This window comes from Salvelinus namaycush, chromosome 31 (assembly GCF_016432855.1).
Source record: "Salvelinus namaycush isolate Seneca chromosome 31, SaNama_1.0, whole genome shotgun sequence".
Classification (NCBI taxonomy): domain Eukaryota; kingdom Metazoa; phylum Chordata; class Actinopteri; order Salmoniformes; family Salmonidae; genus Salvelinus; species Salvelinus namaycush.
The window spans coordinates 33,226,253-33,297,628 of record NC_052337.1 but is presented as its reverse complement, the minus strand read 5'-3'; the positions used below and the strand labels follow the sequence as shown (position 1 = coordinate 33,297,628).

At 42.4% G+C, this 71,376-nt stretch overlaps 4 protein-coding genes across 8 annotated transcripts in view; 1 reads left to right on the top strand and 3 right to left on the bottom strand.

Annotated features, from left to right (window-relative positions):
* Positions 1-10,853: 10,853 nt before the first annotated feature.
* cfap53 (cilia and flagella associated protein 53) lies at positions 10,854-14,267 on the bottom strand. Its single transcript, XM_038970827.1, has 8 exons — positions 13,943-14,267; positions 13,384-13,613; positions 13,106-13,279; positions 12,693-12,996; positions 12,366-12,584; positions 12,020-12,236; positions 11,752-11,854; positions 10,854-11,626 (listed from the first exon to the last, which is right to left on the bottom strand). Exons 1-8 carry the CDS (start codon positions 14,015-14,017, stop codon positions 11,383-11,385), a joined length of 1,566 nt encoding a protein of 521 aa, XP_038826755.1. The 5' UTR covers positions 14,018-14,267; the 3' UTR covers positions 10,854-11,382.
* A 6,503-nt stretch (positions 14,268-20,770) lies between these two features.
* Positions 20,771-30,242, bottom strand: LOC120026260 (leukemia inhibitory factor receptor-like). Of its 5 annotated transcripts, none has more exons than XM_038971086.1 (17): positions 30,025-30,242; positions 29,547-29,739; positions 29,262-29,431; positions 28,988-29,141; positions 28,625-28,879; positions 28,337-28,463; positions 28,011-28,147; positions 27,768-27,904; positions 27,522-27,675; positions 27,308-27,369; positions 24,906-25,284; positions 24,264-24,365; positions 23,993-24,166; positions 23,735-23,860; positions 23,560-23,653; positions 21,511-21,577; positions 20,771-21,395 (listed from the first exon to the last, which is right to left on the bottom strand). In XM_038971086.1, the coding sequence occupies exons 2-17, from the start codon at positions 29,611-29,613 to the stop codon at positions 20,943-20,945; spliced, it is 2,658 nt and encodes an 885-aa protein (XP_038827014.1). In that variant the 5' UTR covers positions 29,614-29,739; positions 30,025-30,242; the 3' UTR covers positions 20,771-20,942. The 5 variants fall into 5 exon arrangements, with proteins under 5 accessions (XP_038827014.1, XP_038827017.1, XP_038827013.1 ...); XM_038971089.1 differs by having other exon boundaries at positions 20,771-21,398; positions 25,167-25,284; XM_038971085.1 differs by having other exon boundaries at positions 20,772-21,398.
* Positions 30,243-38,308: 8,066 nt separating this feature from the next.
* LOC120025702 (rapamycin-insensitive companion of mTOR-like) lies at positions 38,309-62,481 on the bottom strand. Its single transcript, XM_038970277.1, has 37 exons — positions 62,415-62,481; positions 62,231-62,278; positions 60,981-61,078; positions 60,157-60,221; positions 59,286-59,417; positions 59,113-59,176; positions 57,267-57,393; positions 57,014-57,183; positions 56,838-56,905; positions 55,460-55,527; positions 55,233-55,315; positions 54,871-54,958; positions 54,667-54,757; positions 54,507-54,573; positions 54,287-54,367; positions 54,014-54,114; positions 53,599-53,764; positions 53,406-53,507; positions 53,249-53,295; positions 52,696-52,831; positions 51,783-51,982; positions 51,402-51,528; positions 50,564-50,728; positions 50,338-50,414; positions 50,173-50,251; positions 49,864-50,061; positions 49,666-49,758; positions 49,413-49,519; positions 49,047-49,285; positions 47,687-48,776; positions 43,522-43,699; positions 43,232-43,316; positions 42,851-43,045; positions 41,962-42,120; positions 41,713-41,836; positions 41,498-41,636; positions 38,309-41,432 (listed from the first exon to the last, which is right to left on the bottom strand). The coding sequence occupies exons 1-37, from the start codon at positions 62,461-62,463 to the stop codon at positions 41,361-41,363; spliced, it is 5,178 nt and encodes a 1,725-aa protein (XP_038826205.1). The 5' UTR covers positions 62,464-62,481; the 3' UTR covers positions 38,309-41,360.
* Positions 62,482-68,830: 6,349 nt separating this feature from the next.
* The window catches only part of skp2 (S-phase kinase-associated protein 2, E3 ubiquitin protein ligase), a 5,488-nt gene continuing 2,942 nt past the window's right edge, over positions 68,831-71,376 (top strand). The window contains exons 1-2 of the mRNA XM_038970119.1: positions 68,831-68,844; positions 71,036-71,280. Of these exons, the coding sequence (XP_038826047.1) occupies positions 68,831-68,844; positions 71,036-71,280 (259 nt within the window). The remainder of the gene's footprint in view (positions 68,845-71,035; positions 71,281-71,376) is intronic.

The window sequence follows — 71,376 nt, the reverse complement described above, 5'->3', positions numbered from 1 at the left end:
CACCAGCTCTGTCAGGAGGAATGGGCCAAAAATCGCCCAACTTATTGTGGGAAGCTTGTGGAAGGCTACCCAAAACGTTTGACCCAAGTTAAACAATTTAAAGGCAACGCTACCAAATACTAATTGAGTGTATGTAAACTTCTGACCCACTGGGAATGTGATGAAAGAAATAAAAGCTGAAATAAATAATGCTCTCTACTATTATTCTGACATTTCACATTCTTAAAATAAAGTGGTGAACCTAACTGACCTAAGACAGCGAATTTTTAAAAACTGAGTTCAAATGTATTTGGCTAAGGTGTATGTAAACTTCCGACTTCAACTGTAGGCATTTGTCGTGGATTTGGGAATCCACTGAAACCTCTGAACAGAGGGCAGGTTTAGGCTAAATTCACTCCAAGGCACCCCCTAGCCCAAACTGTAGGGGGCTAGTGTCGACTCCAAATAATCGCACTCTAAAAGGCCCACAGCTTGACTAAACACAAAGAAACAACAATCCACCAGCAAACCAAACACACAGAGGGTAGGCCTAATTACTATAGGTCTGCAATGACATCACAACATCTACAGGTTATGTACATAATGCAAGGTAGATAGACGACACATGCTGAATCTGTGTTTTGACTACAACATAGTAAGCTAAAAAAGAATATGTGTGCCAACTGGTACAGCCGTTGATCACAAAACAGATGGAATCGTAGGATTTGTCTTTATTCTGGATTACTGGGCTTCATGGTGGGGGGGGGGGGGGGGGGGGGCTACAGAGAGTGTGAGTGGGATGGACCAGGAGGATAACAGCTTATTAACTGACGAGTGCAATTTGAGGACTGTTACTGTACTGCAATCCAGTATCAAAACTAAATCTAAAAGCTAAATGGATTCCTAATCAGAAGACTTTGAACTGGCCCAGCGAGACAGAATTATGGCATGAAGAATCTTCTGATACAATATAATTCACAGACTGGGTAGAATATTTCATAGAGATGTCACACAATGCAAGGTAAAAGGTCATGGATGAAAGCACCGAGCAGGAATGACTAGAGAGGAGAAATACTCAGATGACAATGCCTACAGGTGTGTCTTTAGTGTTTTACAATGATGTCACAGTCCTATTTTTTACTAACTATACACAAAGGAAAACATTAAGAAAAAGGTTTGACATCTGTCAGACTAAGTTAATTATTCACAGGACAAAGTTTGACTGGTCTGTCCCTGAGTAAACAAAAGAGAGACAGAGGGAAGTAACTAGTAAATAAATAGAACAATATGTTTGGACAGAGAACTGTAACAGCCATTCACTCAACAAGTCAAAAGTTGAGTAAAGGGAACACCTAAACTAAATCCAAGAGTTCTAAAGTAAACAACAATGCAGCTATTTTTGTCATTTCTGCAGAGGAATGCGAAACTAGATTTGGAGTCATGGAGGATTAGTGACAAATAATGTGTGTAACCTGATTCTGTTCTCTATCCAATTACACCTGCAATGTATGACTCTACACTTCAAAGACATCGCTTTCTCAATGGTTTGGCTAGGTTTCTTCTAGCCCAATTATGGACTAAAGTAGCCCAACGTTACTCCTTATAGTCCAAGGACCTTACATGTTCTGTTTAAAGGTGAAATGGCTCTGGCTGCCAAAACAACCAAATACTCCATCTAAACGTGAATCGATATCAGTACGGTTCTTGAAACATATATCCCTCTACTTTCATTTCACATCAAAATAATTTCACAAATGCAAAACACTAACTGTACAATGTTTTAACCGGTTTTAACACAGTTGCAGCCGACAGTATTTCTCAGTGACACCACGTTTGTGGCGTCTGTCTTCCGTTTGCACACAGGTGTTCAGAGACGCAGATAGCTAATTAGCACAGGTAGTCTTACGTCTGTTATACGTAAACAAGCACTGTAACATGGAAATATGGCCATGTGGGAACCCTAACCCTATTAAAAAGGTATGAAGTAAATTAACATTTTGTTTTTGAAAATTATTTCTCGCTGATATGAAAGACACGTTCCTTATGATTCCAAAACTGTGCCGCAAGCGATGAGTGTTACTGTTTAGAGCAAGCCACAGGGCTTTTAAAAAACTCCCCCGACCAGAAGACACTATCGTCACTAGGCGCTGAAGGCAGTTAGTGTCTTTCATTGGGCTAGTTTTCTTCCTGAAATTAGTCATTCCAGTGGTGTACACAAATCTTCGAGGTTAATCAACACATAGGCCTACACCACAAGAAACTATAATATTTCATAACAATTGAAACAAAATACGAAGTATAAATTCAAAGTACTAATTTTACACAACAATCTATGTCAGAGAGTAGGCCAGTAACCCATCAATTGTCTGTAATGTGTGTAATGGTGTCAGCTCAAGTTATTGTTGCATGTTCATTCAACTGTGGGCCCCCAGTATTGGAAAATAGGCTAGTGGCAAGGCCCCCAAAATGTTTTACATAACCCTACCAAAGCTATAACAAAACAACCACATTTTTCCATATCTCTAAAGGTCTCCTATATATGAAAAGGATGGTTGTATACAAATATTTTATATCAAAAGTGGTTAAATTGATAGATGTTGTGACATCTCCTTAACTCAATCAGTACAGAATAATCCCTGGCTGGAGGGGGAGTGGGCCACATAAGCTCATGTAACCCAATACTGCAAACTCTGATATTGCTCGAATTTGGAATAGAAGGAGACAATTATCTGCCCTACATACCGAAACAAACAACATTAGCATATGTTAAAGCATCTTGTAAATGTAGACCTGTAAACACACAGATACAATAGACGGCAATATCAACTAGGAATATTTATGATGAACTTCACGTTTTGGTAGCTGTTCAATAGAAAACTTTCCAAGTCAAATTTGCTCTCATTCAATGTCGTCTGGTCCTGCCTGAAAGAAATACATACAGTTACACATTCTTTGATGTTGTGGCTATTGTAATTGGCTCTAAGGAAAACAACAAACACCAATATAAAAAAACTTTTGGGGTCCAAGGTTCCTTAAAGGATTGCAATTAGGTCAAAGGGGCAATCACAGATTATCTTTATATTTTGCCTCAAATCTTAAATCTAATTATGGCTACCATAACAACATTTGATCACGGTTAAGTCACCTGCAAATATGAATTTTGTAAATGAGAGGCATTTATTCACAATTGTGTACAACCCTCATGCCTAATTGTGAATCAACTATATTCGGATTCCAATATGGCCAACATGATTACCTTCAAACACCTTAGCCTGCATATAAATATCCCTTGTTAATTTTGTTATTCTGTCTTTGAAATGGTTTCATAAGGCTCTTGGTATATCAAGGACAATGAGTGGCACTGTCATTGACTAAAATGTAAATGTAATGCCTCTGTTGTGTTTGAATAGCCTCAATGTGTGTTCATGTTTTAATCTCATTCATATCAACAAGGGGCAATACCTTCAAATATAATAACAAGCCTTCACAACACACAGTATCGTAACCAAGTAACAGGAAAGCAACCGTAATAAAACAGTCAGCTACTCTAGTAGTGTATACACTACCGTTCAAAAGTTTGGGGTCACTTAGAAATGTCCTTGTTTTTGAAAGAAAAGCACATTTTTTGTCCATTAAAATAACATCAAATTGATCAGAAATACAGTGTAGACATTGTTAATGTTGTAAATGACTATTGTAATTGACTATTGTAATTGGAAACGGCTGATTTTTGGGGGAATATCTACATAGGCGTACAGAGGCCCATTATCAGCAACCATCACTCCTGTGTTCCAATGGCACGTTGTGTTAGCTAATCCAAGTTTATCATTTTAAAAGGCTAATTGATCATTAGAAAACGCACAGCTGAAAACTGTTGTCCTGATTAAAGAAGCAATAAAACTGGCCTTTAGACAAGTTGAGTATCTGGAGCATCAGCATTTGTTGGTTCGATTACAGGCTCAAAATGTCTAGAAACAAACGACTTTCTTCTGAAACTCGTCAGGCTATTCTTGTTCTGAGAAATGATGGCTATTCCATGCAAGAAATGGCCAAGAAACTGAAGATCTCGTACAATGATGTGTACTACCCTCTTCACAGAACAGCGCAAACTGTCTCTAACCAGAATAGAAAGAGGAGTGGGAGGCCCCGGTGCACAACTGAGCAAGAGGACAAGTACATTAGATTGTCTACTTTGAGAAACAGACGCCTCACAAACCCTCAACTGACAGCTTCATTAAATAGTACCCGCAAAACACCAGTCTCAACGTCAACAGTGAAGAGGGGACTCCGGGATACTGGCCTTCTAGGCAGAGTTCCTCTGTCCAGTGTCTGTTCTTTTACCCATCAATCTTTTTATTGGCCAGTCTGAGATATGGCTTTTTCTTTGCAACTCTGCCTAGAAGGCCAGCATCCCGGAGTTGCATTGACTACGGTAACTGGAATTTTATCCCAGCATGAATGTTGCTGGGGATACACCAGTAGTGGAATGGTTGGTTGTCTGGATGTGAAGGACAGTCTGTGAAAGGGCTGTCAAAAACAAACTTGCCTTTAGATCTTTCCAATGCATAATTGGCCTGTGGGTGTTTTTTTTATTTTTATATGTTGAATGTGGCAAAATGTCCTGCAGGTCACGTCCTACATATTTCTTTATATTCCTTTGGAAGTCAGGTAGGATGATAATTTCGCCAATATTATCTGTGGGTGGTTGGCATTGATTAGCGACTGGGGCACAACAAGCAGGAGATGTAGAATGACAGAACCTGTGAGGGTGACTTCAATTTAGAGGTTAGTTAGAGTGTAGCTATTTTTTTATTTTATTTAACCTTTATTTAACTAGGCAAGTCAGTTAAGAACAAATTCTTATTTACAATGACGGCCTACCCCAGCCAGACCTGGACGACGCTGGGCCAATTGTGCGCCGCCCTATGGCACTCCCAATCACGGCCGGATGTGATACAGCATGGATTCGAACCAGGTACTGCAGTGACGCCTCTTGCACTGAGATGCCGTGCCTTAGACCGCTGCACCACATAGACTATGACTAAGAAGCGTTGGTTGTGAGGGACATAGCACAGCTCCACACACATATACATTTGAAGACGATACCTGGGATTTGATGGACAGTAAAAGGGTTGCAAGGAGGTGGAACAGACTAAGCATGACGCACAAAGACCGCTCTCATAGTCAATACCCAGCCACCATAAACGATCACATACAGCAAGTTTTACCATCCTAAGGTTCCTCATTTGCCATAAATGACATATGTCCTCATAGGGATGTTGGGATTTTCCCAGACCAAAGCATGAGTCACATCAGCAGAAAAGGCCATTCTTCACAAGTGAGTCCAGTTCAGGTATCACATGGCTTGGCCAGCCATGGTTGGTAGCCAAATACAGTATGTACATATGAGGACAATGCACGCCAGCAATGTCCAGATGGCATTTTTGCTGTTGAATGGCCTCCTGACATGTGGCAGTCCAGTTCCATGGTGTGTCTGTCTCTAGTAACTACATGAGGGAAGGACTGATAATGGATTGGGCCTATCAAGGACAGTTCTGGGAGATCCAGGATGGCATGTGAAGGCCCAATAAGTTGATGGCATTTCTTGTCAATGAGTGTCAGGTTGTGTTGGTTCATTGTAGTGAACACCTGCCTTATGAGCTTGTTTATGTGTGGTTGCATCCTCCCCATACACCATAACTGTCACCAAGTCAAGATATACAGCAAGTCCAAGGCAGATAGCCAGGTTGGTGGACATGAAAATCTGGAAGAAGCAATGTGCCAGCTCAACCCAAACAGGATAAGAGTGCACCAGAACATTCCAATAAACATCAGAAATGCAGTGAGCCAGCAAAAGGTCATGTTAGATTCAGGCAGACATATTAGACTAGCAATGAATCAAAGCTCACTTCTAAATGATAAGGAGGTGATTTAAGAGCCCAATCCTGGAGGTGCAAGTTATACCACAGTGGGGGCAAGTTGTAGAGCTAGGGAGACGGTGTCAGAGTCCAGGGTTAGATTATCTGTCCTGTTGTTGGAGCCTCCCAGTCGCCTCATTGATCCTCAGAGGCTTGTGACTTGGAATAACTACTTGGTGTTGCCATGCCAAGCAGTCTGCTGCCTTTTTATATATCCAGACAAAGGTGTTTGAGTGTATTCATGAATTCCTAACATAGTTGAAGTACACAAAAATTATCTTGAGTACAGGTTATAAGTACAGTACACAAATCTGACATTTCTCATTTAAAACGTGTACAAATACAGGTAATTAAACCACCATTGAATTGCAATGTGGCAGCCATATTGGATTTGGAGTCAAATCTAGGGGGGGAGGGGCCTAATGTAATTGCAAGAGTAGGGGCTAAACAGAGGAGCCTTTGGCTGGAAAAAAACATGACAGTCTTTAGTGTCTGAGCCCACTTGCCTTAGAGCTGATTACAGTAGGCACAACATTAAAATAAAAAATTTAACTGTATGCATTTTTGTCAAGCAGGACCAAGTGAAGTTAAACTATTAATTATTATGATGAATGTTATATTTTCATGCTAGGTCTAAATTTCCAAAGGGAATTAAGATATGCTAATGTTATTTGTTTGTGTATGTAGGGTAGACAACTGACCACTTGTATTACAATATTTCAGCAATACCAGAGCTTTCCATTTTGGGTTACATGAGTTTGTGGCCCATGTCCCTCCTGTCAGGCATTATTCTGCACTTTTTGAGTTTAGGGGGTGTTTTCCTTAGAGCAAATTACAATAGCCACAACATCAAAAAACGTGCGTTGATGTATGTGTTTTCCCCAGGCAGGACCAGACACCACTGAATGAGAGCAAATTTGACTTGGCAATGTTTCTATTGATATTTACACCTATTTTATCTCTGTGTTTACAGGTCTATATTTCCAAAAAGCTTTAATTAAGATATCCTAATGCTGTTTGTTTGGGTATGTAGGGCATTCAATTTACTACTTTTAGTCCACAATTTGGGTTGAGTTTATGTGGCCCAGCCCCAAATCCATCAGCCAAGCATTATTCTGCACTGTTTGAGTTAAGGTGGTGTGTCACAATATCTATCAATTTAAACACTTCTCCAGTACAATATTTTTATACAACCATCCATTTCGTATATGAGAGACCTTCGAGATAAGGGGGGGGGGGGTGGTTGTGCTTTGTTATACCTCGGGTAGGGGTATATTAGCCCTTTGAGGATTGGGCACAAGCCTGTGTTACTGCATAAAGCATGTTCCCATCAGAAATAGAATATTCAATCAATCCATGATTAAAACGCCTCTTTTGACCCTCTTCACAAAGCAGCTTCAGTATAAATTGTTTGCAATTATCTATCCCGTGTTCAAAACTCACTGCCGCCTGGGAGATACTGTACAATCAGAATATGAATGCTTTGACTCACTTTCCTTTAATAAGATAATATCAGTTATTTTATCTTAAGACTAGTCAGTATTGAAAATGTATGATTTTACTATTATGGACACAACTAGGTCCAGCAGTAGCCCACAAGGCTAGAAGACAACAGTAAACTACAACCGAACATCGATACCAGACCGAAACTAAACATGCTCGTGCACCTGTCAAACAAGCTGCAATGACATCCGAGCAAGCAGAACTGGGATGGCTGGCGCTCGATTTCTTCCTGAACACTTGTCATTATGCCTGCATTAAAATACATGACATACAAGCAGGAAACTGGCTACAATGGCGAATTCTACAATTACACCCTCTATAGATGTGGTGGCCCAAGAGGTTGCCACAATAATTATGCAGTTATGCAACACGAAATGGACCTGGACAGGAGAAAGAAGTGTATGTAAAGAATCAATTACTGTACAAAGCACTCACCTTTGAATATAACTCGTTTACGGACATGGTCCAACACTATCAACGAAAACTGAAAAGTAACTGCAGCGTTTTATAAATGACAATATCTCATGATTGTTGATAATCCCATAAAGTTTTTTCATCTAATTAGAAGTTTATTTCGTCGTCATATTCCAAAGTGTCGTCGTCCAGAGTTGAGTTAAATATGTTAGCCACTTCCGACCCCTTTCCTGGTCACGAACCGCAGGTGTCTTCACGTGGATGAGTTACGTAACAACTCAGTTTTGCTTGATCCCCCCTTATATTACTCAATAATGAAAAACGCCAACGAATGACGACTGGATATGGGTAGCCAGCCCCAGTAGGTTATAAGTGCAAATACATAAACTATAAATAGTTTATCAATAGCTTCCCTTTAGATCCTCCCGGTCGTATCCATGGACTCAAGTCATGTTGACTGGCAATGGCTCAGGCTGTACCGGAGTACCGCACGAGACCCCATCTGGCTCATCAGCGCACTACAATTTATTCCACGCTCTAGATTAGAACGAACATTAACAGTGGGGATACCATGGTGGACTGTGGAGGGGTAGATCCAATTATGGGTTTAGGTCATAATGTTACATTGAAAACTTCTAATATAGGCCTATATGTATGGCTATTATATGATTTATCTTGACACATTTCGGGAATCTTAATGAAATTAACGCAACTTTTTGCTCCACCCCACAAAATCATTCTGAATAGCAAAGGTATGGATAATCAATTACTATGATTTCCTGAACTCAGTGGACCTAGTATCTTAGTTCAAGGCAAGCATTAACACGTCAGAGTGTTATCTTTGATTGTAGTAGTACAATCTGTGACAGGAACTAGGCTGGTACCTGAAGCCTATAAAAATGTCATGCTTAAAATTTGACGTTTTATGTCCATGACAGCTGCAAGGTTACAATATTTGGGGAAATTAGACTTTATAAAACACAGCATCATTTATACATCCTGTTCCGCATTTCGTCCCACTATGATCAACAATATCACAAAATACAACATGCACTGTAGGTCTACGGCAGTAGTATGTTACCTTGCAGTAGAGTTCATAGTCAAGCTTCCCCTCTTGTCTCTTCATTATGGTGTTATGTTCCTTCACTTGCCTTTTCATTATGACGTTATGTTCCTTCACTTGCCTTTTCATTATGGCGTTATATTCCTTAGATATTGTATGTAGTAGAAGATTCTGCTAGAGTATTCAGAGGTAGCTGTGATTATTCCACGATCCAGATCATACTGTCCTCAAGTCATTACTGTCAGCAGGCTATTTAGAAAGAAGAAAAAATCCATTCCAATATCATGCCATGACTACACTCCCAAACCACTCCTTCTGCAGGTATGGGGTGTTGATTGACTTCACCTACCAGGCTGCTATATGGAATCTGAAAAGTATGCAGGCACAGTCCAAATACATTCCACCCATTACAATCATTCAAAAAAAAAAAAAATTAAAGCCCTGCCTTATCTCAGCTCACTGGTCACCATAGTAGCACCCACTGATAGGACGCGCTCCAGCAAGTATATCTCACTGGTCACCCCCAAAAGCCAATTCCTCCTTTGGTCGCCTTTCCTTCCAGTTCTCTGCTGCCAATGACTGGAACGAACTGCAAAAATCACTGAAGCTGGAGACTCATATCTCCCTCACTAGCTTTAAGCACCAGCTGTCAGAGCAGCTCACAGATCACTGCACCTGTACATAGCCCATCTGTAAACAACCCATCTATCTACCTCATCCCCATACTGTATTTATTTATTTATATTGCTCCTTTGCACCCCAGTATCTCTACTTGCACATTCATCTTCTGCACATCTACCATTCCAGTGTTTAATTGCTATATTGTAATTACTTCGCCACCATGGCCTATTTATTGCCTTAACTCCCTTATCTTACCTCATTTGCACTCACTGTATATAGACTTTTTTTTTTACCTCATTATTGATTGTATGTTTTGTTTATTCCATGTGTAACTCTGTGTTGTTGTATGTGTCGATTTGCTATGCTTTATCTTGGCCAGGTCGCAGTTGCAAATGAGAACTTGTTCTCAACTAGCCTACCTGGTTAAATAAAAATGAAATTAAAAAAATAAAGAGAACAGAGATCACAGATGGAACAGGTCACAAGGAAAATGACTAGTAATGTGTTATTTGCTCCATGCCTTGTACAAGAATACACAATTATTTTTCAACATTCTACAATTTGTAATGTATACATTCTACTGAAGGTCACATTGAACTACAGTAGTATTGATAACTAGCACTGATAAGTAAAAGGGTTTGTAAGGAAAAGGGTTTGTGTTATTATGAAATGGGCCTAAAACAGTCGGTTATAAAGAGGATAGACATTACTCAGTTAGTGCTTGTGAAATATTTTCTACAGCAATCCGTTTGGAGAGTTGTGTATGCCTCATTCCACAGCAGGTGGTCCCAACGTTGGGGCTAACACCATGGGTTGCTTTGGGAAATGACACTGAGATAATAGGACTCAATGCTTTGACATGCCACTAACAACCTGTTCTGGTAACTCAAGTCAGACTAACCACTGAATTCCTATCACCTGCTCAACTACCTACAGGTATGTGCCATGTGATGAGTCTAAGCATAATAGACTTAATGGCAGTATGGCACTAAAATCCAGTTAGTCGAGTTGGGTGATACAATAAGCTTTTAGCCCAATTCTTATTTTTGGCACCAGTAAATCATGCCTTATTTAACATGCTAAATACAGGCACATCTAATTTTTGCTTGGTAGATTTATATAGCACATGATGCATTAATTTAAATGTCACACACACACACTTTCACACTCGACAAGATAGTTTTTCTTGTATCTTTCTCTGCCTTCACTTGCTGTAACTATATCCAGAGAAAGCAACTTATGCTCATGACACATAATGTATTTCAGACTTTATCCCTGTATTACCCAACAATGTTATGTTTGCCATCACGTGAGATTACATTACAGTGCAATGAAATCCAAAGACACTGCTCTCTTCATGTGTATTCAGGCAGGCCTCCGCCTCCACAGTAATATTATTCAATTGAAAATCGACTTATCCTTAAAATAGGTACATTTAATATACCAACAATTTGCTCAAAAAGAGTTCCTGAAATTGAACTGAAAGAATACATTTTCAGCACTACCTACTGAACAAAATATGAACAGCTTTGTTCCTGGTGAAATCCTCCATCAATGTATGCAATACAGCACTCTGCCAAGGAGCAAAATGGAAACATTTTCTGAACTCAAAAATATGATTACATTTATTTTATTTGAATTTAATATCCATTAGCCATTTTCGGAGAAACTTGGGACAGCTAATTTCCGATTTGTCTTAAGAGGATTACACATAAAGCACTTGCCGGAGATGTATGTTTGTGAGGTAAGACAGGGTTAGGCGTGTGTTCGTGTGGGTGTATAATTTTTAGAGATTAGTGTTTGTGTACGTTGTCTGAATTACGAAAGTATGTGTTCCCTGCCGAGCCAGGCCATAAATGCATTTGCTTTACTTCACATGCTAGGTTACTCCAAGCTAAACTGTCCCTGTGGGTTAGTGGAAGAGGTTCTCCTGAAGGGGTGGACAGCCCTGGTGTGTGAGGTAGGCCTGGAGAGGATCTCCTGCATCTTTCTGTTGTACTGCTCCTGGTAGACCAGGCCTTGCTGGTGCTCCTGCTCTGTCTGAGATCTCCCCTCATCACGCAACTGCTGCTGGTACATCATCTGGGCAAGCAGATCTGCCTGGAACTCCTGACAGCCCTGTCTCAGACTGGGAGAGGAAAGCAGAGATATGTATTAATTGTGAAGTCTTCTGCTGTGTGTGAAAAAGGGTAAAATGATTGTGTATTTCTGTGAGAGGACGCATGTCAGAATCTTTGATCACATTATGCATACCGAGTTTTCTCTCTCTCATCCAGCAGTTTGTTCTCCTGTATGGTTTTGTTTAACTCGTCTCTCTCCTCGGCCAGCTGAGCCTGTTTCTGCTTGTTCAAATCCACTAAAAAAGAAGCACAAATACACAAGCACACACACCATGAGACCACATCCTATTTAAAAGATGACTTGTGATATAAACAAGTCATTGTATACTGTAAATCAACTGCACTGTCACAAAGGACCTGCCCAAGTGACAGATCTGCTTCCCTCTCTTCCGCTTTCTTACATTTCTCCTGGATCTGCAGGCGGCGTGTGTCCATCACATCCTTCATCAGCCTATCCCTGGCGTGTTTCTCTTTGTGACACTGCTCTGCCCTCCGGGCCCAGGTCTGCTTTAGCTCTGCCTCGATCAGCTGCTCTGTCTCCACCTCCTGTCTCTTCTGTTCCTCAAGCTGATCGGCCAGGTACTGCTGGTACCTACTCTGCTCCTCTCGCAGCTCAAGCTGTGAAACACACACACACACACTCAGTCAGTAATCCTCTGCCTCTTTTAGTTTCATAAGATTTCTTTGTGTGCCAAATAGAGTGACAATGTGGTAATTTAACATGCTAATACGACTCCACTTTCCCACCTTCCTCGTGACCTTGCCCTGTTTCTCATCTCTCTCCTCCGTCAGCAGATGCTCGAGCATGCTCATGTCCAGGGCCAGCTCGTCCTGCTGCTCCCTGGCCTGGCGCTTCATTTTCAGCCTCAGAGAGTGGTCGAGCAGCCTGCGCCGGCTCTCCTGACCCTGGAGCTTCTGACGGCGCTCTCTCTGCTCCTCCAGATGCAGCATCTCTCTCTGCTCCCTCTGGGACACACACAGAGAAAAACAGAGAGGGCTCAATTAGTGATCACAAAGCAGAAACCGACACAGACACAGAGAGAAACATCTCAATTACAGGCCGAATTTGCCTACCAGTAGCAGGGCCTCTTCCTCTTTGAGCTGCTTGGCCTGTTCTCTCTGCTGCTCGGCAGCCTCCATCTGAACACGCAGGTAGGCCAGCTGCTGCAAGTTACTCTGGCGTTGCCTCTGCGCATCCTGGCCCCCCCGCTCCTCCTTGGCTCGCCGGTCGCTCTCCCACAGCTGAGCAAAGAGCTGCTCCTCCTCCTCTTTCTGTCGCTGCGTCACCTGCCGTGTACATAGCTGCGCAGCCCGCTCTGTGCAAATTTCGTCCTGCCTGCGTCGAGTCTGTTCAGCCCGGAGCTCCTCACTCCGCTCTCTGAAATTGGTCCATTTAAAAATCTATTTGTATAGAGGTTTTAACACACACATATAAAAGAAACCTGCAACATTGTCTTGTAGAAACTCCCTTTAGTTGTTCTCTCTACCTGAATTGCTGTTCAAGCTTGTCTTCAACTACACTTAGCCTTTCACTCTCCCTCCTCTCTCGCAGTAACTTGGCTCTCTCTCGCATCTTGGCTTGTCTCTCCAGCACTGTCTCCTTCTTGGTCTCCATTTCTCTCAGCAGTTCCTTCTCCTCTGCCTCCAACATATCATGCAGTCTAAGGGAGACAGGGGTGATAGACAGACATGGAGCAATTGAAATACCTCTTAAAAAAATATGATCAGCTGTTATGGGAACTCAACCAAAATATTTGTCACAGACCTTTCCCTCCTCTCATTGATGGTCATCTGATACTGCCCAATGGCATCTTTGACCCGTCTCTCAATGGTTCCCAACACAATGCGCCGGTCAGAGTTCTTCTCCCAGCGCGTCTTAAGGTCACAGGTGTTCTGGTACTTGGTGAACTCCAACACCTTGTCCCGGGCCTCCTCCTGTTTCCTTCTCTCTAGGATGAGGTAGTCTGGAGGCCTGGATGATGGGAACCTCGCCCTCTGGAAAATGTTGGTAAGGGTTTAGTAATTATGTTTATGGGAGGCAGCAGTTTCTCCTGACCAAGTGACCTGGCCAAGGAAAACTCAAGGCCCTACTGTAGTTATTTGCTTTAACTAAAACATTGTACAGAACTGTCACACGGGAATCTATCTGGCTAAGGGCCAATTTTCCTACCCAGGTCAACTGGGGTCGGTAAAAGCAATTTAAAAAATAATTGTTAGATATGCTTACTCTCTAATTTTACAAAACAATACGTTTGTTTAGCTATGTACAACATGTAGCTAAACTTATTAACGTTAACTAGCCACAGAGTTTGTATTGAACTTACCACCGCCACTGAATGAGGGGTTGGTCCCGTAAACTCGCGACATTGTGGTTTATTTCTAGTCTGACTGGCCAACATACTTGGATACAAAACAAGCTTCTTCCCAGCCAGATACTTCTATTTGTCCTGCATCCCATCAAGTTTCCCAACTGTTTAACATGGACCTTGACGAGGAGTCTCTCCGGCGATTTTGTTGACGGAACTAGTAAATTGTTACCATGACAACTACAAAACATGCTGCAGGGGTTGATCACTGGAGCTGTGTTCGAATACCCATACTAACATACTGTATTCTACATATTTAATGAGTATATACTACATACTATAAGTTAATTTTAGTATACTGTAAACGGAACAGTATCCTTTCAGTTGAGCGTACTAGCTCTTCGCCGGTCTACCGGAAGTTGAAGTTGTTGCTATGCAACCTCTTGCTAGCTAGTTAGCATAACAAATTACTAGTTAGACATTTTACGACTTCGGGTGTGTTCTTAAATTCAACCTGGAGTGTCAGAGTCCGCTCGTAAATTCAGAGCGTTGTCATTGTCCGTTTGGAAAGTTGGAGCGCACACTGGACGCTCGGCCCGAGGAGTAGGATTTGAGCGTTCTGACCTTACAACGGCAGTCAAGCACCATGCTAACGTTGGCACTTCCAGACACAAATGAGTGACACCACTCTGACCATTTTACTCGCCATAGCAGAGCTGGTTAGGCAGTTTTTATGTTGTCCAGAGCGTTGGTGGCAACAATTTAATGACGCTTTTTTGTCGACCATATTCAACCGCTGTTGAGCGCTCGTAAATGCATTATTCTGGCTCTGGACTGGTACACAATCGGAGTAGATAGCCAGAGCGAATTTACGAAAGCACCCAACGTTCATTGAGAACGCACAACGATAATACAATTTAGCTAAGAATGGAATAATTAAGTCAATAAACGTTGGGTAGTTAGATAGCCTATAGTTAATATACTGGCAAGTTTGATGTATAAGTAGCCAACTAACGTTAGATAGCTAACATACAGGTGTTGTGCCGAAAATCTCGCCCTGCCAGAACCCCCCTGTTATGGGTGTAAGACCCCCCTTCTAATTTCCTTAATTTTGTGGCTGGACTCAAATACTTTGTGGCACACATCAGAGTCAAATACCTTCTATAGAACAAACTTCACGTCAGGATAGGCATCCGAAAGTAATAATGAATGTATGTGTGTTATATTAAACATAGAGGACGGAGTAACATGTTAGCAAGCAATAAACATTTCATTACTATGGCTGAATTATTATCCTTACACTTTCAAAAATACTAGTCGAATAAGACATGGGAGAGATGACGAAGTTTGGCTAAGATATGTATTTATAGACTACAAAATAATTTGCGGATTTAGGTATGGGCGACAATGGCAGCCGCCCAGGGCGCCATACAAGCTAGAACCGCCACATACACTTGAAACAAATAGCCAAACCGAAAACTACAGACAAAAATTATTTCTGCTACTAAGATCAGTGAAATGTAGGCTAAACTGACAACGGAGTGAAGAGCAGAAATCTCAAGTTCTAGCAAGCAATTCACAGCAATGAAGAACGATTTTCGGCACACCTGTTCATACTGCTGTAATGATATGCTGTGGTTCGTAAGGACAGCGTAGGTAGCAAATTGTCAGCCAACAACGTGTAAGGTAACTTATTGGAAAAGTCATTATTTTATTACATTTCTCAACATTTTGTTAACATTTGTCATAATTAGTTAAAGCAATGAATTTGTATCCGCTGTTGGACTTTGGCTGCATATTTTTCGCCATTTTCTTGAAATCTGAAAACGATGTGGAACCACGCCCATTTCCTGAAGAATTGCATTGTGGGCCCTAAAGCACGGAAATAGTGTCCTCTGCGTGTAAACGTCATATTTTGGCGAATTTAGTTCGACATCTGGGGAACTTGTAAATTGTTAGGTAGCTAGCTAACTAGTATGGATATACTAAATATATCCATACTATGACCAATAAGCATACTATATACTCAATGAACGTCACAAATAGTACGGTTAGTATGAGTATTCGAACACAGCTTGGGAGTGGGCAGGAGAACGTTCCCTGATCTCGAGAGATGCCCCGCGTTCACTAGCACGCGGTGAAACACCGCTTTCCATTAATTTCAATGGAAGGAAAGCGGGGGGACATTTGGGCGGTGCGAATGTGGCCTGGGAGGCCGTGAAAAAGACACGCTTTCCCAAATTTATGCAAATCACCAGCGGCGATGACCAATCATATCGGGTGGTTAATTTACGGAAATCGCGATTTAGCAAACTAGCTGACTAGCTAACATTAGCCAGCTAGCTGGCCAGCTTTATGGTTGTTGTGACATGAGTATGAACATTTAATTCTGGTTGTTTAATGTTTTAGGGACTCCTGAAACAACCAGCAAACCAGGCTGTCGTCTTGTGAAACAGTGGATGTACAGAATCTAGCTAGCTAAAGCATTCACTGCAAATTGAATGTACAATTTTGTGATCTTGCCTTGCTGATATTTGCCATGCAATGCAGATAGATTAAATAACGTAGCTAGCTAGCTATTTTCTTGCTTATTGTGCAGTGGAGGATAAAAAATACCTGTATGCCTATGGATGTGTAGCTAGCTATGTGTATAGACCCTAAAACATTTGGTATACATATTAGTTCAGAACCTAGCTATGAACCTCAGCTATCATAGCCAGTTGTATCAACTTCAAAACACTCAATGACATTAATGAAGGCTATGGATTGAGTATAATATAATATAACTTTGTGCCAAGGAAGTCATATATACATGTAGTTATTACCATGCATGAGATCCCCACATTGTAGCCTGTACATTTAATATATTCACTGATCATGTACTCTGTGGCAAATGAAGGTACAGTTCAGGTATGAATGTCTTTCAGATAATTTTTCAGTCATATCCAATACCAGGAGCATAAAATTCCAGTCTTTGAATGATGCTGTGTCTGCATGTATGTATTACAATGATACACTTCAACAGTGTTTACGAGTCTTGGTCCTGGGACATCAATGGTTACACATTGTAACTATGCAATAGACTAGAAACATGGTTTAACTAGTTAAAGGCTGATTTGTAATTCATATACACAGAAATTGAATTTTAAAAAACAGTACACTACACTTCCTATGCATCATGTACATACTCAAACCAGTTCATCTCAATATCTAATTTCCATCATCTGCATTGATCTGATAAACACAGGATAGGGTGTAGTCATCAAATGAAAGACTTCATTTTAACCAGTAGAGAATGTAAAACCCTTTATTGAAAGAAGTTAATTGTCAAAGTGTTATAAATACATGCATTATAAATATTATAATTGTAATATTATAAATACATGTTCAATCTGTAGTTCAATGCACATATGTTGTGCATTATAAAAACAGAGGAAGAAAGAGGTAAGAATATAGGAGCTGGGAAGGCAGCATATGATTAATGAATCACAGTGCTACCATAATTTTCTCTCAGTTAATCACAATTACATAATAGTGTCTCCTAACAAGCCTTGGGCTCCCAGTCGGCCCAAAGGTTATCTTTAGAGAGGGTGAGGTGGCGATGACGGCATAGGCGGGAAATCCCAGGGGGGACACGACCCCCCCCCCCATCCTGAGAAAAATATGATTTGTCCCCCCCAATATATCACTGTAAACATAACTATGTAATTTCAATAATATTAATAATACGCAATGAAAGCACTTGTGCTGATTATAGACACTTAATAGCGCGTTTTTAAGTTTCAAAAGATTGCGACCTCCCCCGCCCTTTGCCTCACGATGGTTTGATCCACTGCCAGTTCTTTAGCTGGCAAGGTAATAGAGGGTTCGTATCTACTATCCGAAAGGCACTAAATGTACGTAACTGACGTGAGGTTAATCCAGTCAATCGCGCCATAGCAATGTTTTTTTTTTATGTTGGCAGGGTTCACACAGTGTGAACTGTCCATAGCTGCTGTTTGAAGAGTTGAGACACTGACTGAAGGATCTTTTGTTTGATTTATTTGGGTTTTTCATTGAAGTAGTTATTTTGCTTTTAGAACTGTACTTATTTTAAGCTTTTTGTTCTTGTAAAGATATTGTAGTAGATTCAGGCCAGTGGCACATATTTAATGACTATATAAATGTATCAGAAAAAGTCAAATTAAAAGGTAATTTCAATACGGAGACCAACTTTGTGATGGTTCTCAATGGAGATTCTTTTAGATGTGATCACACCATGTTCATTGTATTTATGAAAACTACACCCATACAGTGTACAGTACCATTGCCACCTACTGGCCTTTCTTGATATTGCTGGTTGTAAGTACAAATACCTGCATACATACTGGACTGGTAAGAAGACTGCTATAACTATTATTAATAGTAGTATTATATTGATTTAAACATTTGAACAAGTTTAGAAAACCCTTCAGTTAACTACTGTACCTATCAATTATCCAGTTGTAGGAATTATGGTTCCTCAATATACATTTAACATATTACAACGTAGGCTATGTGTTACAGCACTACTTTTGGTGTCCCCCTCAGGAATTGCTCTTGAGAAAATTTAATGTAATTGTCCCCTCCAAGGTTGATATCAGATTTTCGCCCCTGTTAATGACGGGACTGGGGGTTGGCATCCTCTCTCACATCAAAACATACCTGCAGACGAGAGAAAGATGGAGAGATAGAATAAACATTTTAAAAACCCAAGGCTTAAACATGCTAACACTGTCATCATAATCATCAGGTGAAATGCAAAACTGACCTTGGATCATTAACTATGGGACTACTGAATCTCTATTTCAATGTAAAGAATCTCTTCAATAATACTTCCTGTTGACGTGACCTCTCACCTCTGATCATGCTGTGCCCTCTAAGTAGCCAGTTCAGATGTGAGAGGGGTTCACTGACACAGCTGAAATAACCTAGAGGATTTAGGGAGAAGGGGAGAGAGGGATGAAGTGAAGGAGAGAGACTGTTATTGAGAAAATAAGGTAGTTAAAGAGAGTGTTCAACAGGAATCTGTGTGTGGCCTTACCTGGTGTCCACACTAAGTGGCTGCAGAGTACTTTATGCTGAAAAACATGGACAGACACACGAGGACAAAAAATATAGCGTAGTTATAGAAATAATGAATTGTCTTACTATTCTCCATGGTTGGCCCTCTTGCCTATTCTTTGAAGGTGGAAGGAGCCACAGTTATACACCTGAGCCTGCTTACTGCACAACACAATCCATCAATCAGATTGATACATGTGTGTATGTGTGGGTTATAGGGTGTCTAATCGTTTAAACCTTTTTCAATATGGATGACTTAAAATAGCCTGTTTTGTTTTTGTACAGACATCACACCCTTACCTAAACAGCACCATCACCTGAGAATTAGAAATTAAAGGGAGAGAAACTGGGAATTGAATAACTGCAGTTGACATAGCTAAGTAAATGGAAGAATACTCTTACTGCAATGTGGATGGCTCTTAAAAGAGCCTTTGGTTGTGCATAGTGTAGTCTATGGTGTTGCCAGGGAACAGCACCCTCTTCAAAGAAGTAGGAGGTGAAGATCTCCCGCACACGGATTGCCTCTCTTGCTGCGTTGTTGGACCCCATCCTTGAAACATCCTGCAGGGCACCAGACTCCTCCTCTGGGACACGCCGGCGAGCTGCAGATCCCCTCCTGGTCCTCGTGTCCATCCTCATGAAGTTATGCAGGACACAGGTAGCCTTCACACGCCTGAATTCCTCCAGGAGGCAGTCCCAGATGGCCCTGGTCACTCAACCTTGCAGTGCCCTACACGGTAACTGTAGGCAATCGTTTTGAAGGAAACCCCATTTACAAGGTATCTAGGAATATGGAAGATAATGTCATTATTAGACTTTTACATCACCAGGTCATTGTGGACTACTAAAGTATAATATCCCTTATAACAAAGCATGATAACATTGGATTGATAGATGCATGGGCACACACATGTGCATGTGTAGCATGTGACACTAACAGGATCATAACAAGGATAGCATCACAAATGAATACCACTCGAAGCTTGATGATGAGTTGATCATTTGAATCAGCTGTGCAGTGCTAAGGCAAAAACAAAAATGTGCACTCCTTTGAGTCCCCAGGATCAGGACTGAGAACCACTGCTCTTCATTGGGAACTCTTCATCCGTAGACAGGCGTTCAGAGCTCTCTTTATCTGAGGACAGAAAAACTCAGAAGAAACAGACTTCCTTATACCCAAATTACACTGCACTGAATAATATGTTACTTTTACTGTAACACTGTAACAATTAATAAAAATAAAAAAAACATTTTCGAAATGTATTTACTTAACTTACTTGAATAGGTTCTCCCAGCCATGTAGATAATTGGAAACAGGGTAGCAAAGTTTGTCACCAGAGCGTTTTAGACCATATTACTATTGAACTATTTACCCATTTAATAACCAGACCTTCATACAAATTTGCTATGCTGAAATCTTGACGCACAATCGAACATGCTTCCATATGCTGCCAGAAAAAAAACGGTGTGAATTTGTGAAATAGCTAGTTAGTTGGGTGACCGCTAGCGTTTCAATCGGTGACGTCACTCGCTCTGAGACTTGAAGTAGTTGTTTCCCTAGGGCCGCGGCTTTTGTGGAGCGATGGGTAACGGTGCTTCGAGGGTGACTGTTGTCGATGTGTGCAGAAGGTCCCTGGTTGGGGCGAAGAGAGGGACGGAAGCAATACTTACTCATGCTGTATCTATTAAAACATTTCCACTGTCATCTAAATATTTCACATAAAGCAACATATCAAGTCAGCAGAGAGAAGTGCATTTAAATAAATACAAGAACATCAGTTCATTCTTTCTGTTTGATAAGCCACTTTTATTTCCAGGAGCAGTGCAATCATGGCCCAATCAAAATCTTAATTGGTCTTCTCAGCTGTGTTAGTCCTGGGCTGGAACAAAAATATGAATTGAGTGGAGCTGATGGAAATAGGGCTGCCCAGAAGCTCTACTCCTGGAGAGGAGAGCTGTCTTCTATGTGATACTGGAACTTGTAACCCCAGGAATCCGTCTCAACGGGCACATACGACATGGCGTTGTGTGGTTCAGGGTTAGGACAGGAGAAAGAGTTCATATCCGGCTCATATCCCACAGACTGTCCCATATCTAAACTAGCCTGTACTTCTAGGTTGTATGAGGGGTTCTGGATTACTGTGCCTGAGAGTTGAGAGGATGGCGATCCCATTGTGTGAGGAGAGAAGGTGAAGTGTCCTGAAGTGGTCTTGCTGAGGAGCTGGTTGTAATATCCATGCAGAGCTGGGACATCGGAGTTTGTGTTGGTTAAGGCACCCTTTCCAGCATTGTTATCTAGTACAGCTTCTCCAGACTGCTCTCGGTTACACACTATATCAATCTCACTGGGTTGACATGGATCCACATAGAGGATTTGGCGGCCAGTGCCCTGCTGGAAAACAAGAAAAACATTAATATCAGGATATACTCTACCTGCAGCAAGTACTGCTTTCTAGTCGAGTGCTTATATGCAAAAACAAGATGGAGTGGGACCGAGGACCTACCAGTGGTGTCAACCATTCCTCCTTCCATACTGGCTTTGGAATTTCAGGATGCAGGTTCTCTTTCACACTGTTGACATGAAGAAAATAAATGGTTGATAAAACAGTAATATGGACAGGTCCTGGAAAAAGTAACAGCCAATGGAGTGGGGTGGGCACTGTCTTTGTAACAGCATTTTATGACAAACATATCATAAATATTTTCAAGAGCAGTTTGTAACATTGCAAAAATCTGAAATTGTTTGTCCAAAAATTATGCAGAAAAGCTAATCCATGCTTTCGTCACTTCAAGATTAGACTGCTGTGAGACTAGGCTGTACTGAAATGCTCTACTCTTCGGCTACACTTCTGGTCATCTATGAACGTTTGAACATCTTGAAGAACAATCTTGCCTAAACGGCCATGTACTCTTAGAATCTCCACCCGGCACAGCCAGAAGAGGACCTCTGAGCCTGGCTCCTCTCTAGATTTCTTTCTAGGGTCCTTCCTTTCTAGGGAGTTTTTCCTAGCCACCGTGCTTCTATATCTGCATTGCTTCCTCTTTGGGGTTTTAATCTGAGTATTTTTATACAAACGTTGTGACAACTGCTGATGTAAAAAGGACTTTGGGTCGTTCCACCTTAAAAAGCACATCTCAGATTGTTCTGAAATCGTTTCTGTTGTTAGATAGAGACAGATAAAATTAGTATTCCTGCAACATTATTTTTTTTAAATATAATTTGATCTCCGAGAAATTGAGCTAATTGATTGCATACAAATTGCCTATTTTAATTGATAGGATTCATATATTATTCAATATAGTACCTAACATCATATTTAGACCAAACGTCTTTCTAACAATGAGATCGTCATGAGAAATCCAAAGGAACGGTCAAAAGTCACCTACAAACACCCCACGCCAATCCCAACCCAACAACGAGTATACAGTATCAGTTCACTATGTCTGACTAGTTGTATGGAGCTGCAGCTCTGAGTGTTGTTTCTTCATCCTATGTAATGTATTCTCAGTGAATTTGGTCATGTTTTTTTCCACTCTTCAGAGAAATTAGTCATTGAAGTTGTTAGGTTTCTGTCCCATCCTATATTCTCATATTAGTGGTTTCTGACCACTAGATGGTGCTGTTCCTATTAATAGGTGAAAAAGTTAGAAGATCCCCCCCCTCAATGTTAAAGGGACTTCACCCAAATTACAAAATTATACTGGTTTCCTTACCCTGTAAGCAGTATATTGACAAATGTTAACAGCAAACTATGCTTTGTTTTTTTGGGCCACTGCTAACTTTCTGGCATTTGTGGCACAAATCCAATGCAAGTAAATGGTACCTATATTAGCATTTTCACACTTCAAATCATCCTAAAGTATCTAAAAATGTATTGTGTAACTCAGTGATGTTACTTATAGATGGGGGGGTTGGTTGGTTCTTAAAAATACATTTTTTTTTTTTTTTAAATCACCTAATAGCAGGAATAGCACCCTCTACTAGTCAGAACCCAGTAATATCAGAATATAGGATGGGACAGAAACCTAACAACTTCAATGACTAAGTTCTCTGAACAGGGGAAAAAAAACATTACCAAATTCACTGAGAATACATTACATAGGATGAAGAAACAATACTCAGAGCTGCAGCTCCATACTACTAGTCAGACATAGTGAACTGATACTGTATACTCGTTGTTGGGATGGGTTGGGATTGGTGTGGGGTGTGCAGGGTCCATAGGTGGCTTTTGACCATTCATTGTTAGAAAAAAAGCTTGGTCCAAATCAGATGTTAGGTTCTATATTTATTAAATATTATATGAATCCTATAAATTAAAATGACCAATTTAGGTGCAATCAATTAGCTTCATTTCTCAGATATGTAATTATATTTGAACAAAATAATGTTACACAAATGCTAATCTTATCTGTTTCTAACTACAGAAACAATTTCAGAACAATCTGAGATGCTGGGTGTCTTGGCTTTCTGAAATGACATGGAACAACCCACTTTATAAAATACATTTGATTGATTGATTGATTGATTGACATGACAGTAAACATGTTCCTACCATTTCCAGTTTCTGTAGCATAAGATGGTGACCAGAGTGAGGAGACAGGCAGCTGAACCCAGGGAAATGATAATCACTGGGATCAACTGATCAGCTGTGGAATGAAGTCAGAAAGTTACAGCTTTTTACAAAGCAGCAGCAATAAAAATACACAACTGAATAGATCAGGACATACTCTGCGGGTTCATCTGGAGGAAGACTGGTGAAGAGTCTCCGCCCTCCCCTACTGATGTGAGGGCCTTCACTATGAATCTGTAGGAGCTGACAGGTATGCCTGTCAGATTCTTGGCCCCAGGCTCATCTGTCCATCATAGCAGGCAATGATTCAAAAAGAAGAAAGTAAGGAGAAAAAAAAGAAAGCAGCAAGATATGATTACATTTAATCAATTTGTCTCCGAATACCGTAAATCTTCTCTGGACATGTGTTTTATACCTGTAGTGACATTGAAAATTCTCATGCTGGAAGGATGGGAAGTATCAAAGTAGTATATGATGTAACCATGAATGAATGCCGTCTGATTCTCCGGGGGAATACCAGTCCAGGAGATCAGAACCGTGTCCGAACCATGCTGTTCTGCAGCCAACCTCTGAATCTGTCCTTTTGGAACTATGTAGCAAAGATAGAGATGGATGGTCAAATACTATAGCAAGAGGAAAGAGAATGAAGAATTCTGGATTTATAAGTCAGAAGAGTGGATACTTACGGCACTCTTTTACATAGCCCTCCCTTCTCTCCCATAGCTCTGGAGCCCCTGGAGTACAGGCAAAGATGGAGAGTGTGTACCTCACCCCCTCTTCAAAGCTAGCTGGGTGTGAGAAACCGCAACAAGGGCATGAAGGTATACATATTCTTCACGAACCAAACTCCAAAGGTATTACAATAACTATTAAAAATCATGTACCTTGTGACATGGTGTTTGAGCAATTTCAGCCTGACCTGGGTTCAAATACTATTTCAAATATCTCAATTACTTTCACATACATTTCGAAGTAAGTATTCAGATATTTTTTATTATAAAAGACAAGTAGTTGAATATTGGAATGTATCTGGAAATACACAAATATACTGACAAAAAAACAAACACTCCCATGCATTTAACCCAGGTATTAGAAAATAGTATTTAAAATAAGTACTTGAAAACACTTTCAAATAGTAGGCTATTTAATGGACATAATTTCAAAATACTTTCAAATACTGCCAGTAGAAGTAGCGGATTCGGGAGACATTATTTGAAAATACTCAACTACACAGGAAATAAGTATTTAAATAACAAAAAATCTAATACATGTGTTTGAACCCAGATCTCATTTCAACACACTATCCCCTTACTGAGATGGCATCTTACCTGAATGGATTCTGGCCCTGGTTATACCAGCTGGTACCTTAACCCACTCCACTCTGCATTTAGTATGTGTGGGACACCAGTCCACCACGTAGCCACAGCTAGCATTGGGGCTAGCGGACCAGGATAGGTTAAACCCACCATCACTGCCAACAATTTTCATGGAGCTTTTACTTCTGTGAGGAAGCCTGGGAATAATGATGATCGAGGGAAGGGAGCTGCCAGCAGAGTTTTTGGCTGTAACTGTGACCCTATGCCCCTCACCGGTGGATCGATCACTGATGAGAAAGTCATTCTGAGGTGGATGGACAATTGTCTCCTGCCTTCCCCAGGTCACCTCATAGTCCTTGATCTGCCCATGACTCTGATTCACTGTAAGGGGCTAAAGAGAAAGGGATGAATATTATAATCTATTTGATATAATTCATACAGTGGGCTCCAAAATTACTGGCACCCCTGACTGGCAATGCACAAACAATACTTTAAAAAATATAAACAATATAATTATAGAGAAACTCAAAATACCAACATGTGAGAAATACTGTACTTTATTAATGTTTCAATGGAACAAACCAAAATCATTCAATTATGTAATACAAAATAAATTTAACCAAAATCAAGGTTTCATAATTATTGGCACTCCTCATTTAGTACTTAGTGCAACCACCTCTGGCAAGGATAACAGCATGGAGTCTTTTCCTGTAATGTTTGACAAGGTTAAGGAACACATTTGGAGGGATTTTGGACCATTCCTCTATGCAGATCCTTTCAAGATCCTTCACATTCTTTGGTTTGCGCTTATCAACTGCCCTCTTCCACTCAGCCCACAGGTTTTCGATTTGATTGAGGTCCGGCGACTGAGATGGCCATGGCAGAACATTGATTTTGTTGTCACAGAACCATTTCTGTGTGGATCTTGAGGAATGTTTCGGGTCATTGTCTTGTTGGAAAGTCTACTTACGGCCAAGTCCCAGCCTTCTGGCAGAGGCAACCAGATTGTCAGCCAAAATTGCCTGATACTTAGTAGAATTCATTATGCCATCAATCTTAACCAGTGCCCCATGACCTCTGGAATTAAAACAGCCCCAAAACATCACTGATCCCCCTCCATATTTCACCGTGGGTATGAGGTACCTCTCCTTGTATGCATCTCTGTTTCGACGCCAAACATGCCGAAGCTGTATCTGACCAAAACGTTCAATTTTTGTCTCATCTGACCAGAGCACCTTCTTCCAGTCATAATTTAAATGACGTTTGGCAAACTCCAAGCGCTTGCGTCTGTGTCTTGGGGTCAGAAAGGGCTTTCTTCTGGCAACCCTTCCAAAGAGCCTGTGGATGTGGAGGTGGCGTCTGATGGTGCTTTTTGAAACCTGGTGACCCCAAGACGCCACCAAGGCCTGCAATTCTTTCACAGTGATTCTTGGGGATTTTGTTGCTTCTCTCACCATCCTCCTCCCTATCCTGGGGGGCAAAATGCATTTGCGTCCTCTACCCTTGAGGTTTTCAACTGTTCCATATTTTTGAATTTTCTAATAATTGCCCTGACATTGCTCAGTGGTATATTCAATCGTTTGTAGATCTTCTTGTAGCCATTACCAGATTTATGAAGGTCTATGCCCATCTGTCTCTTTTGAACTGCTAGTTCTTTTGTTTTCTTCATGGTGTTGGATGACAGCGGGATATTGCAGGTGTGTTACCTCATTTTTATACCCTAGTGAAACAGGAAGTGATGTAATGGCTCAATATAGTTCCTTAAAACTTAAGAAAAACTTAAATAAGTGGAATTTAATTAGTGATTTAATTTTGGTAGATGTTATTTACAGTAATCTTTAAGGGTGCCATTAATTGTGAAACCTTGATTTGGAGGACATTGAATTTTAATTAAATCAATCAATTATTTTGGTTGGTTCCATTGAAACATTAATAAAGTACAGTATTTCTCACATGTTGGTATTTTGAGTTTATCTCTAAAATTATATTGTTTATATTTGTTTAAGCATTGTTTGTGCATTGCCAGTCAGGGGTGCCAGTAATTTTGGAGCCCACTGTATCTAATTAAAGTCTTGATTATCAGCCCAGTCCCCTAATGTGCTATACTTAAGCAATAAGGCCCGAGGGGGTGTGGTATATGGCCAATATACCACGACTAAGGGCTGTTCTTAGGCACAATGCAAAGCGGAGTGTCTGGATACAGCCTTTAGCCGTGGTATATTGGCCATATACCACAAACTCCAAGGTGCCTTATTGCTATTATAAACTGATTACCAACGTAAAAATAAATGTTTTGTTATACCCGTGGCTGTCAGCCAGTCAGCATTCAGGCCATGAACCACCCAGTTTATAATGTAGTATAACCAATATCACATAATGTATACTATATAGTGTACACAATCTTCAAAACTTACTTTCCATAGTATAATGGTTTGGTTCCCTTCAATCTGCATCCATACATCTAACGCTTCAGGAACTGGGGACAAAAAAACACACAATGACATAAAAATGGTGAACTGTATGTAATCAAATACAATCTACACATACGGTGTGTGTTTGAACTGTCTTCCTTTTTACCCGTATTTAAAAAGGTGTGTCCATGTAGCTGCATATGGATTGGATACTCACTGTCCTCTTCGGTTTTGAAGGTGCTACCTTCGCTCCAGTCACCCCATTTCCAGAAGTGCTGTTTCAATCCACAACACACCTGCACTGTGTATGTCTGGGCAGGTGCTAGGCCATGTAAAACTACTGACCTAAGACCTATGCCAGAATAGTTCCTCTGTGAATAGAATGTAAATGGGCTTAGCATTAGTATTGCCTAGTTAATAACTCTATTGTCCATTGTATTGTAGGTGTCCTACTGTAACTTACCATGTCTATGTGCCCACTATGGTTCAGCTGTACTTGGCAAACCATTAATAGTATATGGTACTGCGGTCTTTCCCACTGCCACTGAACACTGGCATTCACACCTGAAGCCACCACTTCCATGGGAGCTAGTAAACGCACTGGAAGGTAGAACCTCAACATTCAATGGCCTTGTAAATCAATATACTAAGAGTAAGGAATAGATTCATATGCAGTGTGTGAGGAGCTGCTATCACACTACTGTACCTCTTTTCTTCAGATCTGCTGTGTCTCTGAGCTCCAGTGTGCCGAGCGGGTTTCTGGCAGTCAATGTCCAATTCCTCTCCCCCTGATCCACTCGTACTGTTTGGTAGCAGTTTGAGACTGTTCTGTTTGGACAAGCTCTGAAGAATACATGGACAGAGAATGTCACCTCCAGTGATTATTACACAATAATACTAACAATATCATGGCCTGGGTAGTACTCTAGCCTGATAATGACAGCTTGCTGTTGAACTGTTGGTGAATAAATTATTGCATTGGAGCTACTAGAGTGTGTGGCTTTTCCTTTTTGTTATAGTACTGTACTGTACCTTCCATTCAGGTGATAACGAGTCATCCTCTGTTTAGTCAGGTTGGTGGGCCTCCCTGTGTCCCAGTGACACTCCACTGACTCCAGGTCCCGGGTCTCACACACAAGGTTCCTGTCCCCAGGGGGGTCTGGGGGGGTGAATTATAGGATCTATATGTTTGAACACATCCCATATCCATTATGATTACATTCAAATGATGCTGTAAACTGTACAGTATGGCAAGGAACTACAGAGCTGTTTAGCTGCTTAGATTGGTAAGAGGGAGGCTTACAAGAAGTTTATACTTACATCCCACGTAAACACAGGTGCCATACAGAGGTGAATTACAATAGACATTGATGCAACTGGGCGGAGAGGGAGACTGCATATGCACAACCATGGCATAACTCTGGTCAATGATGTGGGTGGTGTTCATTAGAATGTTGTTGTATTTCATGTATTCAAGTCTCTGCCCTGGCCCAAGAATACAGCAGAAAGTAAAGTTGCTATCGACTTGAACCACGCTGCTTCTTGGGAAAACCTGTGGATGTGATGAGGCACTCCCTGCAGAAAGGTTACGGATGTGAACGAACAGCATTGTTTGTGTGTACTGTGTGTGTGTGTATACTTGCCTGCGTGTGATTATGCGTTAATTGTAATAAAAACACCAACCAGTGATGGACTGTAGGGGGCTCCATTGACTGGTGTAGTTCTGGTATCGGGAGCGGAGCCTGACTGAGTGGGAGGTGCACTCTAGGGGTAAAGCCGAGGTCCAACTCCAGTGGTATTTCCTGCTGGTGAGGGTTGGTCTCACATCCACAGCTTCCTGAGGACATCAACACCCACAACCAGCCACTCATACTTCTATATAGTAACCTTGGAATTGTGTCCGGTGGTAATAAGGTCCATAGTAGTAATGTGCATAATTGATTTGGAAAACACTCACACTGTGTACTTCAGTCATATTGACTGTTAAGAGAACCTCCACATCATAAATCAGTTTGTCCGGTACTCTGGAGGAAGATGGGTCATCTTCCCATGTTACAGATATCCTCTGGTCTTTTAGGTCATAATCCACACTCACATTCTGAGGTCCAGAAAGCTGGACACCTGGAGCTACATAGGTATAGCCTGTTACAGTATGCATGATGAAAATGCAATTCAACATCACATACTGTACAGTTCTGTATCAGTCAAAAATATTGATAAAATTATAACGTTTTGGACTTACCATCTTGACCATTTTGTTCTTGGAGGCTTGAGAGGAACAGTGAAGCCCATAGCAGGAAAACCAACATGATGTTACTCCCATAAAATATGCTGTGGTGAGGTGTTGGTTTAAAGTCAGCCTCAGTAGTTTCTGGTCGGGATAGTTGTTGGATAGACTGGTTGGTTGTTTAGCAACAAAACCAACGCGTGTGCAACTATGGGGAAAAACAGACGGGGTTGGCTTAGATTGTTGACAACAAGTAAACTTTTCGTCTCCAATGTTTATTGAAAACATAATTACATTTGCACAATGAGCACTTATTTGTTAATGATTTATGTATTATTATTATTTTTACACTGACCACTTGTCTCTCAAATACATCCTTAGTTGTTGGTTAGCTAGCTAGCAATAATGGAATTGACATTCAATCAGTCAAAACACCTCAAAACAAGACATGGTATCAAGAACAAGCTGAAACTAGCTAAAAAGAGTCACTTACAATTCCCCACATGGTTGTTGGTAGCTATCTGGCCATCCAGAATCACAATTCACAGACTGTTCTGCCCCATTGAAGCGCACGCTTCGTTTTCGTAACGTTGTCAGCTAACCCACTATCCCATGAGTTTGTATCCCCAGAAAAAAATATTAAAGTGTGGTTCCTTTAGGCTGGCCAACGTGCTGTACTACAAAGACACAACTTGGCAAAGCGTTGGGAACTGGAGGAGTTGTTAGGGGAGGTTTTTCTTGTAAAAGCAATGTGGGGAAAATATAAAAAGTTTGGCACATTGACATTTTTCTCCAGGCTGACGTTTTTCTTACTAAATCGTTTAGTAGAAACATGATACAATACAGGAAATCCTATCGGTCATGAAAGTCATAGGACCAGACTACTTTTTAGACATAAAGAGAAGTAAGAGAAAGCGACACCCCTCTCTCATCGGCTGACAGATTGCTATAACATATGTGATTAGCCGATACGTAAATTACTTAACCGAGGTAAAGACAAGTTTCAAGTTGGATATTCGCGCTTTCAAACCACTTGAACCACAGACTCCAAATAAGTGTCATGATGTTGGAAAAATTGCGCACAACATTGCACAGGTCTTATATTCCCGATTTGGACATTAATTCGCTTTCCAAAGCTAATAAACATGTGGAAATGTGAGCAGCATTTTGTATTCCTAGTTGAATTCGGTAGGGAGCGTAAACAAAGAACAACGCTTTTTTACATTCGAATTTCAATAGCTCCTTGGTCATGTGACCTACTGACTTCAAACAAGGTTTGGAATGTCCACTCAATGGGCCTCTACACATTGCACACCCTTTAGTTTGTCCATTTTCATCGCACAAGATTTTACATGCATTTTTCTTTTTCTAATAGTTCCTTGGTCATGTGACCTACTGACTTCAAACAAGGTTCAGAATGTACACTGACTACCCTTCTATATTGCACACTCTTGTTTGTGTACTGTAAAATCACGCAGTGTAATGTACATTTTTCATAGTTTTAAATTGCAATAGCTCCTTGGTCATGTCAATTACACACCTAAGAAGCGTGCAGTGGATATACACCCATAATGCATAACCTCTAGGAACCACCGTTGGCATGCAAAACATTCAATCTAAAACAAAACAAAGCGTAACACGTTATAAATAATATCAAATATCAATGCAGTATGACAAATTAGCCATCCATTGTGTTATATCATAAATTGTCTTCATGTTACTAACCCAGTCAGTCTTTGGGCCACATCCAGGTTCTTTATCAGCACACATGAAGCAGTTGTTGGTTTGTTGAACTCTGAAATCATAGGCATGAACTGAACATATGGCTGTCCCACACAACTACATAAAAATAAAGAATTTACATTTACTTTGAATTAAATGTCATTACATACCAGACATTTTTAGTATATCCTCAGCCATTTCTTTTCACAGTTCCTCCATGTGTTTTTGTGAAGGTTCTATGTCAATTTGGGAGGGGGATGTTGGGGAAGTTCTGTGCAACTTCCTTGGCCATTTACACCAAAAAATAAAATAGAGTTTTTGACCTAATTGTCACATAACAGCTAACCATTCATTATAGAAAATATAACTATCAAACCTGCATTACAAAGACCCCACAGCTGAAGGTGTCCTGCTGCATGGTGGGAGTTATTTCCCCTCCTTTCCACTTTATGTCCGCCCAGTCGTCTTTTCCATGGCAGGATCTTCTCATTTTGAAGTATTATGTTTTTTATGTAAACATAATGGAATTCTGATTAGTTATAGGCAAATTAATACACAGGCCAAAATTATATGCAGTTTTCCTTATCACTATGATCTAGTAGAGGTAATTTCCTTTATGCCCCATTCTACACACAGCCTAAATTATAGGCACTGAACCATTTACAGGACAATAATAAAAGTAGCATATAAGATCCAACCCTATCACAGAGTGAATAAATGTAGAGCGTTTGTAGACTTTAAGAAAAAAATATGAAGTGACAGTTTCATCAGTACGTGCTGAAAGAAAGTCATATAACATAGATCACAGATGACAGTGCCCACCAAATCTATGACAATAAAGAATGAATTGTAAGCTCCAAAATGTGTTAAAGTGTGTTTGTCAAAATAATATCTGAAAATGTCAGTTCTTGAACATAATACTTATATTTGTAATAGCAATTTATGATATATGCAGTTGAGGAATATTCCATGTACCAACTCTACATGTAGGACGGACATAAGACATTCCCACATACAGTAGACACATACATAGAGGCATTTGTCAGCTATGATTTTACCACTCAGAATCCAGAATGGATAGGACAATGGGGCCAGCACAGGACGTAATACACCCTTACAACAATCTACTGTTTGATCTTCTTGACTTCTTATCTGGTAAACTGCTACTATGTGTCAAGAAAAGAGCCCCAATTAGGGGTTAGTGTACTCCAGTAAAAAAGGGTCTGGTTTAGATTAAAAACTATTGCCCTGTGTCCCCGTTCATAGGGGCATGAGAGACTAGTCAGTGTTAGAATTGAGTTGGCACTTTATTGGCCCAAACACCCACAGACTCACAAGGTTGAGGTTACTCATGGATAGTAATTAGTAATATTTTTTGTTGTTGCATTGATGCAGTGTGTCTTCTAACTGTCGAAGAATAGGATCCAAAGTGTCAGGTAATATTTGTTCCCATAAAGGAGGATGTCTCTCCTCATACCTCTGGCACTTTAGTCAGACTGCCAGACTGTGTAAAAACTTTATGATGGGGCTGGCAACGGAGTTCCCATTGACTAAGTACCACAGAGCCAATCAGGAGAGAATACACAGGTCACCTGCAGCAGGTCAAGAAAGTTAATGTTTTTGACAGCTTACTTAACATCTACTGATTTAGAACCAGAGTTACCACAAGTCAGCACAAAGACAACAGGAGTACTGCCTCCACTATTCCAGCACCATTTCAACTTAAAAATGTAAACAGCATCAAATCAACAATACACTAAAAACAAACTTAGATACCAATAACAATTTAGTTCCATCAATGTTGCTAAATATCATGTGACTGTCCATGGTACTGATTTCTGTGTAAAACTGACTCTCCCTACTTGTAGACTAGTTGAAAGCCAATGCTATCCTTCTCTCATGTTTGCACAACAGTCTATGGCTCTGTCATACAGTACACTTTTAGTTTTTGTTGTAATAAGCTAGTTGCAAGCATTTTAGCGAGGTAGCCTAAGTTCCTCGCATGGGCTACAATGAACTAGTTAACGTGAGCCTACTAGGCTACATATTGAACTTTAATCGTCTCAGGTCAGTGGCACAACATATTCATTTATGGTTAGATCAGAATCGACGTCATCACAGGCCTGTACAGAGAATTAAGTCCAAATCTCCATCCATGGCTTAGGAAAGGGATTGATTTAGCAAGCTAGCTACTGCAGGACATCAACGTAAGCTGACCAGAAACAGACATTTATTTCAGAAAATGACATTTTGCTGTACCAAGGACAACCCACAGTTGAGCTCAGCACATCGCTGATTGGCAAAAACAAATTATGAAGGGAGGCCAAATTCTTGCTGACATCAATCATACGCTATGGCGGTAAAATGTTATACTCTTTTGGTTCAAGCAGCATCAGATACATGGGCTACACATACTGAGACAGAGGGGCACTGTTTCCTCGCTCAATGATTTCTCCGGTGAGGTTCAGCCACTTGCGAATTGATGGAAAATTATGAACACAGATGAAAGATTCATTTTATCTTTTTTTATTGGTCATATAATTGGGGAAGCCTGGCTTCCCTTGGCATCCATAAATACACACCACTGCTTAGGATTTTGACAACATGTAAGCTATATTTCTTCAATGTTTATTGAAAACAAATACATTGACCACTTTTCTCTCAAATAGATCATTACAGTTGGTTAGCTAGTGAATTTTAGCAATATTATCATTGACATGAAATCAGTCAAAACACTGTTGTGGGGAAAAAGTACCCAATTGAATTGAGTAAAATTAATTATATTAAGCAAAGCAGACAGCGCCATTCTCTTGTTTTAAAAATGTACAGATATCCAGGGGCCCATTCCAACACTCAGATTATTTCCAAAAGATGCATTTGTGTTTAGTGAGTCCGCCAGGCCAGAGGCAGTAAGGATGACCGTGTGTGAATTGTACAAGATTTAGTTGAAGCTTCCATTAAATAGAGCAGGGGAGTGTAAAGCCGAAACGCATGTTTTTCCATCAGCAGACTATGATACTGTCACACCCTGATCTGTTTCACCTGTCTTTGTGCTTGTCTCCACCCCCTCCAGGTGTTGCCCATCTGCCCCATTATCCCCTGTGTATTTATACCTGTTTTCTGTTTGTTACCAGTTCATCATGTCTTACCAGCGTGCTTTCCTGTGTTCCTGTTAAGTTCTGTTTCTGAGTTTTTCACGGTTCTGACCGTTCTGCCTGCCCTGACCCTGCCTGCTGTCATGTACCTGCCTGACTCTGACCTGATTACAAACCTGAGCCTGCCTGCCGTCCTGTACCTGCGTGATAGATCATGTCAAAAGCTGCATTGAAGTCAAACAAAAATATACTATAGTGCCTTGTTGCAAACAGGATGCATGTTATATATTAGGTTAGTATTGTGGAGTAACTACAATGTTGAGCCATCCTCAGTTTTCTCCTATCACAGCCATTAAACTCAAACTGTTTTTAAAGTCACCATTGGCCACATGGTGAAATCCCTCAGTGGTTTCCTTCCTCTCCGGCAACTAAGTTAGGAAGGACGCCTGTATCTCTTTGTAGTGATTGGGTGCAATGATACACCATCCAAAGTGTAATTAATAACTAACCCATGCTCAAAGAGATATTGAAGGTCTGTTTTTTTTTCTACCAATAGGTGCCCTTATGTGCGAGGCATTGTAAAACCTCCCTGCAGGGACCTCACAAACAATTGTATGTGTGGGGTACAGAGATGAGGCAGTCATTAAAGAATTGTGAGACACTATTGCACACAGTCCATGCAACTTGTGACTTGTTAAGCACATTTTACTCCTGAACTTATTTAGGCATGCCATAAATGGGTTGAATACTTATTGACTCAATACATTTAAGCTTTACATTATTAATTTTTACAAATTTGAGAAACATAATTCCTCTGACATTATGGCGTATTATTGTGTGTTGGCCATTGACAACAAATCTAAATGTTAAATTCAGGCTGTAACACAACAAAATGGTAAGTCGAGGGGTGTGAATAATTTCTCAAGGTATTGTAGTTCTAATTATACCCCAATTACATTTTGTGTGATTATGAAAGCTCTTGAGAATTTCAGAAATATATCATGTGTTGTACTATGTTGGATAGTTGATGAAAGAGGTTACAGAAGACAGAAATGCAGTGTCCCTCTTTTTTTCCTGAGCTCACCTTACTATAGTTCTGCTTGGTGCCATTTGTGTCCAAAAATGAACAGGATAACAGTACTACAAGAACCAGAGCCCTGCCTAACATACATACAGGTGGTCCCTAATGTAAACTGGATATCCTTCCTTCATTGGAAAAGCCTAGAAGACTGTCCCACTTTGTCCTATTTTCACCGCTGTCCTATTTAGCTAGCTACGGTTGGTAAAGCGTGACACAATTACAGCATTTTGACATTTTATAAGCTTAACATCAAAACACAAATAGCTATGTCACTGATATTACTGTATGCCTTGTGGGGTGAGCTTCCTGTTTGAAGTTGCCCTGCCCCCCCTCTGTTACACCAATGAAGTGATGTGGTTTCTCTGCATGGGCTTAGTAACAATAAAAAAATATCAGGATTAAACCATCCCAGTTTATATGATGTCCCACTTCATCTAACTTCACCCTAAATGTCAACAGACAATGGGTGCGTTTGAGCGGATCACTTCTGACAAGTGGTTACCGCCTTTTCAAAGTGTTACATTATAGGGATACAAAACCTCTCTCATCACCTATTTCTCCAACAGTATGTGATTGTGGCCAGCAATTCGGGGTGTTCCTGCATATCAGCGTTGTTTTTTAATTTTTTACTGTAAGTTGCCTATATACAGCCAAAACAGAAAGAGGAATGTGTACAGGAACCTACTAGAGCAGCACAGCCCTCAAGATTCTGAGCCTGCCTGGCAGGGTTGGTCCTACAAAGCCAGAGCCCCCTGATGGTAGAGCATAATATACAAGTAAATTCTCAAAGCTGCTAATGAGAACCTTGATGACCTTGTACCTAGCCGGTGAGGATTCCGGTGGGGTACCCTCACGCAGGGGGTAGCAGTGCTGGCAACACTGGCTGCAGTAGCCCATGGGAAGGGTGTCACACTCAGACAATCAGAGGGGACATACTATTGTGACCCTGGTGGCACAAAATAATCAAAGGTCTGACTGCACAGAGATGGTTGGGAAAATGGTCACAACGGGGGACCAGAGTGTGTTTCAGGGGAAGGGGGTGCATCCGATCTCCATCACCTAGGACTTGACAGTGGTTAATCAAATCTCTCAATTTTTGCCAATTTTTCTCAATCTTGCATGCTTTCTCAAACAGCTGTAACTGTAGAATGTCGTGGAAATTCTAAAGAATCAGGAATGACTTGGATAATTCTTCAAGCAATCAAACACTTTAAAGTCTTAACGAGGGAGCAGGTCAATACAACACACACATACAGGGTGAATCGATTGAGTGCTCGACTAGTACAGAAACGCAAGGCGTTTTATGTAGAAACCATAACTGCTTAGTCATGGTTGGTTCCACCCCTTCCCGGCAGATCAGGACATTCTAAGCTATCTTGTTTTCTTCTTGTGGTCCGATGTATCAGGTGTGTGAGGTCAGATGTATCAAGTGTGTGAGGTCATAGCGCACAAAGAAGTGATAATGTTAGTTCCGTTACTCCTCTCTGTTCACACATCTCCACACAGCTGTGCCCTTGAAAGATATGAGAAGAACAAGATGGACTGAGACAATGTGGTCACTCTGAGGCCCTTTGTTCAACTTGGTCACACGGCATAAGACAGGAAGAGTGGAAAAATACCAGCTTCTTCTTAGACAGTGGGAATTTACAGGTTTACGGCTCATAAAGATCGTGCATACATTTTTTTGCCATTTTTGCCCAGACAATATGCATTCTTAAATCAAGTCCTTTCTTGAGTTGGGCTCTGGGATGTAAACACCATTGCGCATCTGAGTTTAGGGTTGAAAGTGGGGTGGCAGTTAGCCTAGTGGTTAGAGCGTTGGACTAGTAACTGAAATGGTTGCTAGATCGAATCCCCGAGCTGATAAGGTAAAAATCTGTAGTTCTGCCCCTAAACAAGGCAGTTAACCCACTGTTCATAGACTGTCATTGTAAATAAGAATTTGTTCTTAACAGACTCGCCTAGTTAAATAAAATATGTGGTGGAAAGGGGTTGAGTGTGTATCCAACATCTGTTGCTAGGGGGTAAGGATGTTAGGGACAACAGGATTAATCACAATTGTTTGCTCAAATAATAATTGCCTGACGGATTGCCATTGGATTTAGGTAACAATCTTTTGCATGAACTATTGACATTATTACACATATTAATTGTTAATGATGGAAATTAAGAGTAAAAAAAAAAAAAAGCTATACATAAAGCAAATTGAGGTGAGAGCATTGGAAATGCTTTAGAGGTTGATCTGCTTCTATTCTGTGGGTGGCACTGGATGGGTCCTGGCCTCTCGGGGGGGCCTAGGGATCCGGAGGGACTGGGGTGGCCTGCCGATCACTGGGATGACAACCCAACTTGGGATTGGGAGGGGCTTTAGTGGGTGGAATAGTGGAGATATATGGTACAACTATATGGACAAGCAATCACTATTGTAGTAGTGGCCATATCTTATTCTGGCCAATAAAAAGAAAAGATGGGCAAAAGAATAGACACTGGACAGAGGAACTCTGCCTAGAAGGCCAGCATCCCGGAGTCGCATCTTCACTGTTGACGTTGAGACTGGTGTTTTGCGGGTACTATTTAATGAAGCTGCCAGTTGAGGACTTGTGAGGCGTCTGTTTCTTAAACTAGATACTCAAATGTACTTGTCCCCTTTGCACAGTTGTGCACCGGGGCCTCCCACTCCTCTTTCTATTCAGGTTAGAGCCAGTTTGCGCTGTTCTGTGAAGGGAGTAGTACACAGCGTTGTACGAGATCTTCAGTTTCTTGGAAATTTCTCGCTTGGAATAGCCTTCATTTCTCAGAACAAGAATAGACTGACGAGTTTTTGGACTGTTTTTGGACAATCCATCATAGACACATATACACCAAAATAGTGACATAAGTGAGTAGTTGATGTCTGTTTTTATTATCAATATGCATCCCTTCATTAAGATTTATTCTAATGGCCCATATAATGCCAAAAACATAGAAACCACAAATGGGGCAAAAAAAAGTTATACAGCTTCTTAAGTGTAATATATTTCCTCAAGAGAAAACATTTATCTTTGTCTCTTTGTTCCTAAATGGTACAGGTATATAAAAGGATTTGTTTTCAGATCTCCATACAGTGCTTTAGAGAAGCTCAGAATAAGCCAACTTACAACACATTAAGAATAAGGGGCACATTTTTTCAAATGTCTCAATGCACACAGCAGTTAAATATTTAAGTTATTACTTCCTGTTCCAATTGCTAAAGAACAATTCCAACTAGTTAAGTCAGTTTGGCTTTTTGGTCCATAACAGAACTTGTACAACTATGTTCCCAAATAATTGACCTTATTCAACGTCTATCTGAAACATCAGTATAAATGTTAAAACCTGCTATGAAATGTAACATTTTATCTATTTAGAATTTGCAGTGAGTTGAAAAGGTGAGCTTAGAATGAATGCAAAAGGAAGATCTACGAAGGAATAGAGGAATCTGCTAAATCAAAATGTCCCCATTTCTTTTTAATTAGAGATGAGATCAAACATGCACATTGTACTGCAACTATAGAATTCTCCACTTGCAGAGGACTTATGTTTTCAACATAATGCATTTACACAGCGGAATGTGGATTGCTCAGTGCAATTGAACTGCACCCCAATCCTCTTTTCACCAGTCCATTTCTCTAACCACTTCATCACATAACTAACCAGGGCCAATATAAACAGTAGCACTAAACATTTCCATTGAGTCAATCATAAGTGCATGTTGTTGTTGAATGATTCAGCACAAACAGTGCAGCAATAGAAGTAGCATCGTCAAAGTGAATGTTCAAGGCAGGTTGGAAATTAACACAATGATAACCACCATTTCTTTAAAACAGTTACTAAACCACCCAAGCTCTACCTCAGCACTCTAAAACCAAGCAGGTGCTTTTCACAGGCTCTTCTCTCTACAACAGGCATAGGTAGATTGTGGCCTTAACATTGGTTGCTTATCATTTTCACAACATATTTATCAATTAATTCCGCTATAATTAGGGCCAGAATTATTTACTTTTAATTTATATTAGAAGTAAAAAAGTAATGTCTCATATGTCAGAGCATTCCGAAAAATAAGGCAATGTCATTTCAGCTGCCGAAACAAATTTTTAACAAAAGCTGAAAATGTACATTAAACCCCATTACTCATCTTGCATAGCAAAAAACACCAGTACAATCCCATATCGAAATGTTTTAAACCATCATCATTTCACAAACACGTAGATAGATTTCTGGATAACGGATGTGGCTGTCATTGGAAGTGTTTTCAAATGAAATGAGTGTTCTTATTGCACATGTTCAGGCAGGCCCTGCTCTCCACTAAGACATTTGCTCCAGTTTCGTTATTCTCCAGTTTTACCGGAATGAGGACAAGCAGACAGCATCTCCCAAGGAATGGCAACTGACTGGAATGTCAAATGACTTCTGCCCAATACTGAAGCAGCAATTCTCCTTGGCCATCAAGTAGTGACTGTTTTCATGGACCATGTTCTGGGGAATTTCACGGTAGAAGAAGAAGCCGTTAAGCATATACTAAGATGACTACATAAACACTACCGCACAGTAACATACGTGTGTATTCTTTCACCTTGACGAGCACCAAATCTAATGTCCTAACCCTGTGCTTTTACTTCAGGGTTTAAATATCTAGGTAATAAACAATAATGCATGCAGCCTTGGTTTCAAACATCAGTTCAATAACTGACCGTATATAACTCCTCTGTGCTGAAACACACAGACCGATGTTCAATGGCAATCATTTGGTAGATTTCACTCCTACGTGTAGCTGTTCAGTTCTTGGCATGAATGCTTAAAAACACAAACAAAAACGACATCCAGCAAGGAGGAACATTTCCTCTTTAGCACATGTCAACAAAACACACCACCACCAAACTGCATCAGTGACTGATCATCTAGCCTACCTGTCTCTGCAGTCATTGAATAGAGCAATACCAAAAGCCTTTTCAGCACTATTCTCCTTCACTGTTCTTTGTTCAGGTACAATGAATAGACATATGGATATTCGCAATGTCATGGTCCTCTCTCCAGATGCGGAGAGGTTTTAGTGTTATGCAGAGGAACACGTCCTCTTCAGTGTTTTAGTCAAAGTCACTGGATCCACTTTGGGAGAAGCTGAGCTACAAACAACATGCTAAGTTATTTCATATAAGTGGTTGGGCTGCAGTCATATACTTAGAAAAACTGAGGAAGCCCTCAGAAATGATGGACCGTTTTACATTTTTGTATTATGCCATTTTGGATTTGATTGTGGTCCAAGATCAGTTGGTGATGAATTTCCAAATATGAAAAAAATAAAATAAAATGCTCACAGCTGGCTGTTATCATTTGGTCAGATAAAACATGTTTGTTCATCCTGTGTTATCCATCAGATCTTAAAGTCAATAGGAAGAACATATTTCTTCCCTCTATTTTCTCTTCTCTTCATTTGTGTCCAAATCCTAGGAGGACATACAGTGCACTCTGGTATGGAGAATTAAGTGAGGATGTGGGGGTGGTTCAGTGGTTAGCGTTGACTCAAGTCAGGGGTGGGGTTTGACTGAAAGTTAAGGGATAAAAAGTTCAGGGAGTGGGTGGTGTTTGACTGGAAGAGCAGTAGTGGTGACTATGTTTGACTGAGGGGGGTGTGTGACTGGTAGATCAATAGTGGTGACTCAGGGTTTGACTGGGAGGGGGGGGGGACAAAGTAGATCAGTAGTGGTGACTGGGGGGGGGGGGGGGGGTGTGACTAGTAGATCAGTAGTGGTGACTGTTTGACTGAGGGGAGGGTGTGACTGGTAGAGCAGTAGTGGTAACTCAGGTTTTGACTGGGGGGGTGTGTGACTGGTAGAGCAGTAGTGGTAACTCAGGGTGTGACTCAGGGTTTGACTGGCTGCGTGAGGGAAGGGAAGACAGAGGATGACTCAAGGCTCAGCAGGAGGGTCGGTCGGTCGGTCCGTTCTTTGGCGACATGGAGAGGATGCTCTCTGCCTCTTCGTACATCTGAGGAAGAGACAGAGGTCAATAGAAGCCAGTCAACATGTATTGTTATGAATGTGTGCGTTTACCGGGATAAATGGCACGTCCTGGAAGAGCTCCTGGATGAAGCGGCGTGCCGACAGACGGAACATGCAGTGGGCCAGCAGGTAGGACACCTCAGAGTAGAGACAAATGTCATCGAATGCATAGGGGAACTTCTCCTTGATCCTGTCAACACAACAGACACAGGGATATCAACCTCGGTTTGAGTGTGTGTAGTGAAAGGAATGTGTGTGTGTCTTACGTTAGCAGGTTAGTCTCGTGGCCTTTGGTCCCCACAGAGGAGCTGAGGTTGACCACCAGACGCAGGACCTCCTTCCTGAGGAGAACCCTGCCGGCCGGAGCATCCTCTGGGATGGACTTCACTCCTGAGGGGGGAGAGAGACCACAGAAAGCCAGGAGGGTTAGTCCATTCCTCTTCAACAAACAAAATAACCCTTCGCTTGTGAGAAAAGCATTGTATGAGAGAAAATATATATTTTTAAACACTTACCCAAAACCAGTTCAGTGCTGCGGGTGCTTCCTGGGGAGCCCTGGGACATAGCATCACTGCACCCAGACACCCCTGACAGTTTGGTTTGGGCCATGACCTCCAGGTGATTCTGCACAGGTGGACTGCACCACTCTGAGAAAGGGTGGTCCTCCGTCAAGTCTGAGGGAGAAAGGAGAATTCAATTAAGTTGTTTATTGGTCACAGACTGCTACTATAATAAGTAAAAAGAATACAAGGAAGCAAAAATACAAATTGATAAACAGCACAATGTTCTATATACACACTGAACAAAAATATAAACGCAACATACAACAATTTCAATTATTTTTCTGAGTTACAGTTCATATGAGGAAATAAGTCAAATTCATTTATTTCAATAAGCTCTAATCTATGGATTTCACAAGACTGGGAATACAGATATGCATCTGTTGGTCACAGATACACCCCCCCCCAAAAAACAAAAAAACAATGGGCCTCAGGAACTCATCAGTCTTTCTGTACATTCAAATTGCCATCGATAAAATGCAAATTGTGTTCACTGTGCATGCCAAACGCATCTGCGGCATTGTGTTGTGTGACAAATCTGCACATTTTAGAGTAGCCTTTTATTGTCCCCAGCACAAAGGGCACCTGTGTAATGATCATGCTGTTTAATCAGCTTCTTGATATGCCACACCTGTCAGGCGGATCAATTATCTTGGCAAAGGAGAAATGCCCACTAACAGGGATGTAAACAAATTTGTGCACAAGATTTGAGAGAAATAAGCTTTTAGTGCATATGGAACATTTCTGGGATCTTTTTATTTCAGCTCATGAAACATGGGACCAACACTTTACATGTTGTGCTGATATTTTTGTACAGTACAAATATAATGTATCTGCAGCTGACCTGGGTGGCTGTTGGATGCGCTGAAGCCAAGCACAGTCAACCCAGTGCAGTAGAGGCAGTTGTCATCATTGTGTTCCTGTAGACCAGTCTCCTCTGAGCCCAGTAGCTGCTGCTGCTCTGCACGGCTCACCCCCATCAGCTCTGTGATGCTCAGCTGGGAGCGGAGCACAGCATGCCGGGAGTGAGGGCTGGGACCTGGGGGAAGGAGCACACACACACACACGCGATCATACATTTACTCCTTTTTATTCAAGCCTGTTGGTCCTGAGCAGGCCTCTTATCTCAAGCAGAGCCATGATCCCCCCCCCCCCTGTGCTAAGCTCAGTGCTATACAACTCCTTACTGAAGGAAAGAGATTGTGTTGACCCTGGGCTTTCTTACCATCTGAGTCACCAGAGAAGAATTTGGCAGATCTGTCCTCAGAGGGCGGGCTGGTTCTCTTCAGGAAATATGGTGTTTCTTTTATCTAAAAAACAAATGATGCTACAGTTAGCAACACTCACAGCTTTATCCTTAAATATATAAACAACCTCAATTTCTTTGGTAAAATATTTAGAGTACAAGTTAAATTGATAGATGAGGGGTCAGAGTGGGATGAGATGGGGAGTGGAGTGGGCCAGGGGGCTCAGTGCGTCTGGGTTCAGAGAGAGGGGTCAAACGATGGTCACTACCTGGAACATGTTGTTGATGTCCACGGGCAGCGCCAGGCCAATGAAGTCATCAGAGCTGCCATAGGTGGCACTGGACACCATGGATCTCACTGAGGAGGACCGCTGCAGAGTGGTCTGGCTGATGGGGCTCAGCAGATCCTCCTTATCCAGAGAGGCAAAACTCAGAGCCTTCAGGAACCTAGAGATGGAGAGAGATAGTGAGTTAGGAGGCAGGGCAGGTAGTGTGATGGGGTGGGGAGAAAGAGAGATCAATACTGAGTAAAAAAGACAAGACAGTACTTATAGAACAATGCAAACATAAGGTAGGTTTGACTTGACTTTCTACATACAATCAGCAGTTGGTTGCCTCAGTCAGGGACATGGGTCAGGAGAAAAGGAGGGCTAGACTTCCCACACCATAATATAGATTAACATTTAGGATGTAGGAACAGTGGAGTCACGTCTACTCAAATGACCACAGCAGGGCTCAGAAGGGCCTAGGGTTACAACATTTCTGTAACTTTCCCAAAATTCACAGGATTTCTGGAAAACCTGTGAATTTTGGGGAAGTTACTGGAATTTTGCTACCATAGAAGGGGCACAATAAAGTTGATGCCAAGGGTGGACGTGGGGGACGGGGTGTTGCAGCTTAGCGCCTCCTCTATGGTGTCAAATAAGGAACATCCAATAAAGGAGAGGGAGGGAGCGGTGAGCTAGCGCCTGCTAAGATGTCTGTCCACGCACCGTGGAAGGAGGGCTCTGACAGGCCTGCGACTGGACCCAGCTGGCCCACCGTGACCCAAACAGCCAAACCTTTTTTCTGAGCACCTATTGAAAAAGGGACCATCAGAAACAGCACACACACAGCATGTTACTCCCATTGGGGGAGGGCTGCTGAGGGCTGAAGAGACACGACTTTACAGAAGATCTGTCATCAGATACAGTTGTTTAACATGATTCAGATACTGTTGTTTAAGAACATGATCCCGGTGATGGGATGATAAGTCTACTGAGGGAGTGGACAACATTTTTTTTTTGTAATAGTTACAAATGGAATTACTCATTATTTTGGTTTCAACAACGTTCCTGGTACATTTCAGCAAATTCCAGAAGTAATTGGAACATTCATTCAAGCCAGAGCAGAGGTCAAACTGCTGAGGGCACAAAAAGGTGACACTTTTTTTCACTGAAACATGCAAAAAAAAATCCCTGCTAGGGGGAAATGCAGGTTAACTAATTAAACAAAGAATATGATCTACATGATCAGTCTCTGTGTGTAAAATAAAAAGTGGTTAATATGAACCTAACACACAGCAAAAAAATGTAAAGAAAGCAATCCAATGTTATTTGTTGCCTAGACTTTACTGCAAATGATACTCAAGTCTTGAGAAAAAAAACAATACACTAATATCGCAGTTAGTCATGACAGCCTTTATATTAGAACGCTTGAGACCACACACATACAGCTGGAGTCAGAAGTTTACATACACTTAGTTGACTGTGCCTTTAAACAGCTTGGGAAATTCCAGAAAATTATATAACAGCCTTAGAAGCTTCTGATAGGCTAGTTGACATCATTTGAGTCAATTGGGGGTGTAACTGTGGATGTATTTCAAGGCCTACCTTCAAACTCAGTGCCTCTTTGCTTGACATCATGGGAAAATCAAAAGAAATCAGCCAAGACCTCAGATTTTTTTTTTGTAGACCTCCACAAGTGTGGTTCATCCTTGGAAGCAATTTCCAAACGCCTGAAGGTACCACGTTCATCTGTACAAACAATAGTACGAAGTATAAACACCATGGGACCACACAGCCGTCATACCGCTCAGGAAGGAGATGCGTTCTGTCTCCTAGAGATGAACGTACTTTGGTGCGAAAAGTGCAAATCAATCCCAGACAAACAGCCAAGGACCTTGTGAAGATGCTGGAGGAAACAGGTACAAAAGTATCTATATCCAGAGTAAAACGAGTCCTACATCGACATAACCTGAAAGGCCACTCAGCAAGGAAGAAGCCACTGCTCCAAAACCGCCATAAAAAAGCCAGACTATGGTTTGTAACTGCACATGGGTACAAAGATCATACTTTTTGGAGAAATGTCCTCTGTTCTGATGAAACAAAAATGTAACTGTTTGACCATAATGACCATCGTTATGTTTGGAGGAAAAAGGGGGAGGCTTGCAAGCTGAAGAACACCATCCCAACCGTAAAGCACGGGGGTGGCAGCATCATGTTGTGGGGGTGCTTTGCTGCAGGAGGGACTGATGCACTTCACAAAATAGATGGCATCTTGAGAAAGGAAAATTATGTGGATACATTGAAGCAACATCTCAAGACATCAGTCAGGAAGTTAAAGCTTGGTCGCAAATGGGTCTTCCAAATGGACAATGACCCCAAGCATAATTCCAAAGTTGTGGCAAAATGGCTTAAGGACAACAAAGTCAAGGTATTGGAATGGCCATCACAAAGCCCTGACCTTAATCCTACAGAAAATTTGTGGGCAGAACTGAAAAAGCGTGTGTGAGCAAGGAGGCCTACAAACCTGACTCAGTTACACCAGCTCTGTCAGGAGGAATGGGCCAAAAATCGCCCAACTTATTGTGGGAAGCTTGTGGAAGGCTACCCAAAACGTTTGACCCAAGTTAAACAATTTAAAGGCAATGCTACCAAATACTAATTGAGTGTATGTAAACTTCTGACCTACTGGGAATGTGATGAAAGAAATAAAAGCTGAAATAAATCATTCTCTCGACTATTATTCTGACATTTCACATTCTTAAAATAAGGTGGTGATCCTAACTGACCTAAAACAAGGAATTTTTACTAGGATTAAATGTCAGAAATTGTGAAAAACTGAGTTTAAATGTATTTGGCTAAGGTGAATGTAAACTTCCGACTTCAACAGTAAATTTTGCACTTATATCAGGAAAAAAACAAACATCTTAAAGTAAAAATAGAATTAAACAAACAGGAATTCTATTTTTGCTCTGTTATCGTGGCCACTATAGACATCAATCAAGGGCACAAGGCTACATGTGTGCAAAAATAACGTTCACTGAGTAAAAAAATATATAATTTCCCCCTCACACACGCGTAACTGCCAAATTCAACACAATAAAAACAATATATTTGAGCTACACAGCACATTATTACATTGTACACTTCCTGCCTGTGGGGACATCTGTTCTACAATGTGCCAGCAAAAGTGAAAAAGAGGGAAAGTGTGTGGTGTTCCTTTCACCTCTATAGTGGCATCCACTGTAGAGGCCCAGCTCCAGCTACACTTAATTCCTGAATCCACTTGTTAAATGAGGTGTTGCTTGTTTTCACCTAATTCTCTCATTCGGAAAATTAACCAGATACTGTAGAGGGGAAACATTTGTTAACAGATGGTGGTTAGTTCGTTAGCATTTCACACAGATTGCCAGGGTCCAGTAAGCAACTAACGTGTTATAACTTAAGGAACGGCAAGGAGTCGTATACCAGTTAATACTATAGCGAATTGGTTAGGTTACTAATGTTAGCTCATCTGATCTTGTAACGTTAGCTGGCTAATGTTAGCTGTCTGACTTTATTAGCAAGCTAATTTTCACACCATAAACTCAATTACTTGATCAGATAAATTGGCTAATGTTGCTCAACATTTATCTGGCTAGCTACTGAGAATTCGATCCAGCTAACAAGATACTTACTTAAAACAATGTTAATACTTGTTCCATCACACTTTCTCCCTCACCTCAAACTTTCGAAATGCCAGTAGTTTTTCGGCTACAGCTCATGAAGTATGCTTCAGCACCTTCTCACCCCCGTCTCCGTGGTCAGGCTCCTCACCTAACGTTACCTCTTCGTTATCGCTGCTGTAACTGGCAAGCTGCCTTTCCAGAGAGTGCGCCGATGCTTTAACTAGTAAATTGGTTGTCTCTTCTTTCTTCAGTCTCGTGCTGCGCTGCATTCTGTTGTTATGTAAACGATTGGCTGAGCCTTGGATACAGCAGCCAGTATTGCTCCAAGCGCGCATCACTCGTTCTCTTACAGCCAGTAGTGATCCAAACCTCCCCCGTCCAAACTTTTCTCATCAGATCTACACGAATCACTTAGGTCACTTATTTTGGATTCAAAACGGCGAATTTCGCCAAAAGGTGACTAGTTTGCATCCCTGATTTATGTGTATGTGCGTGTCTGTTACCTCCTTGGGGTGAGTCTGGAGTCCAGGCTGCCAGTCTTCATGTTGATGGTATCGGTGAAGAGCATGTCTTTGGCTGGGGAAGCCAGAGCCTCGCTGTGGGACAGGGATGAGTGGATCCTCTGCTGCTGCAGCCTCTTCAGCGTAGCGTAGCCCAGCGCGTCACGCTGACTAGCGTACGTGTCACGACAACTTGCGTACTTCAGCGTGGCGTAGCCCAGCGCGTCCCGGGAGTTGGAGTACATGAGGCTGCAGTCCGTCAGGCCGCTCAGGGTGGTCAACGAGGGCGACTTGAGGGACTGGGCGCGGCGGGGAAGGGTGTGGGAGGAGCCGGGGGGCACCAGGGAGGCAGAGCTGGATTTGGACAGGGAGGAGAGGTGGGCGGTGTGGGGCTGGGGGGTGAGGGAGGTCAGGGTCTGGATGGTTTGGGCGCTGATCACACTGTTGATGCTGACACCGTCCGTGTCGATGGTGGAGGGCAGGGTCTCCCTGGAGGGGCTGGAGCTCATAGAGCTGATGCCGCTGGTGGTCGTGTCCGTGTTGAAGCTCTGACTGCGTGATTTAAACTGAGTCCCCCCGCCCCCTCCGGACGGGCCATACCCGGCCAGGCGCTCCCGGCTAGCCTGTTCTCTCTGGTTCTCACCCACCACTGACCCTCCTACCCCCACTGACCGGCCTGGCAACCTCCCCTCCCCCTCCCCAATGCTGGGGGTGCTTCCCCGGTTCTCAGATACCTTGCTGCCCACAAAGGAAGTTTCTAGGTTGACAGAGGGGCTTTTGGGCAAGTGGCCGTCATTATAGATTGGGAAGACGTCTGAAGATCCAAAGGTGTAGCTGGGCTCGGTGACGGTGCGTTTGCGCCCCTGTTCCCCCTCCACCCCTCCTCCGCGGCCCCTGGGAATGCCCTTGGGGTCGCTGTTGCTGCGGAGCTTCTTCCCAGATAGCGACAGGGAGTGGAGGAGGCGGTTGCGGAAGCGGCTGGAGGCCAGGAGGGTGAAGGGGCTGCGGTCTTTGTACTTGGGTCTCATGTACATAGGAGGATCGTCCGACAGGTCACAATTCTCCAGCCTCTCATCGTCCATGATGTACATACCTGGAAGTGACCATTCACGGTTAATCAAATCAAATTGTATTTGTCACATGCACCGAATATAACAGGTGTACGCCTTACCGTGAAATGCTTACAAGCCGTTAACCAACAATGCAGTTAAGGAAAAAAAAGTGTTAAGAAAGTATTTATTAAAATAATAAGAATATATATTTTAAATAAAATGTACTTGGTAGTTTGGGGTAAACATTTGGAGATACTGTACCAGTTAAAATTAAATTATAACTAGTTGTACAATGATGACTAGAGACTTACTGGGTTGTGTGGAGTCACTCTCACTGTTGTGCATGGAGCTGGTGGAGTCAGAGGCGAGGCTGAGGCTGGAGGGGACAGAGGACAGCAGACTGGGGGGGTTGGGGTGGGGCTCCATGTCATCGGGGACAACGGGCCACAACGTCCGGCGGCTGTGTCTCACAGCGTCCCAGCCGTGCTGCTTCAGCATGTCACAGCCCTGACGTGTCTTCGAGATAAGCCCCAACACGTACAGACACGTCCTACACAGAGTCAGACATTACAGAAAGGTCCTGGACAGAGATAGAGTAATCTTATGGGACAGCACAAGCATGTTGCTGCACTAGAAGCACCTTCAATATGAGAGTTTCAAATATGAATACGTCTTACCCTCTGACGGAGAGAACCTCACAGTGCAGAGCCAGAACCACTATGTCAGGGATCACCCCTTCCTCTTGCAGGAGGTTCAACCCCCAGTTTGACGACCCTATGTTACCCTGGAAACAAGCAGTTTAAAAACATTAATTCTCATGTAATTAGGAAAACGATTTCATGGGTGAATCATGTCAATAATTGGCACATAATTGTGGAACTCCTCAGGTTAAAATAGATGTGGTAGTTAGTCATTCTTAATCATACTGACCAAGGCCCAAAGTGCTGCCTTAAGTTGTTTAATGCCCTCCCACTTGTCCAGCATTGGGGAGCGAACAGTGTAGCTTAGGTCAGGAACCACATTCTAAAGAGAAAGTAAGAAACTAAAATAGTATAAACGCATTATGCCTGTAGGCCTAATTGCTACTTGACGAGTGTAATAGTGGGTGGTTCAACTAGCTGCAGTTACCTGGACTTCCAGTAGATGGCAGCCTGTCTTGTCATGGACAAGCTGGCCATACAGATGCACAGGAAGATAAACATTGGGCCTCTGTAACCTTTGGTTGCTTCGACGTACATAGTTGTCTCCGTCGACAGGTTTACGGTACGTGGTGAGAGCCTCGTTCAGCTGCTCCTCTATCATGTCCACATATTTCAGGTTATACTCCTACAAAACATACGAGGACATAAAAACTCGGACAGTTTTTGATGCTCTCATGCGACAGCCAAAAGATGCAACTCATCATCTATTACATTGTTTGCTTGAGTATCAATGTACCTTCTGCCATTTCTCTAGCTGCTTGGTGACGTAGCCCCTCTCATTGAGGTAGGAGAAGCCCTTTGGAATGGACAAGAACCTGGAGATAAGAATGACAGAGGTTAGAGACAAAAAGGACCTAATACAGAGTACAAATAACAGAGGCGTTTTCTCCCAGCAGCTTACCGTAGCAGCAGCAGGACCCCCTTGTCCCCAAGGTGTGTGAGAGCTGGCTTCATCTGGATCAGAGCATGGAGGTTTGCCTGGAGGGGAAAAAAACACATCTCAGCTAATACACTACTGGAGTCAAAAACTACTGGATTAAAATAAATTACAGATGGTAAGGTACAGCAGTGACCAGGGATGACATAGCAAGACACCGCAACAGAAACTCAGGCCCCTCATTCCTCACCTTGTCCTCGCAGGCCTCATCCAGTATGTCCAGCGCCTCCATGGAGATACTCTTATTGCGGTCGTGGAGCTGGGTGACCAGGAGCTCGATGCCCCAATTACTGAAGAACTCCACGTTGGCACGCAGCAGCACCCGCAGGTGTTTAGTGGCATACAACCTGCAGTTCTGTGGTACACCAACAGAGGGCAGAAGAGGACAGGCTACAGACAAAGACAGTATGAAGATTGGCTAAAACTGCTTCTTCAATAGAAATCCCCCCCCATCACACTTGTAGCCCATGTCAAGGCTACGTTGGCTAGCTAAGCTCACGAGTAGAAACACGTCGTCAGGTCCAACGGTCATCTCACTCCGAACTGTGCATGTGCAGGCCGCCAAATCAACGGCACTCCTTTGATGTTAAATTGTTTTTGACGGAAATTCTAACGCGTCAGTTTGTCACTTTCAACGAGGTTACTCGTGAACTACTAAAGACATTGGCTCGAATCTACATTCTGCCTTTTAATTGAGGTTTAATTAACAATTAAGGAAGAATTTTTCACTACTCTCAATGACTTCTCAAACCCCAAACCCCGGCCTGGTCCGTTTGGTCTGGTTCACGAGTGTTCCCGAAGGTCTTGCAATGTTGTTATGGAGTTACTGTCATTCTGAAACCCTAACACATATGCTCCATTTCAAGCACAACAAACCGAATTGCACATCACAATATACAAATGAAATACAGGTAGTTGCTTTCCAAACACGTGTGCAAGCTCCTCCACCCTCTCTACGACACCAAGATTGATCAATTCCTGTGTGAATTCCATCTGTGCGTTCTCAGTGTAGGTGGTGTTGTTCTTACGTCAGTGGCAGCGGTGAGGATCTTGGACAGGATGACCCTGGACAGCCCGTCACGGCTGTAGTCCAGTGTGGACACAGTGAGCTTCAGCAGGTGGTCCCGATTCTTCAGTGTACAGATGTTCAACAGGCTAGTAGGAGAGCACAGGATACAGGGAATCAATGCACTGCTCAAGTACCATACACACAACAACACAATGACTTGAGTGAAGATGAAGTGAGAGTGAATAAGGACAAAGGAAATTCTCTGCAGTAGCTTAAAAAGGCACCAGGCACCTCTAAAAATGGGCCTGTTGAAGGTACTAGGGATCTCCCAAGAAATAAAAAAACACTCGGAAGAAACTAGTTTGGAAAAAAACACACTAATGGACATTGAGAGACTGACCACTGGAAGACACTACACTTCTCCAGCATCTTGACGCCGTGCGGGTGTGAGGAAAGAGTGCCCAGGAACAGGAAGTAGTGCTGGCTGAGGGTGGTGAGCAGCCCATTGCTCTGGAGACTGCGGTCGGGCTTGAGCCCCGAAGAAGATGAGAGCCATTGGACTATGTCCTTCACCAGGTCCTCCAGGTACACCTGCCCATCCTGACACACAGAGGCGTAATGTTCAGGTAATGTTGGACATGGTGAGAGAGGTCAAAGCAAGGTCATGTAATTATTATTATTTTAAATTTTACCCCCTTTTCTCCCCAATTTCCGTGGTATCCAATCGCTAGTAATTACTATCTTGTCTCATCGCTACAACTCCCGTACGGGCTCGGGAGAGACGAAGGTCGAAGGCCATGCGTCCTCCGAAGCACAACCCAACCAAGCCGCACTGCTTCTTAACACAGTGCGCCTCCAACCCGGAAGCCAGCCGCACCAATGTGTCGGAGGAAACACCGTGCACCTGGCCCCCTTGGTTAGCGTGCACTGCCCCCGGCCCGCCACAGGAGTCGCTGGAGCGCGATGAGACAAGGATATCCCTACCGGCCAAACCCTCCCTAACCCGGACGACGCTAGGCCAATTGTGCGTCGCCCCACGGACCTCCCGGTCGCGGCCGGCTGCGACAGAGCCTGGGCGCGAACCCAGAGACTCTGGTGGCACAGCTAGGGCTGCGATGCAGTGCCCTAGACCACTGCGCCACCCGGGAGGCCGGTCATGTAATTATTTGATTATCAAAAGAGTTTACAATCAGAAGTTGTTTAAAACGTTTTTTTTGATTGTTCATTAATAGGCCTGCATAGTGAAATTCTCTACTGCTGTTTGTAAATATCAGTAGTCTATTAGAGTGTTACCTCATAGTAAACCCTCTCACCTCGTCAGACTCCAGGAGGAACTCAATGAACTGGCATCCCACCACAGTGAGCTGCCTGGCTTTGCTGTGGTCCAGCTCCAGGCTGGCATACAGCTTACTGCTGGGCTTATAGAAGAACAGCAGCCTGCGCACAAACCTGCAGAAATAGAAGCCCAGCGTCAGTCAGACAGAGAGAAATAGAGAGAAGCCCAGCGTCAGTCAGACAGAGAGAAATAGAGAGAAGCCCAGCGTCAGTCAGACAGAGAGAGAAGCCCAGCGTCAGTCAGACAGAGAGAGAAGCCCAGCGTCAGACAGACAGAGAGAGAAGCCCAGCGTCAGACAGACAGAGAGAGAAGCCCAGCGTCAGACAGACAGAGAGAGAAGCCCAGCGTCAGACAGACAGAGAGAGAAGCCCAGCGTCAGACAGAGAGAGAAGCCCAGCGTCAAACAGAGAGAGAAGCCCAGGATCAGACAGAGAGAGAGGAAAGACAACAAAAGAGGATCAAACACCACAAGCATATTCCCTTCATGTTACCTTTGGTTTGGTGAAAGAAGTGGTTGTAATGTTACTTACTTGTGTATTTGTTCATCTTTATTGCTCCGCAGGTTAACGTTTGGCCACTACAGATGGGAAAAGGCAACATAAAAATAAAAAAAACTTAAATTGAAGAGACAGTACTGAAAAAGAGACTGTAATAAGTTTGGATGTATTGCAGTCCTGCTCCACTCACCTTCAGTATTGTTGCGATGAGAACCCAGTTCCAGTCCAGGTTCTCTTTGTGGTTCAGGATGTGGCTGTCTCTCAGGTTCATCATGAGAGCATCCTCAGTGTCCTGCAATGCAAACAAGGACAGCATTTCAAATACCACCACAGCAAATCCCAGATGTTTTTGTTGCAACACAGGGACATGGTTTGATATGTACCTTAATGACAAAGATATCTCTCTGTGTTCTAAAGTGCTGGTCTCTACAGTAGTGTGAAGCCTTTGATTTGCGGATGATGTGGTCCAGGTACAGGCTGTTGGGTTTGGGTCCTTTCTTCTTCTTCTCGTGGAAGCACTTCAGGTAGTTGACCGCTGCACTCGCCCGTCTGAAAAATGACAATAGATGTCGTGCCATTGTCAATAACACGAAATCTAAACGAAATCCAAAGTATTTTATGGGACTCTCCTGTAGCATATGCATTGTTTAATTGTTTAATTAGGGTAGAGAGTTATGTAACTATAGTCGTACAGTCTTTGCTCCTGTCTGCTACAGAGTAAATTCCTCACAATGGTCCCTGTCTATAGTGAACCCAAGTAACTTCCTCTGCGCTCTATGGTAAGTAGTTGACACTCACAGTCTCTTCTCCTGGGCGATGTCGAAAGAGGCAGCCTTGTTGATGAGTGTGGGCAGACAGTGCAGGTGGTGGCTGTGGGAGTGTGGGAGGATGGTGTTGGCCTGGGGGAACAAAAATAAACAGTTACAACAACCATGAATAACAAATTACAAACTGACACCAAAAAAACTCATTAAAAAACAAATGTGTCAAAAACTCCTAGAGCATATCCTCTGGTCCAGTTCATTGACCTCACATAATGTTAACATCTTAGAGGACAATGACTTGAGTTACCATGTGAAGCAGTTCTCCCAGTAGAATGGTGGCTCGCACAGAGTTGTTGTCATCGGTGCTTGTGATAACCTCAATCAGACCCTGTTGAGAGGTACACAGGCTTTACACGACAGGCAACAGTGGTTTGCGTGTGGGATCTTTAGGTAGTAACAGATATCCAACAGCACTATTTGGTTGAACATACACAAACTTATTGATCCTCTGACATTGATGACCATACCTCAAGAAGTCCACTCTTGATGAAGGCAGACAGTACCAAAGCCAGGTAGTTATCCATTAGGTCAGGCCTGAGGGGGCAGACAGAGAACACTGAGTTTATGCAGAGAATGTGTCACATAATCATGAGTAAAGGAGAGTTGAAATTCAGTGATTGTTTTTACCTTGACCGAGCTCGATGCGGAAGGATACATTTTGCTTCAGAAGCCACAAAGCCGTCGGATAACCTCCAACTGTCTTGGAACCTACTGGGGTCTATAGGGGGAGTATAGAGACAAGTATACCTTGTGACTCAATAATATATGGTACATGAGATACATGATAAGGCGGTTAGAGGTTATTTACTTGAACAGTGACATTGTACCCACCCACACTGATAAGTGCTTCAATAAAGTCTGCAGTCGCAACAGGCATGGGGAGCCGGAATATATCATACATCACCTCTAACAAGCCTTTCTGTGGGAGATTGAGAGGAGCCATGTTTACTTACACACAGTCTAATAATGACTCCATTATCCCCTCATTAAAAATGTTGACATTTTGATGAGGAGTGGGGAAATAATATTTTTAGGGGTGTGCTCTACATTATTCCTACATTAAACTGAGTGACATTGTTATCTGTGTTTTTGAGCCCAACCATAGAGCAATCTCGAGGTAAACTTGAGGACACTGCATTCCTTTTGACCTCAGTTGTCACATGCTGATAATGTCCATTTGATGCTATGCTTACCCTTACTTCCACATTTGGTATACATAGCAGGCCAATAAGAGACTGGATTCCAGAGTTGCCTGACTTGCACAGGTTAATGATGCCTGGGGTGAGATCGAGACAGAAAGACAGCATAGGGTCAGGTAAGAACACGTTCATATCACATCACTAATAACATATATCAAAGCTATCAGGGTATAAAGACACTCAAACTCATAGATGATTGAATATGAAGGATTAATGTTCACCTGACCAGGAGCGAAAGGAAGCAACTATGGACATCTTACTGGCCAGGAATCGAGCTTCCCGGTCTTCCCTGGTGTGGACATCAAAATGCATTAACATCCCCAAAATAATTGATACATTAAATACAACACCAGTCAAAAGTTTGGACACAAACTCCTCTCACTGTCAACTTCGTTTATTTTCAGCAAACTTAACATGTGTAAATATTTGTATGAACATAAGATTCAACAACTGAGACATAAACTGAACAAGTTTATGTTTTGCATTTTGGTAGGCCGTCATTTTGGTAGGCCGTCATTTTGGTAGGCAGTTTTGCATTTTGGTAGGCCGTCATTGTAAATAATAATTTGTTCTTAACTGACTTGTCTAGTTAAATAAAGGTTAAATAAAATAAATAAAAAATAAAGAGGATAAATTCATTAGTTACCAGCCTCAGAAATTGCAGCCCAAATAAATGCTTCACATAGTTCAAGTAACAGACACATCTCAACATCAACTGTTCAGAAGAGACTGCGTGAATCAGGCCTTCATGGTCACATTGCTGAAAAGAAACCACTACTAAAGGACATCAATAAGAAGTAAACTTGCTTGGGCCAAGAAACACAAGCAATGGACATTAGACCGGTGGAAATCTGTCCTTTGGTCTGATGAGTCCAAATTTGAGTTTTTTGGTTCCAACCGCCGTGTCTTTGTGAGACGCAGAGTAGGTGGACAGATGATCTCCGCATGTGTGGTTCGCACCCTAAAGCATGGAAGATGTGTGATGGTGTCAGAGTGCTTTGCTGGTGACACTGTCTGTGATTTATTTAGAATTCAAGGCACACTTAACCAGCATGGCTACCACAGCATTCTGCAGCGATACGCCATCCCATCTGCTTTGTGCTTAGTGGGCCTATCATTTGTTTTTCAACAGGACAATGACCCAACATACCTCCAAGCTGTGTGAGGGCTATTTGACCAAGAAGGAGAGTGCTGTATCAGATGACCTGGCCTCCACAATCACCTTACCTCAACCCAATTGAGATGGTTTGGGATGAGTTGGACCGCAGAGTGAAGGAAAAGCAGCCAACAAGTGCTCAGCATATGTGGGAACTCATTAAAGACTATTGGAAAAGCATTCCTCATGAAGCTGGTTGAGAGAATGCCAAGAGTGTACAAAGCTGTCATCAAGGCAAAGGGTGGCTACTTTGAAGAACCTCAAATCTCAAATATATTTTGATTTGTTAAACACTTTTTTGGTTACACTTTTTTGTGTTATTTCATAGTTTTGATGTCTTCATTATTGTTATACAATGTAGAAAATAGTAAAATAAAGAAAAACCCTTGAATGAGTAGGTGTCCAAACTTTTGACTGGTACTGTATGTATAATCCACACTTACTTGAGTTGCCCCTCTGATGTGTCTGCATTGTGTCTGTAGTGAAAGTCCGTGTACGGGGCCAGGATTTGCTGGAAGAAAAACAGAACGAGAAAAACAAAATCACATTCAATGAGGAAAATAATCAAATTAATCAAATTCCTATTAATGAATGCTGCTCGAGCGTGTATTGTCAGTACCTCGAGCTCCACATCTGAGCGCACATACTGGCGTGTGTGTGGGTGGTTGAGGAGGTGTAGGATGGTAGTGATGAGTGCCTCGTTGATGCGACTCAGCTGACAGTCGATCACGTTCTTCAGAATGGTGCTGAGACCACTCCTCTGAGCCACCACCACAGGGTTCTTCACAGCTGCAGAACAAAGGAATCACACAGGGTTTAACCAAAAGATCACGAATAGATAAGTGTGTGCGCGCGTGTGGTGCCTCACTCACCAAGTTCACAGATGATGGCGATACAGACGCGCACCATGCGGTCTCGCTCCTGTAGCCCATCTTTGCCCACGGCAATAAGGGAGTTGGTGACAGACGAGGGGAAGAGCAGTGCATTCACTGTGATCATCTGTAGGGGGCAGCAGAGAGGGGACAGTTCAGAGTCTCACATAGTAGTACTCGCGTGACAGAAAGATGTTTACTAAATAAGTAAGGGATAATCAACGAGGGGCTATGCGTTCTATGGAAAATAATGAACGACGTGGAAGGTGTGTTCCACAACGTGGTAGCGGAGTGGAATTATTTTCCAGAGAACGTAGAGAGCCCTGAGTTGATTATCCCTTTCATACCATGGCTATAATTTCACACATGCCACTATAAATGTGTTTATTTGCCATTAGAAATGTGTTCAACATCCACTGAAGTAGCTAGAACGTTTACTAGATAGCTACAGTAGTTGCCGTGGTAACCAAACAAACAGACTTGCTTGATTAGTCCTAGCTCGCTATTATGAAAATCGAATTCAACAATATCAATACTGTTTTCAATTCTACTTTCAAAAGCAGCTCAAACAAACATGTAAAAATGAATTGTACCGTGCAAATATACTGTGTGTTAAAGGGAAATAATGCATGCTTTGGAATGCCCTTCAAGCCAATCAGAAATGAGTATTCTAGTTCAACAATGCTATGGTATAAAGATTGTGCCTCTAATCCTGGACGCTGATTGGTTAAAACCGCATTACAGCCGGTGTCTATTCCACAAGTTACCACCGGCTAAATCTATGACGTTGAAATGCCCATTTACTCTGTTCCATCTGACTGCGCAATTCACTGTCTCATCAGCCCAGCCAGGCAATTTATACACTTGATCTGCACTGTAAACAGCATCTAGGAATTATCTTACATTTCTTTTAGACTAACATTTAGTTTTCAACAGCGGAGATTTGTATAAACCTTGCTGTCTGACATTAGCAACATTGTTTCAGAATTGAAATTCGATCTCCAGTTGTCCCATAGTAATGAACTTGTCGGGGTCGGGAGTCAGGATGAGACAGACAGACAGGCAGGCAGCTTTTCTCAGCCAGTCGAAATCATGAATCAGCATCATTTTTATGTATATATATAAAGAAATGTCAGTAGAAAACAGGTCAAACGAAACGAAGTGCAGCTTGTTTACAGTCTTTCCAGCTTCAGTTTGAAGTGATTGTGTTAGCTGTGTTGTTGGCTAGCTCCTCTGAACAACAGTGTCCTGACGAGAGAGCACATTTTCTATGCCAGGTGAAATCGCATCATTAGTTCATTGTTATGGATGTATCTAAATAAATGTCACTAGAAAACAGCTTAAACAAATGCAAATACTTTGTTGTTTTTCTGGCTGCACTGTTTTGATGGGACTAAGTTAGCCGTAGTTGGCTAGCTAGCAAGCAAGCGATAAGAACGTTGCCAGCCAGTATGGCAATAGAACATTTAGAACCTCCGAACCAATAGAACGAACGACCAGCTGGCTCGGGTAGAAATCCTAGATTTGCGTCAAGACTATATCTTGTGGAAGGATGAAATAGTATAAATAAATTCTGCAAAATTACGTTTATAATGAAAATACGCAGAGTTTTTTTGAATATGTTGGTAACCCATTTTAGAAGTGATAATGCTCTTGAAGCCAGTGTTGGCATGGTTTGCAGGCCCTTGAATTCATCTCGAGCGAAACCACACCCGTGCCAATATATCCTCCAAACACCAGCTTCTCTGGCATTATCACTCAAATAACTTGTCATACTTTGACATCTTACTGAATGGTACACTATGCATAAAATTAATTGAGTTAGGGAGAGGTTGGGGTGTCTCACCTTTCGCACCAGCCTGAGAGCCTGTGTTCTTTCCACCTCATTGCTTTGCTGGATGTCTATGCACCTGGAGAAGGACATACTCAGTCACTCAGTGGTTGAGAGGTTACGTGGGCTCAACATTGGGATAAGTCACACACATACACACACACACACTGTTCAGATGTAGCACTCACCTGGCGATCAGGTAGTCCACCTGAAGACGGAGGACCTTCTGGAGAATAGCGCTGTCTCTGATCAGGTAGCGTAGAGCCCTCAGCCCTGCAGCTCGCACCTCCTTAGCCTCATTTAACAGCGCTAACCGGAGACTAGAAAAGCGGCAGGATGGGAAGTGTGGGGGGAGGAGAAGAATAAGGAATAACAAACCAGTCTGCACTTGACTTCATTATAATGGAAAAATCATTGTATAGTGGAACTGGAAACAACGTAGGCCGTCATTGAAAATAAGAATTTGTCTTAACTGACTTGCCTAGTTAAATAAAGGTCAAATAAATAAAGAAAATAAATCAGCAGTGGTCTAAGTGGTCTAAGGCACTGCATCGCAGTGCTAGCTGTGCCACTAGAGATTCTGGGTTCGAGTCCAGGCTTTGTCGCAGCCGGCCGCAACCAGGAGACCCATCCGGCGGCGCACAATTGGCCCAGCGTCGTCCGGGATAGGAGAGGGTTGGGCCGGCATGGTTGTCCTTGTCCCATCGCGCACTAGCGACTCCTGTGGCGGGCTGGGCGAAGTGCACGGTGACACAGTCGCCAGGTGCACAGTGTTTCCTCCGACACATTGGTGCGGCTGGCTTCCGGGTTAAGTGGGCATTGTGTCAAGAAGCAGTGCGGCTTGGCTGGGTTGTGTTTCGGAGGACGCACGGCTCTCGACCTTCGAAGCTCCCGAGTCCGTACGGGAGTTGCAGCGATGGGACAAGACAGTAACTACCAATTGGATACCACGAAATTGGGGAGAAAAAGGGTTAAAAGTAACAAAACTAAAAAAGAAAGAAAAAACAGCTGGTACTGTATATGTAGCACTACTGAAGATTAATTTCTCAAAAGAATCACCAAATGACGATCTCTTCATGTGTAAACCCAAGCTTCTCCTCTGAGTGGCCTGCATTGCAGAGAAGCTGTGACAGATGGAGACAAACATACGCGTAAGAACACATTGTCGTGGTAATTTCCTGTATTACTACGTGATGAGAGCAAACCACACACAAGTCAGAGTTATATTTAAAAGTCCATCTTTAATTATATATGAGCTTCACCATAGCCCTTTTTGACTCTCAGATCAATTCAGTGTCTATAAATGAATTCTCTGAGAGTGCTTACAAAACAATTCTTAGTTTCTTTTATAGAAAAGATACACCCCTCTCAACTTACATGACGAATAACAGATCTTAGGAACATTACAAAGAACCTTTTACTTGAAAGAGGAGTATCCCATAGCTAGATAGCATTAGCTATAAGTTATCGTTCAGTTTGGTCTCCTAAAACGAGGTTCCAATCTCGTGCTTGGTACCAAAACATTACCTCATCCAATGGCATATATCAATTGTCAATTCTAGATACTCCCATCTCAAATACACCCCCTCCTGGACAAGATCAGAAAAGACAGTGAGCCACTTAGGTCATCACATGGTTTAACAGATACATTGACATATGAAGACAAGCCTGACCTCTCCCCTCTCTGGGCCCCAAGTGACTAAGCCCTAGCTGAGAAGGGATAACAGTATAGTCCAAAAGAAGACATTCTAATGACAAGAATAAATAAAACATCTTATTTATCTATGTTACCTAACTAATTCTGATTCAGCCACGACAACATTCAACATAAAGAATCAAACGTTACATACACTTAATGTCTGCTGAGATGTTGCCCCACAAACCTTTATAAAGTTGTTCAGGTGACCAAGTTTGCGCATGTTGGAGACTCCTTGTTGCTTGGCAACATTCTGAAGGATTTCCCGAAGGTTGTCTGAAGGATCTGAAAGGAAACATCAATAGGTACAATGAACTGAAAGGTTCTCTCACTGGGTTACAACTCTGTTCCAATACGGTACAGTAACAGAACACACTGTGTTCAGGAGAGACCAGCATGACTAAGCCTCATTAATGAGTGGGACCGGAACACTAAACTGGAAATAGAAACACATTTGGGATCAGGGCATTTGGGATTTCTTCACCCGAGTGAGCAATATAAAATCTTAAGCGATAAATCAGTAAAACATTACTATTCAGCAATGGTCCGAATGTGCTTTTCTATGCTTCAGTCAAGTGACTTCAGATTCGCAGTGTCCATGGGGAAATCTGGGGATATCACTTGGACAGAGTGTTCCTGTAATGAGGACAGTTAAGATGCCAACATGTATATTTAGCTGAATTGTGGTGGTACTGCTCTGCTGTGAAAACCCATTGCAGTTCAGTGACCAAAAAAAAATAACTCAGTATTACCATAACATCATACTGTTGATCAAGGTTGTGGCATTTTGAAGGTGAAATATGATTCAACTAACTTTTGAAAATGCCTCTAGGGGCTTACTGTTACATCCATCAGTTTAACAGGGGAGCTACTATCCTAACCTTGAGGTAAGTCTGCCAACGTCACTTTTTATGCAGTAGCTACATAACTTCAAACAATAACAACATAATTTGTTTACAAACTCTCCCATGATGAAAAAACAAACAATGCAATACAGGCCCTTAACATTTGGATTATGATGATAAAGTAGGAATGTGTTGGCGTTTAGCTTCAATAAGGCATGGGCCTATTCTGCAAATAAATCAAGTGAGGGACTGGGACACATTTCTCTAGTAGAAAATCAATGGCATTGAATTAGCATTGAATTGCATACAAGCCATATGCAGTGAGCTAGAAACATTGAATGACACTAGCTAATATCCAAACAATAACATGCATCAAAACAACAATGTCGTGATGATCATGTTTTGAATTGCTGCTAGCTATGCTACTTAGCCAGGCTGTCAACACAGTTAGCATTGTAGCTAACTAATTTATATATAGGGAGTTACCATGTTCGGCCATTTAGCAGCAAGCTAGCAGCATCCTACTAATAAATTAGCTAGCTTCGATTCAATTCTGGGATGGTGACTCCAAGCTCCAATCTGATTCACCCACCTCTGGAGAGATCGAGTGGTACATTTTCATCCCCACTGTCATTCCGACCTGTCAAAGCAAACCATACACACCAAGCATTAACCGTTAGCAAGGAGCCAGCAACTAACAGGTACAATGAAAGTTCCGCTTTGTGTTTTGGAGGGTTGCTAATCTCTGGTCCAGACTGAAATATATATTGTCTCACCTCGCATCCGAATGCTTCGACTCGGACGGCCTCGGATGTTGACCGCCATCTTTACAGAATAATTCAACACCGACCGGACCGGAATCAACAAGGATTATCGCGAGAAATTCCACACTCATTGCCTCTTATCTAGCCCAACCACAGTATATGGGGCTGCAGTATTTAATGCATACTGAAATAAAAGGTATTTCTGCACCATCTATGTGCTGCCCCTTGCAAATCATTGTAAATTCAACATTTTCATGATTTGAGGACAGTGCCATTTATGACAATCGACATTCGGCAATATTTGCTTTAGTTTCTGTCAGGCCCATAATTCGCTCAGAACTCTTGAACTCTGGAAATGTGTCTCCTACCTAAAGCTGAAGAACCAAGTAAACATTTGGATAATTTCACGAGTACGTCCCTACTTTCACAGTGTGAGGGGTCACCACTAGAAGGGATCCAGCTTAATGTCAGTGATGTCAAGCTTCCGCGAGAGTATGAAACGTGTCTGCCAAAATTGGGACTTGAGAGCAGTGTTGCCATGTTCGCAGTTTTCACACAATTGGGCTACTTTGAAAACGATGTCGCGGGTGAAAATGTATATGTCGTGGATTACGAGTTTTTGGGCTATGTCTAAGTTGCACCGCGGCCGCCATGGCATTTCTCTTAAAAATATATATATTTCACTGTGACCTCCTGCTGACTGTGAGGCAGGCTGTTGTTGAGTGTGTGTGTATGTGTGTTGAGAGAGCACAACAGCTATTTGTGTGTGTTGAGAGAGCACAACAGCTATTGGCTGAGTCACGCGAGCGAGAGGAGAGCGAGCAGCACGTTGTCACAACTTTTTACCAGTTGTATATAGGCTATTTAGATTGTTATTATGGAGACACACTTTTTGCATAAAACATATTAATACCCTAGAACTGATGCACATAAATAAATGATGGCGGCAAAGCACTGGAAAACGACTTTGGGCGTCCTTGGGTCTCGGGGACGCCCGAGTGGAAATTTGAAATGGAAGTTATGGAACTCCCTCACCTAGTCTTTTTATGGGAAAAGTCCTCAACGAAACTGACATTAGGCTAAATGTGAAGAATGATACATTTGCCTCTGTTGGCCATCATGGAGCTATTAATGTATATGCCATTGTAGGCTACAATTTGATACAGTAAATATGTTGAAATGACGATATCACTGTCATTACAACTAAATGTGTGCCACTTGTGTAGCCTACCTGAAGCTGGCAAACCAATTTAATAAATAGCCTATTCCTATAATTCCGTTTATTGTAGTTGTAGCATTGTGTTGTTATGCATTAATGGACATCATAAATTAATTAAATTAGAAATTACCAAAGTTCTATCGCATTCGCATTTCGATCAGTTGTTAGAACGCGTTAGATTGACGGTAACAGTAAGATTTGGCTACAGGTAAAACAAATTCAAAAAAATAAACTGGCTGTTGCTGACAAGCATATTCAGGTCATATACATATTATTAATAATTAATTCAGTGATTGATATTATGAACCCATCCTCAGTAGCCTATTCCACCAGGCTATTGGAAAACACAAGCACATCTTACCTCTTAATCTCTTCACTATTCATGTTGAATACATTAGTCTGTTAATTTGAACTAAGGAAACGGCTAAATCGTTCAGTTTACATCTTGCCTAAATCTTGTCTAGGCTACTGTGGACTATCTGAAATTAGATGTAGGCATATCAGGGGCTATCGGCTACCTGCCTTTATCCAAGCAAACCATAGCAAAATTGAATTACAATCATAAACCCAGGACATTAGACTTAACATTTGGCACATAATAACAACACATTTGCCAGAAAATAGATTTCGAGATCCTCTGTTCAACTTTCATCACTCAAACTCTTCTGTCTGATTTATTTAAGCAATAAGGCCAGATGGGTCTGATATAAGGTCTGATATATGGCCAATATACCACGGGCAAGCAATGTTCTTTGCAAGACGCAATGCGGGGTGCCTGGATACAGCCCTAAGCCGTGGTATATTGGCCATATAGCACAAACCCCTGATGTGCCTTATTGCTATTATAAACTGGTTACCAACGTAATTAGAGCAGTAAAAATAAATATTTTGTCACACCCATGTTATACGGTCTGATGTACCACGGCTGTAAGCCAATCAGCATTCAGGGATCGAACCACCTAGTTTAGGGGATTTATTTATTTATTTACAATTATAAACCTGGTTCTAGCCCTGAATTCAGCCAATCAGACCATATACCATGGGTATGACAATCATTACTTTTTACTGTTCTAATTATGTTGGTAACCAGTTTATAATAGCAATAAGGCACCATTAATAAGGGCAAATTATATTTTCCTCATGCCACATATTCCAATTCCTTTATGTCATGTCATAGCTTGAGCATGCTTTTGCGGCAGGGTCGATAGCGCGCCGGACTTCGGGCTAGAAGGTCGAGGGTTCGAGACCTGCTCCCTGCTGTTTCATTACATTGGTGTCAGAAGTGATCGGACCTTTCATCCACGATAGTGTGTGTGCTTGGCCGGTGAGAGTCGCAAGCTAGCGCGAGGACGCGCTTTTTGAAAGGAGGGAGTAGTGTAACGACCCTGGGTTTATAAGCGCAGAAATCGAGCACGAGCATGCTTTTGCGGCACAGTCGATAGCGTGCCGGACCTCGGGCTAGAAGGTCGAGGGTTCGAGACCTGCTCCCTCCCTGTTTCATTACAATATTTTCCTGCAACCCACCTCACCCAATGTGGTACGGATCTGCTATTTTTATACTTTAGAATCGGAACCCCCATCAGAAGCTAGCCAGCTAACTAGCTACTAGTCAGTCAGTTAGCCACTGCTAGCGGTCTTCCCCGTTAACTCGAACACCAGCCAGCTTCAGCTCGGTCAATACCTGCCAGTCTGCACAGCGCGTTATCAACCCAGAGCATATCGGGCTGCTTTTTCTCTACCTCATCACCGGATTCCTGCCGCAAGTCCTGGTCCATTACACCGGATCATCGCAGCTAGCTAGCTGCATTCGAGTGGCTACTGCTGGCTAACGCCTCTGTCCCGGAGTAAGCACCAGTTAGCCTTGAGCTAGCCTCGAGCTAGGCCCAGCTAGGCCCACCAATTCTTGGGCTATAATACCTCTTTTGCCAATTGGCCTGGACCCTTTATTGCCGACACAGTGCCCCACCGATCCATCACGACTGGTCTGCCAACAGGAATTGTCCGAGGTGGTTTCAACAGGCTTTTCCGTTGCGACGACGCCGAAGGCCCACCTGCTAGCCCGGGCCCTTAAGCTGTCTGAATCGCTGTGTCTCCAGCTCGCCTAGCATAGTAGCGACTACCGAACGGCTCCCTGACTCACCTATTGATGCTCATTGGACCCTATGATCACTCGGCTACACATGCCTCTCCCTAATGTCAGTATGCCTTCTCTATTGCTGTTTAGGTTAGTTATTATTGTCTTATTTCACTGTAGAGCCCCCAACCCTGCCCAACATGCCTTAGATAGCCCTTTTGTCCCACCTCGCACAAATGCGGTGACCTCACCTGGCTTAACTGGTGCCTCTAGAGACAAAACCTCTCTCATCGTCACTCAATGCCTAGGTTTATCTCCACTGTACTCACATTCTACCATACCCTACATTATGCCTTGAATCTATTCTTCCACGCACAAATATCTGCTCCTTTTACTCTCTGTTCTGAACGCACTAGACGACCAGTTCTTATAGCCTTTAGCCATACCCTTATCCTACTCCTCCTCTGTTCCTCTTGTGATGTAGAGGTTAACCCAGGCCCTGCAGTCCCCAGCACCACTTCTATTCCCCAGGAGCTCTCATTTGTTGACTTCTGTAACTGTAAAAGCCTTGGTTTCATGCATGTTAACATCAGAAGCCTCCTCCCTAAGTTTGTTTTATTCACTGCTTTAGCACACTCCGCCAACCCTCATATCCTAGCTGTGTCTGAATCCTGGCTTAGGAAGGCCACCAAAAATTCAGAAATGTCCATCCCCAACTACAACATTTTCCGACAAGATAGAACTGCCAAAGGGGGCGGAGTTGCAATCTACTGCAGATATAGCCTGCATGGTTCTGTCATACTATCCAGGTCTGTGCCCAAACAATTCGAGCTTCTACTTTTAAAAATCCACCTTTCAAGAAACAAGTCTCTCACCATTGCCACTTGTTATAGACCCCCCTCAGCCCCCAGCTGTGCCCTGGATACCATATGTGAATTGATTGACCACCATCTATCTTCAGAGTTCATACTGTTAGGTGACCTAAACCGGGATATGCTTAACACCCCCCGGCCGTCCTACAATCTAAGCTAGATGCCCTCAATCTCACATAAATGATCAAGGAACCTACCAGGTACAACCCTAAATCCGTAACCATGGGCACCCTCTAGATATCATCCTGACCAACTTGCCCTCTAAATACAGCTCTGCTGTCTTCAACCAGGATCTCAGCGATCACTGCCTCATTGCCTGCGTCCGTAATGGGTCCGCGGTCAAACGACCACACCTCATCACTGTCAAACGCTCCCTAAAACACTTCAGCGAGCAGGCCTTTCTAATCGACCTGGCCCGGGTATCCTGGAAGGATATTGACCTCATCCTGTCAGTAGAGGATGGCTGGTTGTGCTTTAAAAGTGCTTGCCTCACCATCTTAAATAAGCATGCCCCATTCAAAAAATCTAGAACTAAGAACAGATATAGCCCTTGGTTCATCCCAGACTTGACTGCCCTTGACCAGCACAAAAACATCCTGTGGCGTTCTGCATTAGCATCGAATAGTCCCCGCGATATGCAACTTTTCAGGGAAGTCAGGAACCAATATACACAGTCAGTTAGGAAAGCTAAGGCTAAACAGAAATTTGCATCCTGTAGCACTAATTACAAAAAGTTTTGGGACACTGTAAAGTCTATGGAGAATAAGAGCACCTCCTCCCAGCTGCCCACTGCACTGAGGCTAGGAAACACTGTCACCACTGATAAATCTACGATAATCAATCATTTCAATAAGCATTTTTCTATGGCGGGCCATGCTTTCCACCTGGCCACACCTACCCCGGCCAACAGCTCTGCAGCAACTTGCCCAAACCCCCCCCCCCCTTCTCCTTCAACCAAATCCAGACAGCTGATGTTCTGAAAGAGCTGCAAAATCTGGATCCTTACAAATCAGCTGGGCTAGACAATCTGGACACTCTCTTTCTAAAATTATCAGCTGAAATTGTTGCAACCCCTATTACTAGCCTGTTCAACCTCTCTTTCGTGTCGTCTGAGATCCCCAAAGATTGGAAAGCTGCTGCGGTCATCCCCCTCTTCAAAGGGGGAGACACTCTACACCAAAACTGTTATAGACCGACAGTTGAAGTCGGAAGTTTACATACACCTTAGCTAAATACATTTAAACTCAGTTTTTCACAATTCCTGACATTTATTGGCCCATTCCTCCTGACAGAGCTGGTGTAACTGAGTCAGGTTTGTAGGTCTCCTTGCTCGCACACGATTTTTCAGTTCTGCCCACAAATGTTCTATAGGGTTGAGGTCAGGGCTTTGTGATGGCCACTCCAATACCTTGACTTTGTTGTCCTTAAGCCATTTTGCCACAACTTTGGAAGTATGCTTAGGGTCATTGTCCATTTGGAAGACCCATTTGCGACCAATCATCATCTGCACATCTATCACTCCAGTGTTAATGCTAAATTGTAATTCTTTCGTTCGCCACTATGGCCTATTTATTGTCCACCTCCCTAATCTTCTACATTTGGACACACTGTACATAGATCTTTATATTGTGTTATTGACTACGTTTGTTTAGGTGTAACTCTTTGTTGTTGTTTTTGTCGCAATGCTTTGCTTTATCTTGGCCAGGTCGCAGTTGTAAATGAGAACGTGTTCTCAACTGGCCTACCTGGTTAAATATAGGTGAAATAAAAAATGTAAAAGATGCTATTTTTAGCTTGGGTAGCTAAGTATACATCTTCTGACCAGTTCCCTACGCTCAAGCATTCAGTAGTTTCTCAGTGGCTCAAGCCATGAATTGACCCTTGCCTCTCCATCTTCAGAGGATGCAGCTTTCAAATACTTGGCCTCTATTGTTTTACCTGTCATGTTTGTTTTTGCTGTTGAACCGCTTTGAGATTCTATGAAACCGCTTTGAATCGCTTTGAGCGCTATGAACAGCGCTATGGAAATTATAATACATTATTCTTACTTTGTGGCTGTGGTAACGACGAGATGTTGATTTAGAGCCAACCACAGAACGCTGCAGAGCTGATGGCGGGCAACCACGGACTGTCTATCACGCGGGAGGTTTAAACAGTCCTGCTTGGGTTCAGAGAAGTAAAGTTGGCGTGTTACTTGTTTACTTTTTCTATTAATTTATACCACCGATTTTTGGGTTGTCTATTTCAGCAATTACTTGGGGAGATGTCACACGAAAGGTATGTTATAGAATTCACAACCATATCTACATTTTTGAGATGTTGATTGCTTGGTATGGGTGGGAGCATTCTATAATGCAGTGCTAATCGTTCCAGCTTGGCATTTGTTAACGATTCGTCGTGCAATGCAGGACTCAAATGAAAATAGTCATTATTGTTCATGATAAGGGCACAAGTACAGTTCGAGCAAAAATATAGCCGATAATATATAGCACGCGCTCTCAACACAAGGAGGAGGCTAGCACATCAGAATTGTATCATTTACGTTCTAAAACAACTTTATAGCTAGGAACACTAATGTAAAACTGTATTGCATAGCTACGTCTTTTTTTGGAGTGATATGGCGATTGATATGGGGGGGGGGGGGGGGGGTTGAGATTAGCTACTAAAATGGAACGCCCGCAAACATTATGGCGGGCATTCATTTACATTGTAGCGAGAGAACGTGAACTATCTAACTACACTTTGCTAACTAGCTACATTGTGTCACATCCCGGGTAATACAACATGCTCACAAAGATGGGTTGGTACAATTTGTGGAACGTTCCAACAGGAATCTGTAACAACAAACTTCGTAAATAACACGGCTGCCAACAAACAACGCGTACAAAGTTGTGTAGCGGCCGAATAAGATGCAAATCAATTCACCTTCGGTTAGCAGATGTTAATGCAGTGTAGCGAAATGCTTGTGCTTCTAGTTCCGACAATGCAGTAATATCTAACAAGTGATCTAACAATTCCCCAGCAACTACCTAATACACACACATCTAAAGGGATGGAATATGTATATATGTGGCCGAGCATCATAGGCAAGGTGCAATAGATGGTATAAGGTACAGTATATACATATGAGTTGAGTAACGTAAGATATGTTAACATTATTAAAGTGGCATTGTTTAAAGTGACTAGTGATCCATTTATTAAAGTGGCCAGTGATATGAGTCTCTTTGTAGGCAGCAGCCTCTCTGAGTTAGTGATTGCTGTTTAGCAGTCTGGTGGCCTTGAGATTGAAAAACAGCTTCTATCTCTTGGTCCCAGCTTTGATGCCCCTGTACTGACCTCGCCTTCTGGATGGTAGCAGGGTGAACAGGCTGTGGCTCGGGTGGTTGTTGTCCTTGATGATCTTTTTGGCCTTCCTGTGACATCGGGTGCTGTAGGTGTCTTGGAGGGCAGGTAGTTTGCCCCGGTGATGCGTTGTGCAGACCGCACCACCCTTTGGAGAGCCTTGCTGTTGAGGGCGGTGCAGTTGCTGTACCAGGCGGTGATACAGCTCGACAGGATGCCCTCGATTGTGCATCTGTAAAAGTTTGTCAGGGTTTTAGGTGACAAGCCACTGTTGCGCCGCCTTCAGCACACCCTCTTTGTGGGTGGACACTTTCAGTTTGTCTGTGGTGTGTACGCAGAGGAACTTAAAACTTTCCTCCTTCTCCAGTACTGTCCCTTCGATGTGGATAAGTGGGTGCTCTCTCTGCTGTTTCCTGAAGTCCACGATCATCTCCTTTGTTTTGTTGACGTTGAGTGAGAGTTTGTTTTCCTGACACCACACTCCGAGTGCCCTCACCACCTCCCTGTAGGCTGTCTTGTCATTGTTGGTAATCAAGCCCATTACTGTTGTGTCGTCTGCAAACTTGATGATTGAGTTGGAGGTGTGCATGGCCACGCAGTCATGGGGGAACAAGGAATACAGGAGAGGGCTGAGCACACACCCTTGTGAGGCCCCAGTGTTGAGGATCAGCGAAGTGGAGATGTTGTTTCCTACATTCACCACCTGTGGACGGCCCGTCAGAAAGTCCAGGACCCAATTGCACAGGGCGGCGTTGAGACCCAGGGCCTCCAGCTTAATGATGAGCTTGGAGGGTACTATGGTGTTAAATTCTGAGCTGTAGTCAAAGATACTGGGTAGGGAGTGGGCTATTTCATGAAGTTTTTCACTCACCACGTTTATTCTGAAAAATGTCTCTCCTCACTCTGGTAGCCTGTTGACAAACAATAAGAATAAGCTACGTGGTGAGTTGATGCCTATTCGGCAGCTAGTTAGCTAGGTGAATTGATCATTCTACTTTGTATGCGTTTTTTGGCAACCTTGTACTTTACTAAGTGTTTGGACAGATTCCTGTTGGAACGTTCCACAAATTATACTCACCCCACAAAGATTTCTGTTTTTATCATTGTCCCATTATTTTTGTATCAGGTCTTTGCAGGAGTTTCCCTGCCTGAATGAGAATTTGGAGGGATCGATGCTGTCCCTCTCACAGAAGAGCAAATGGAAAAAGAGACAGTACTTTGGCGAATGTCTGGACACGGAGACCACCCCTCACGAGCTCATTCAGCAGTGGTCACCACCTCACAAGCAGCGGGTGGTCTGCAAGGGCAAAGAGAACGAGGATAACCAGTTGGTGCTTGCCAGGCGACCAAGGACAAGGATGGAGTTTTCAGGTGTGTATAGCCATGTGTTGGGAGGAATACAACAAGCTTAGAAAAACGTAGCTAATTATCTGGAATTCTTAAGAATTATTCTGTTTCAGGGAAGTC

Excerpts from the sequence above, each read along its gene's own strand:
- cfap53 (XM_038970827.1), bottom strand. The coding sequence starts at position 14,017 with ATGTTGGCCAGTCAGACTAGAAATAAACCACAATGTCGCGAGTTTACG. Across the intron at positions 12,997-13,105 it reads AAGCTTGAACAGCAATTCAG|AGAGCGGAGTGAGGAGCTCC; the intron begins GTAGAGAGAACA and ends GACCAATTTCAG. Across the intron at positions 12,237-12,365 it reads AGGGCAAGGTCACGAGGAAG|CTTGAGCTGCGAGAGGAGCA; the intron begins GTGGGAAAGTGG and ends TGTGTTTCACAG.
- LOC120026260 (XM_038971085.1), bottom strand. The coding sequence starts at position 29,613 with ATGTTGGTTTTCCTGCTATGGGCTTCACTGTTCCTCTCAAGCCTCCAA. Across the intron at positions 28,464-28,624 it reads CACCTGTGTTTACGTGGGAT|ACCCCCCTGGGGACAGGAAC; the intron begins GTAAGTATAAAC and ends TCACCCCCCCAG. Across the intron at positions 27,676-27,767 it reads ATAGTGGGCACATAGACATG|AGGAACTATTCTGGCATAGG; the intron begins GTAAGTTACAGT and ends TTCTATTCACAG.
- LOC120025702 (XM_038970277.1), bottom strand. The coding sequence starts at position 62,463 with ATGGCGGTCAACATCCGAGGCCGTCCGAGTCGAAGCATTCGGATGCGA. Across the intron at positions 59,418-60,156 it reads CATGAAGAGATCGTCATTTG|TCTCCGGTTAGCGCTGTTAA; the intron begins GTGATTCTTTTG and ends CCGCTTTTCTAG. Across the intron at positions 42,121-42,850 it reads CGCATCCAACAGCCACCCAG|ACTTGACGGAGGACCACCCT; the intron begins GTCAGCTGCAGA and ends TTTCTCCCTCAG.